Source organism: Oncorhynchus clarkii, chromosome 16 (genome assembly GCF_045791955.1).
Source record: "Oncorhynchus clarkii lewisi isolate Uvic-CL-2024 chromosome 16, UVic_Ocla_1.0, whole genome shotgun sequence".
Taxonomy (NCBI): domain Eukaryota; kingdom Metazoa; phylum Chordata; class Actinopteri; order Salmoniformes; family Salmonidae; genus Oncorhynchus; species Oncorhynchus clarkii.
The window spans coordinates 39,282,433-39,352,035 of record NC_092162.1 but is presented as its reverse complement, the minus strand read 5'-3'; the positions used below and the strand labels follow the sequence as shown (position 1 = coordinate 39,352,035).

Genomic DNA, 69,603 nt, shown 5'->3' with positions numbered 1-69,603 from the left:
GGCAGCTAGGGTAGGAAAGGCAGGAACTCAACAGCACTAGGGTTAAAAGAAGAAAAGGAGGTGATAGGACAGAGGGAGAGGTTAAAGAAGAGGAGGAAGTTAGGAGAAAGAAAGAAAGAAAGAAAGAAAGAAAGAAAGAAAGAAAGAAAAGAAAGAAAAGAGAGTAACAGGAATAAAGGGGAGCAGAGAAGGGATAGATGGGGGAAGGTAGAGGAGAGTAGCAGAGCAGAGCAATTTACATTTACCCATAATCCTCTTGATGGAATTAACTCCTTTTATAACTGTCACTTCAATTAGTGCCCCAATACCTGAGGTTAACTAATGACTCTGTGTTTCCTGACTGAATTAATCTATTTCCCATTTTTATCCATTAAAAATAACTTAATTCAAACAGTACGCTAAAATGCCTTTATAGGACCCTTAGCTCTGGGGAACAACTTAACCAACAACACTAGGGCCAAGAGCCATATAAAGTTAATTGAATGATGCCACTAATTAAGTAACTTGATAATTGGCCAAGACAAAGCCACACTGGTCTGGGACCGTCCAATAAGGATTAACTTAGTGCCACTTTTTAAGAGAAGGGAGTCTTTTCCAACAGAGCACCTCCACTGTTAAAGTGTTTGAGTGTGTGTGTGTGTGTGTGTGTGTGTGTGTGTGTGTGTGTGTAGCTGCAGGAAGTAGGAGTGTGGAAAAATCTGATTTTCTTCACAAAAGTAGTGCATTGGGCCTGCGACTATGTATGTGTGCGCATAGGCTTCTGGTCAAAAGTAGTGTACTATATAGGGTATAGGGTGTCATTTGGGACCCAGACAAAGATAGCCAATTATATGCAGTGGGGTACTGTGGGGTGCTCGGACTAAGAGTGGTGGAGAAAAAGAGCTGATGCACCACGGGGTTTGATATTACAAGAGGGGGGTTTTAAAGTATGGTCTGTGTGTGTGTGTGTGTGTGTGTGTGTGTGTGTATCTGTGTGTGTGTGTGTGTGTGTACCTCTCTGTGTGTGTGCATGCCAGTGTGTGTATGGGGATGGCAGCTGGGAAGCAGACACAGTCCAGAAGAACTGCACCCTAGCAACTACGCTTTTCAGCAGATGGCAGCTCCGTAGCAACAGCCACCCTACATCACAATGGCCCCTGCCTGGTAACATCTCCATCACTCCATAACCTCTGGCACGGAGGATGAGATATGGATGGTGTTATTTGGGGGAATGACAGATTCAGAGGGAAAGCATTCAATCCTCTTCACCACTGCAGACAGACACTGTGAAACCACTGTTTCCCGTGAGTGTGTGTGTGTGTGTGTGTGTGTGTGTGTGTCTATAACCACTTTTTCCTGTGTGTGGGTTTGCAGTGCACAGTGAATCAGGGTGGGAATGTGGACAGACCGCTAGGCCACTGTGAGAAATCAGTATGATGTCTGTGGTCAGGCTCAGTGCCTCGGGCCCTGGTGGAGAGAGGTGGACAGAGGAGTAGGGCAGTTAAGGTAGGAGGGAGGGTTGGTTGAACTCTGTGGTGTGTGTGTGTGTCTGGCATGACTGTGTGTGCTGTAATAATTCATGGGGCATTACCGGCCCCCACACATACAGACCATGACCCCTTGATTATCTCTATTGGCTTGACGGGACGGGTTGCTCCTTCCCAGTTGGCCTGCTAGGATCTCATTCAGATGAAATCATCTTCTAAACCACAGGACTGCTGCAGAGATAGAGTCCTCAATGACAGCACAGCCATGCTCGCTGAACAGACTTCACACAGCCTGCCTTGATGCTTGCTGCTCATAGGGTGGAATAGGGGCCCCGCTTTAAGTATTGTTTGGTACGAGGACAGGGGTGACAAAGCAATGACGAGAGGGTGCCCGACATTGTTAGAAATAAAATATCTTGGAGAAACACGAAATACTGCATTGTAATTGGAACTATCAAAAAAAGGCATGTTTCTATACGTTGATCATTTGCAAACGACTTTGTGGTGAAAAACAGCGACTAAGCCTCCAACGGTTAAACATCACTATACATTCTAGAGATTCTCTGGTGTGCCATCAATGCCAATCTTCTGTTATGGAAGGCGATTACATGTGCGTGTGTTTGCATTGTTCATAGACATCTGGCAGAAATCTTAACTAGCATTTTTGCTAAATGTGAGCACCGAGTGGGTAGAGTCCATATGTCAAAATAGCATGTGCACTCTACTTGTCTGTCCAACTGTGGCTCTGTGTCTACCTACAACCTACCTTATCAACCGGGATCACACAAAGGCTGGGGTCATTCAAATCGGAGTATATCAGTGGGACATTGTCTACATGCAAACCGCTGCAGAATATAGATAGAGACAAAGAGGGAAAATGGGGTGTTTTTGGTTTTAATTACAGCAATAGCGGGCAAGGGCTCAGCTCTGACACACCAGCACAGGAATGTTTATTTGCTGCAGTTTAGGAGCAATGGTGGCTTACGGGAACTCTGACACATTCCTGTGTCACTCTCTCACTCTCTCTGACACACACACACGCGCTCGTGCCCACATGTGAGTGAGCACACACACAACCACCCTGACCCTTCTAGCTCCTTTCCACAACCACTAGCACACACCTAAACACCTAATCAATGTGGCATCTCAAATATTAAACATCCTAATCTGACATTGCTGACATCATTATCAGACATTGTGATACTGTGACTGACTTCCCTAGAAGACGCTAGCACAGCAATGACTCAGTGGGAGATGTTTAATGTATCATATCATTGACTACACACTCCAAAGCAGGAGAGAATTGCCCACGAGTGTGTGTAACCAAAGACACTTTTGGTGTAACTCCGTATGACTGTGCATTGAGTGGGTGTGAATTTGATGGTAAAAGCACCTTTTTTTCATCAGTAAGTCAAAGTTCTCTGGTCCCATCCGTTCTCCTCGCTGAAGTGTCTGGCAGCCGGCCCCTGTAAAGAAGACATTTCTTTTGGCAGACGGGTTTCTAACGGCAGTGACACAGGGGACAGCCAACCACAGGAGCCACACATCTTCCAGTCAGCGTGCACGGGGAGAACTGCTGCTTGCATAAACTGGCCCTCCTCCAACACATACACAGGAATGAAAGCACATGAAAGCAGACATCCACACAGGCAGGCTCACATACACACACACACACACACAGAAGGAACGTTTACACACACACAAACACTCCCTGCTGCCCCCACCCTTTTCTCACTGCTCTGCTCACCAAACTCTGTAATCGCTTCCAGACGCAGTGTTATCCTGTCTCAGCCTGGCTGACAATGAGGTTAAGTCCCAAATGGCACCCTATTCCCTATGCACCATCCATGGGGCTCTAGTCAATAGTAGTACACTACATAGGGAACATGGTGCCATTTGTGATGGAAGCCAAGGTTTGCACCCTCCAAATATGTCCCCTCTCTTTCACCAACTTTCTCAGGGCCAGGACTCAAGTTACTTTAATATCAGGTGATATAACTTACAGAGGCCTAATACTGTGACATGTCAACATTGCAACGGCCTAGCCCTAACCAGTCCTTTATGTAGGCTATCCTAAGCATTTATGTGAGACTGTAATTTAAATGTTTTGAATATAAAACTGTTATGAATGACTAACAATTGCTGCAAAGAAAATGCTGTCAGTGTAATGGCGATTCCCGCCACTTTCACAGTTCATGATGCATTCAAGTAGAATTTGCCTTCAGTAGATTTAGTTAGATGATGTTTCCATTTGCTATAGGATATAAAGTTCAAATACATTTTGTTAAGCGCCTACCGTATAAATGGGGAGTAGAGGTGTAATCCATGTTGTTCTAGTGAGACGGTAAGAACCGCTCCACAGAGTTTTCAAACCGACCGCGGTCACCTCTCACCTGTTCAAACCTCTGGTTCAAACACTTTCTCATCACTGGTCATATGATCAGTGACCTATCACCCCACGTGAGCTCCTAGAAGTGTATTTCTTTGCCCTAGTGCAAAACAAGCTCAAACCGACCCCGAGGAGACAACATGCACACATACATGACATTAGCACATAAGCAGGACAGAATGGTTCCATGGTGTGCGTCAACGCCGACTGCTGGAAACAAGACGTTCTCACTGTCCCACAACATTTCCCAAACTTGGTCCATGGGACCCCAAGGTGTGGGCGTTTATTTTTTTTTGCCTTAATTTGATTCAAATGATCAAAGCTTCTTCTTTGATGAGGTTTAACGGTGGTTGGCATCCAGTAAATGTTCCATTACCGCCACACTTCGCTTCATTTTTTTCCTTTCTAAAAAAAAAAAAAAATCAACAACAACAAAAAAAGTACAACAAATACCTTACCATCTACCACTACACACACCAAAAATTATAATAAGTACCATATATTTAGTCCTACTTCAGGCCAACAGCCTGAAAGGATGGGACATCACCACTTAACACACCCTGTAATTCTTGCACACCCAAATACCACTCTGCAGCTGCCACCACAACCTCTACTTTCTGTGACTTACATTCCATCCCTGCAGTACAGTTGATAAACATTACTGTAAATGCCAAAAATACAATTTTACTGAAACATATATCACTCTGTGCTGGTACAGATCTACTACTCACACCACTCTTCTGATCCCTCCCCCTTGACCCATCTTCCCATCTTCCCTTACTTTCTTCACTGCCTCAGCATATGACAACTTCTGCACTACTCTAACCCTGGAAACCTCAACCTACCCAGCCCCATGGGCACCCTTACAATGAACACATACCACTACTTTCAAAGCTTGATAATTAGTTGATTATTTGAATCAGCTGTGTAGTGCTTGGGCAAAAACCAAAACGTACACCCCTTGGGGTCCCGAGGACCGAGTTTGGGAAGCCCTGCCTCCCCCTCTGCTGTACCAGCTCATAAACCAGTCAATGCCGACATCTAGCGAACGTCCACACAAAACGCACATGTGGTCTGCACATGCGCACTGCTCTCCCGTCGGACGGAAAAGACGCATGAATTTCCTTCCCACTTCCGTCTCGTTCTCTTTCCAGCCTTCTATGCCACGATGGTAAGAGCGCGTCTGATTCTTCTACAGGCCCAGCATGTTGAGTTTGAAAATACACACCAAAATACACCGCCGAATTGGTCATTTATTTGTAGAAAATAATCATATGTAGTCCTTTCTTCATAATTTGGGTACGAAAAGTGTTTATATTTGGTATATTAGTTGTAAATATGGTTCGCTAACTAGCCACAACAAGCACGCGTTAGCGTATGTGTGCTTGATAACCTGTTATGGGTCGTTTGTTGAAAATCATGGAGCTAAACTGTTATAGTAATTAGGCGCATAATCCGTCCTCAGAGCCGTTAGAAGTACTCGATAACGTTATTAACATTAAGAGTGTAGGAAACAAACTAGCCGTTTACCTTAACTAAGCCTACCAAGTACCCGTTTTTCCAATGAGCAAATAGGCTTCTGAGTACGTTCGTTGTCAGAATTATGTGGCGCAGGTGAATAGGTAAACCAGTATCTATGTATGCGGGTGTTGATGTTAAACACATTTCCCCAAATATTGTAAGTTAGATACGATCTGTTCAGGAACGTTCTGTGGGTAAAGTTGTCAAGTCGTGTTGCAGGCGCACACATTGGTTTCCGTAGCCACCATTAAAATAACTGGACATCTCATCCACCTCTCCCCAGACTAAGAAGAGAAGGAATAACGGCCGTGCCAAGAAGGGTCGTGGACATGTCCAGCCCATCCGCTGCACTAACTGTGCCCGGTGTGTGCCTAAGGACAAGGCCATCAAGAAGTTTGTCATCAGGAACATTGTCGAGGCTGCTGCGGTGAGGGACATCACAGAGGCCAGCGTGTTTGACTGTGAGTAGCTGCTGAATGATGTTGTCAAACATACAAATATCTACGTTTTTGTGTTGGCAAATGTACTTGCATGTATCTGGTGTATTGGGATGATTATGCTGGGGGAAATGTGACAGTATCAGGGCAAGTGCTTTTGTATTTTTTTCCCTGTACACGTGTGGCTGTATTGAATGACCTAGACTACAGTGGATTACAGTTAAATAAATAAAACATGTAATAATTTAAATGTAGTATCAATATTCTGGCCCAGCTGTGAGGTGCCATTGATCTGACCTTGCCCTTATTGTTGTCTCCCTTCTAGCATATGTGCTGCCCAAGCTGTATGTGAAGCTGCACTACTGTGTGAGCTGTGCCATCCACAGCAAGGTGGTGAGGAATCGCTCCACTGAGGCCAGGAAGGACCGCACACCACCACCTCGCTTCAGGCCCAGTGTAAGTTATAGACCCTTAACTAGGAACTAAAAGGAGTAAACGGCCTCAACAGTGCACCTCCCTTAATTAAACTACTGGAAGTACTGCGTTGGATGTGATTGCAGAGATTATGGAAGGGCGTGTTTGGTGGGCTTTTACATTCAAAAGCCATGTAGCCTAAGAATGTCAAGTTAAATTGACCTCAGCTAGCTAGTCAATTGACAAACTAAACTCATTGATCTATAAACTTGGAAGCATGATCTGAATCTTTCCCAATTCACCTAGTCTGGATCCTAAAGCTCTTTTTGGGACAGGAAGTTAAGATGGTAGACAAAGTGAAAGTATATTATGAAAGCATGTTATGAATATTTTGACTAAATATTATTTTTATTTTCTCCCTTCTAGGGTGGTGCCCCAAGACCACCTCCAAAGCCCATGGGTTAATGTGGTGGACTATCCTAAGGGTTACTGTCAGTTTTATGTGAAAATAAAAGTGATTTAACTGTACATCAGAAGTGTTACATTTGTATGGCACCTTGGGAGCAGAATATCTGAAATACTGTATATTAAATATGCTAATTTAATGGAGTCAGAACATTAACATGTATTTTTATTGGAAACAAATAAGTTGGAACAGAGCTGGGTTGCATACCATAACATAATTTGATATCAAAAGTAACACTTATTTTAAAGAATGAGGCAGTTTCACGTCTTTGTCATGAGGTAAAGTTTTCTTTGTCACATTACATTGGTCACAAAATTAAAACATTGCAATTCAGTGAAAGGCTAATGACAGGAATATGGGCAATTCCACAGTAAGTGTGACAGGATTTTTCACTGTCAAACAAAAGCCATACATTTGCCTCTGGTCATTCTGTTACCAATCTTTGCATCTGCACTGTTCAAGTAAAGGTTGTTGTAAAATGTTCTATGGAAATTCAAAGTAGTCCTTGTGCATAGAGTTGTATGGTTAAACTTTGCACTCAATGGATTTTGTTTGCGATGCTCAGGTTTTTCATTTTTAAATGTGTTACAAGAGGTGCTTGAAGATGGCAGCCCCCATGCACTTAATACAAACTCGTTTTGCTAAGTCGGCTGTATATTGCTCTGTTACTCAATTTTTTTGTATGATCATTAGCGTATACATGATCCCAATTTTAGCTTACGCAGCCAATTTGAAAAATCTAAAATTTGATTTAGTTGATTTTATTGGCACAATGAACCATATCGTGCACGGTAGTTTAAAAACATTGGCTAATGTTAACGAAAACAAGAGATCACAGCCCGTGAGTCATAATCATAGTGGGCAGGTCCAAGCACGAGCTAGCGCGATCCTATTGGAACGTTCTAGCATACGTTTGCATATTCCCGTTAGGTAACCCCTTGTCTGAAGTACGCATGTGCAATGCCTGAATTCGCCTTTGCACTTCTAATCAACGCGAATTTTTAAAAAGGTAAGGACTACAAAATTTAGTCCACTCTGTTCGTAACATATTTTAGTTTTGGGAACAGAACTACTGAGATCCACATTTTTAATCGATAAAATTAGCAAAATCTCGGGCAAAATCTTATCTTTTTCCACTGCCGATCACTGGGTCAAGCGGATACTTCACATTTAGACATCCAGTGAAATATCTGGTGTTAAAACGATGTCAGATTCTGCAATATTTATGTACGTTGACCATTGCTCTCAGGGTTGCCATGCTCGCTATTTTCTAGCTAAATTTGGATAACGTTTTCGCTGGTGAAAATGTATTGGTCGCGGGTTTTTGAACTACTTCTAAATTGCACCGCGGCCGCCATTGAATTGCCATGGCATTTCTCTTTAAATGTGACCTGTTGATTTGTAAGACAGCGAGTCGGGCTGATCGCTCGGAGACTGCATTCTAATGTTGACTTAGTTTTATTTGAGCAATCAAGCGAAGTGTTTTATGCATGCTCAGTTCTTAGGTCTCGGGGGCTGCCCGAGTGGAAATGTGGAATGGAAGTTATGGAACTACCTCCCGTGGTTCATTTTACGGGGGAAAGTCTTCAATGAAACTGACATTAAATATGGAGAATGATACATTTGCCTCTGTTGGCCATCAAGTAGCCTATTTAATTTATATTCCATATGTTAAATGACGATATCACTGAAGTCATTGCAAATCAATTTGTGCCAGTTTTGCAGCCTCCCTGGAGCTGGCAACCCAATTTCATACATAAACTGAAGTTAAAGGCTATTGTTGTAGCCTTGTGTTATTATGCAATTATTAATGGACATGTTTAATTTCAGAAGTAATCAAAGCTCTATCGTAATTGCCGAGCAGTTGTTAGAACATTAGATTAACGGTAACAGTAATCAGATTAGGCTACATGTAAAATAATAATGTAATTCAATGTTTGTCAACAAAACGGAGAACATTAGATTAACGGTAACAGTAATCAGATTAGGCTACATGTAAAATAATAATGTAATTCAATGTTTGTCAACAAAACGGAGAACATTAGATTAACGGTAACAGTAATCAGATTGTTTGTCAACAAAACGGGCAGTTAACAAGCATATTCATTTCATATACTGTACCAGTCAGAAGTTTGGACACACCTACTCATACAAAGGTTTTCTTTATTTTTTACTATATTCTACATTGTAGAATAATAGTGAAGACATACAAAATATTAAATAACACATGGAATCATGTAGTAACCAAAAGAAGTGTTAAACAAATCAAAATATACACTGCTCAAAAAAAAAAAGTGAACACAAAAATAACACATCCTAGATCTGAATGAATGAAATATTCTTATGAAATACTTTTTTCTTTACATAGTTGAATGTGCTGACAACAAAATCACACAATTATCAATGGAAATCAAATTTATCAACCCATGGAGGTCTGGATTTGGAGTCACACTCAAAATTAAAGTGGAAAACCACACTAGGCTGATCCAACTTTGATGTAATGTCCTTAAAACAAGTCAAAATGAGGCTCAGTAGTGTGTGTGGCCTCCACGTGCCTATATGACCTCCCTACAATGCCTGGGCATGCTCCTGATGAGGTGGTGGATGGTCTCCTGAGGGATCTCCTCCCAGACCTGGACTAAAGCATCCGCCAACTCCTGGACAGTCTGTTGGTGGATGGAGCGAGACATGATGTCCCAGATGTGCTTAATTGGATTCAGGTCTGGGGAACGGGCGGGCCAGTCCATAGCATCAATGCCTTCCTCTTGCAGGAACTGCTGACACACTCCAGCCACATGAGGGGGCATTGTCTTGCATTAGGAGGAACCCAGGGCCAACCGCACCAGCATATGGTCTCACAAGGGGTCTGAGGATCTCATCTCGGTACCTAATGGCAGTCAGGCTACCTCTGGCGAGCACATGGAGGGCTGTGCGGCCCCCCAAAGAAATGCCACCCCACACCATGACTGACCCACCGCCAAACCGGTCATGCTGGAGGATGTTGCAGGCAGCGAACGTTCTCCACGGCGTCTCCAGACTGTCACGTCTGTCACATGCTCAGTGTGAACCTGCTTTCATCTGTGAAGAGCACAGGGCGCCAGTGGCGAATTTGCCAATCTTGGTGTTCTCTGGCAAATGCCAAACGTCCTGCGCTGTGTTGGGCTGTAAGCACAACCCCCACCTGTGGACGTCGTCGGGCCCTCATACCACCCTCATGGAGTCTGTTTCTGACCGTTTGAGCAGACACATGCACATTTGAGGCCTGCTGGAGGTCATTTTGCAGGGCTCTGGCAGTGCTCCTCCTGCTCCTCCTTGCACAAAGGCGGAGGTAGCGGTCCTGCTGCTGGGTTGTTGCCCTCCTACGGCCTCCTCCACATCTCCTGATGTACTGGCCTGTCTCCTGGTAGCGCCTCCATGCTCTGGACACTACGCTGACAGACACAGCAAACCTTCTTGCCACAGCTCGCATTGATGTGCCATCCTGGATGAGCTGCACTACCTGAGCCACTTGTGTGGGTTGTAGACTCCGTCTCATGCTACCACTAGAGTGAAAGCACCGACAGCATTCAAAAGTGACCAAAACATCAGCCAGGAAGCATAGGAACTAAGTGGTCTGTGGTTACCACCTGCAGAACCACTCCTTTATTGGGGGTGTCTTGCTAAATGCCTATAATTTCCACCTGATGTCTATTCCATTTGCACAACAGCATGTGAAATTTATTGTCAATCAGTGTTGCTTCCTAAGTGGACAGTTTGATTTCACAGAAGTGTGATTGACTTGGGAGTTACATTGTGTTGTTTAAGTGTTCCCTTTATTTTTTTGAGCAGTGTATTTTAGATTCTTCAAAGTAACCACCCTTTGTCTTGACAGCTTTGCACACTTGGCAGTCTCTCAACCAGCTTCATGAGGAATGCTTTCCCAACAGTCTTGAAGGAGTTCCCACAAATGCTGAGCACTTGTTGGCTGCTTATCCTTCACTCTGCAGTCCAACTCATCCCAAACCATCTCAATTGGGTTGAGATTGGGGAGGCCAGGTCATCTGATGCAGCACTCCATCACTCTCCTTCTTGGTCAAATAGCCCTTACACAGCCTGGAGGTGTGTTCGTTCATTATCCTGTTGAAAAACAAATGATAGTCCCTCTAAGCGCAAACCAGATGGGATGACATACCGCTGAAAAATGCTGTGGTAGCCATGCTGGTTAAGTGTACCTTGAATTCTAAATACATCACAGCATCACCAGAAAAGCACCATCACACCTCCTCCATGCTTCACGGTGAGAACCACACATGCGGAGATCATTCGTTCACCCACTCAGCATCTCACAAAAACACGGCCAAATCTAGACTCATCAGACCAAAGGACAGATTTCCACCAGTCTTATGTCCATTGCTTGTTTCTTGGCCCAAGCAAGTCTTCTTATTATTGGTGTCCTTTAGTAGTGGTTTCTTTGCAGCAATTTGACCATGAAGGCCTGATTCACGCAGTCTCCTCTGAACAGTTGATGTTGAGATGTGTCTGTTACTTGAACTCTGTGAAGCATTTATTTGGGCTGCAATTTCTTGGGCTGGTAACTCTAATGAACTTATCCTCTACAGCAGAGGTAACTCTGGGTCTTCCTTTCCTGTGGCGGTCCTCATGAGAGCCAGTTTCATCATAGCGCTTGATGGTTTTTGCGACTGAACTTGAAGAAAGTTTCAAAGTTCTTGAAATTTTTCACATTGACTGACCATGTCTTAAAGTATTTTACCTTTATTTAACTAGGCAAGTCAGTTAAGAACAAATTCTTATTTACAATGATGGCTTACCCCGGCCAAACCCTAACCCAGATGACGCTGGACCAATTGTGCACCGACCTATGGGACTCCCAATTATGGCCGGTTGTGATACAGCCTGGAATCGAACCAGGGTCTGTAGTGACACCTCAAGCACTGAGATGCAGTGCCTTAGACCGCTGCTACACTCGGGAGCCCAATGACGGACTGTCGTTTTTCTATGCTTATTTGAGCTGTTCTTGCCATAACATGGACTTAGTCTTTTACCAAATAGGGTTATCTTCTGTGTACCCCCCTACCTTGTCACAAAACGTATTAAGGATAGAAATTCCACAAATAACCTTTTAACAAGGCACACCTGTTCATTAAAATGCATTCCAGGTGACTACCTCATGAAGCTGGTTGAGAGAATGCCAATAGTGTGCATGTTGTCATCAAGGCAAAGGGTGGCTACTTTAAAGAATCTCATATAAAATATATTTGATTTGTTTAACACTTTTTTGGTTACTACATGATTCCATATGTTATTACATAATTTTGATGTCTTCACTATTATTCTACAATGTAGAAAATAGTAAAATAAAGAAAAACACTGGAATTAGTAGGTGTGTCCAAACTTGGTACTGTACATAATATTCATATTTAACTCAGTCATTGAAATTATGACCCCATCCTCAGTAGCCTATTCCAGCAGGCTTTTGGCAAACACAAGACCTTCTTACCTTGAAATCTATTCATTTTGAATGAAGTAGGCTGTTCATTTGAACTAAGCAAGCTTCTAAATCGTTCAGTTTACATCTTGCCTATATCTTGTCTAGGCTACCGTAGACTATCTGAAAGAGATTGTAGGCCTATCAGGAGCTGTAGGCTACCAAGTTTACTCTAAAACCAGAGCTAAATTGAATTACAATCATAAACTCAAATTCTAATTTGTAAATTATGCCTATTGAAATGACAAGTTGATCTCACAAATGGGCAATTTATAACTGTTTGTATTCTTAACATTTGGCACATAATAACAGCACAATTGCCAGAAAATAGCCTAACATTTGTTTTTTTTTATGGTCATCCAAGTTTTTTTTGCTCAAAAATGCGCAAAGGGGATATATTTACAATTATAAGCCTGGTTCGAGCCCTAAATGCTGATTGGCTGAAAGTCGTGGTATATATCAGACCATATACCATTTGTATGACCCAAAAATATTTGTTACTAGTTTATAATAGCAATAAGGAACCTGGGGGGTTTGTGGTATATGGCCAATATACCACGGCTAACAGCTGTGGTATATTGTCAAAAATACTGGATGTTGTTGACAAGCATATTCAGTTCATATACAGTAGGGCAAAAAAGTATTTAGTCAGGCACCAATTGTGCAAATTCTCCCACTTAAAAAGATGAGAGAGTCCTGTAATTTTCATCATAGGTACACTTCAACTATGACAGACAAAATGAGAAAAAAAATCCAGAAAATCACATTGTAGGATTTTTAATGAATTTATTTGCAAATTATGGTGGAAAATAAGTATTTGGTCAATAACAAAAGTTTATCTCAATACTTTGTTATATACCCTCTTTTGGCAATGACAGAGGTCAAACGTTTTCTGTAAGTCTTCACAAGGTTTTCACACACTGTTGCTAGTATTTTGGCCCATTCCTCTATGCAGATCTCCTCTAGAGCAGTGATGTTTTGGGGCTGTTGCTGGGCAACACGGACTTTCAACTTCCTCCAAAGATTTTCTATGGGGTTGAGATCTGGAGACTGGCTAGGCCACTCCAGGACCTTGAAATGCTTCTTACGAAGCCACTCCTTCGTTGCCCGGGCGGTGTGTTTGGGATCATTGTCATGCGTAAAGACCCAGCCACGTTTCGTCTTCAATGCTCTTGCTGATGGAAGGAGGTTTTCACTCAAAATCTCACGATACATGGCCCCATTCATTCTTTCCTTTACACGGATCAGTCGTCCTGGTTCCTTTGCAGAAAAACAGCCCCAAAGCATGATGTTTCCACCCCCATGCTTCACAGTAGGTATGGTGTTCTTTGGATGCAACTCAGCATTCTTTGTCCTCCAAACACGACGAGTTGAGATTTTACCAAAAAGTTATATTTTGGTTTCATCTGACCATATGACATTCTCCCAATCTTCTTCTGGATCATCCAACTGCTCTCTAGCAAACTTCAGACGTACCTGGACACGTCTGGCACTGCAGGATTTGAGTCCCTGGCGGCGTAGTGTTTTACTGATGGTAGGCTTTGTTACTTTGGTCCCAGCTCTCTGCAGGTCATTCACTAGGTCCCCCCGTGTGGTTCTGGGATTTTTGCTCACCGTTCTTGTGATCATTTTGACCCCACGGGGTGAGATCTTGCGTGGAGCCCCAGATCGAGGGAGATTATCAGTGGTCTTATATGTCTTCCATTTCCTAATAATTGCTCCCACAGTTGATTTCTTCAAACCAAGCTGCTTACCTATTGCAGATTCAGTCTTCCCAGCCTGGTGCAGGTCTACAATTTTGTTTCTAGTGTCCTTTGACAGCTCTTTGGTCTTGGCCATAGTGGAGTTTGGAGTATGACTGTTTGAGGTTGTGGACAGGTGTCTTTTATACTGATAAGTTCAAACAGGTGCCATTAATACAGGAAACGAGTGGAGGACAGAGGAGCCTCTTAAAGAAGAAGTTACAGGTCTGTGAGAGCCAGAAATCTTGCTTGTTTGTAGGTGACCAAATACTTATTTTCCACCATAATTTGCAAATAAATTCATTAAAAATCCTACAATTCGATTTTCTGGATTTTTTTTCTCATTTTGTCTGTCATAGTTGAAGTGTACCTATGATGAAAATTACAGGCCTCTCTCATCTTTTTAAGTGGGAGAACCTGCACAATTGGTGGCTGACTAAATACTTTTTTGCCCCACTGTAGATATTATTCATATTTCATTCAGTGACTGAAATTACAGTCCCATCTTCAGTAGCCTTTTCCAGCAGGCTATTGGGAAACATAAGCACTTCTTACCTCGGAATCGCCAAACTATTCATGTTACATCTATTCAGTTTACATCGTGCCTACAATTTTTTTGTTGTTGTTTTTTTTGTTGTTGAATTTTACCCCTTTTTCTCCCCATTTTCGTGGTATCCAATTGTTTAGTAGCTACTGTCTTGTCTCACCGCTACAACTCCCGTACGGGCTCGGGAGAGACGAAGGTTGAAAGTCATGCGTCCTCCGATACACAACCCAACCAAGCCGCACTGCTTCTTATAACACAGCGCGCTCCAACCCGGAAGCCAGCCGCACCAATGTGTCGGAGGAAACACTGTGCACCTGGCAACCTTGGTTAGTGCGCACTGCACCCGGCCCGCCACAGGAGTCGCTGGTGCGCGATGAGACAAGGATATCCCTAACAGCCAAGCTCTCCCTAACCTGGACGACGCTAGGCCAATTGTGAGTCGCCCCACGGACCTCCCGGTCGCGGCCAGTTGCGACAGCGCCTGGGCGCGAACCCAGAGTCTCTGGTGGCACAGACATCGTGCCTACATTTTGTCTAGGCTACTGTCAGTGGTGTAAAGTACTTAAGTAAAAATACTTTAAAGTACTACTTAAGTCGTTTTATTTGAGTATCTGTACTTTACTATTTATATTTTTGATGACTTTTACATTTACTTCACTACATTCCTGAAGTAAATAATGTACTTTATACCTTTCCCTGACACCCAAAAGTACTCGTTACATTTTGAATGCTTAGCAGGACAAGAAAATTGTCTAATTCACGCACTTAAAAGAGAAAATCCCTGGTTATCCCTACTGCATCTGATCTGGGGACTGACTAAACACAAATGCTTTAATTGTAAATTATGTGTTGGAGTGTGCCCCTGGCTATCTGTACATTTAAAAAACAAGACAATTGTGCTGTCTGGTTTGCTTAATATAAGGAATTTGAAATGATTTATCCTTTTTCTTTTGATACTTAAGTATATTTGAGCAATTACATGTACTTTTGATAATTAAGTATATTTAAAATGTTTTACTAAAGTAGGATTTTACTGGGTGACTTTCACTTTTACTTGAGGCATTTTCTATTAAGGTATCTTTACTTTTATTCAAGTATGACAATTGGGTACTTTTTCCACCACTGGCTACTGTAGACTATCTGAATTAAGATGTAGGCCTATCAGGAGCTATGCTATAGGCAACCTACATCTATCTAAGCAAACCATGGCAAACTTTAATTACAATCATAAACCCAGATATTAGTCTGTAGCCTATGCCTGTTGAAATGACAAGTCAATCTCCTAAATAGGCCATTTATTACTCTTTGTAGAGAAAACGTTTGTTTTTAAAAAAGTTTGTCCAAGTATTTTTTGCTCAGAGATTTCGAGATCCTCTGTCCAACATTCATCACTCAAACTCTCCAATCGGATATATCTATAGTTATGCACATGCGCAAAAGGGAATTACAGTGCCTTGCGAAAGTATTCGGCCCCCTTGAACTTTGCGACCTTTTGCCACATTTCAGGCTTCAAACATAAAGATATAAAACTGTATTTTTTTGTGAAGAATCAACAACAAGTGGGACACAATCATGAAGTGGAACGACATTTATTGGATATTTCAAACTTTTTTAACAAATCAAAACCTGAAAAATTGGGCGTGCAAAATTATTCAGCCCCTTTACTTTCAGTGCAGCAAACTCTCTCCAGAAGTTCAGTGAGGATCTCTGAATGATCCAATGTTGACCTAAATGACTAATGATGATAAATACAATCCACCTGTGTGTAATCAAGTCTCCGTATAAATGCACCTGCACTGTGATAGTCTCAGAGGTCTGTTAAAAGCACAGAGAGCATCATGAAGAACAAGGAACACACCAGGCAGGTCCGAGATACTGTTGTGAAGAAGTTTAAAGCCGGATTTGGATACAAAAAGATTTCCCAAGCTTTAAACATCCCAAGGAGCACTGTGCAAGCGATAATATTGAAATGGAAGGAGTATCAGACCACTGCAAATCTACCAAGACCTGGCCGTCCCTCTAAACTTTCAGCTCATACAAGGAGAAGACTGATCAGAGATGCAGCCAAGAGGTCCATGATCACTCTGGATGAACTGCAGAGATCTACAGCTGAGGTGGGAGACTCTGTCCATAGGACAACAATCAGTCGTATATTGCACAAATCTGGCCTTTATGGAAGAGTGGCAAGAAGAAAGCCATTTCTTAAAGATATCCATAAAAAGTGTTGTTTAAAGTTTGCCACAAGCCACCTGGGAGACACACCAAACATGTGGAAGAAGGTGCTCTGATCAGATGAAACCAAAATTGAACTTTTTGGCAACAATGCAAAACGTTATGTTTGGCGTAAAAGCAACACAGCTCATCACCCTGAACACACCATCCCCACTGTCAAACATGGTGGTGGCAGCATCATGGTTTGGGCCTGCTTTTCTTCAGCAGGGACAGGGAAGATGATTAAAATTGATGGGAAATTGGATGGAGCCAAATACAGGACCATTCTGGAAGAAAACCTGATGTCTGCAAAAGACCTGAGACTGGGACGGAGATTTGTCTTCCAACAAGACAATGATCCAAAACATAAAGCAAAATCTACAATGGAATACACATATCCAGGTGTTAGAATGGCCAACTCAAAGTCCAGACCTGAATCCAATCGAGAATCTGTGGAAAGAACTGAAAACTGCTGTTCACAAATGCTCTCCATCCAACCTCACTGAGCTCGAGCTGTTTTGCAAGGAGGAATGGGAAAAAATGTCAGTCTCTCGATGTGCAAAACTGATAGAGACATACCCCAAGCGACTTACAGCTGTAATCGCAGCAAAAGGTGGCGCTACAAAGTATTAACTTAAGGGGGCTGAATAATTTTGCACGCCCAATTTTTCAGTTTTTGATTTGTTAAAAAAGTTTGAAATATCCAATAAATGTCGTTCCACTTCATGATTGTTGTTGATTCTTCACAAAAAAATACAGTTTTATATCTTTATGTTTGAAGCCTGAAATGTGGCAAAAGGTCGCAAAGTTCAAGGGGGCCGAATACTTTCGCAAGGCACTGTATTTACAATTATAAAATGGGGTTTGAGCCCTGAATGCTGATTGGCTAAAAGCCATGGTATAACAGACTGTATACCATGGGTATGACAAAAATGTACTTTTATGTTGGTAACCAGTTTATAATAGCAATAAGGCACCCTGGGGGTTTGTGTATATGGCCAATATACCACGGTTAACGGCTGTATTCAGGCACTCCGCGTTTCGTCAAGCTTAAGAACAGCCCTTAGCCGTGGTATATTGGCCATATACCATACCCCTCGTGCCTTATTGCTTAATCATAGCAGTCAAATAAATTAAATCGACAGCCATTGGTGGAAAATTATCTGGCGAGTTTAATAAGGACAAATTATATTTTCTCTTGCGATATATTCAAATGAGTTTATTCGGAAAAAATATTATTTTGATAAAAAAAAACTATTTAGCTTCTAACGTCGTTACAAGTTACGTTGATTTGTTGATTTTCCTTCTTTATTGGCTTGATAACATTATGAAAAAATAGTTTTATTGTATAAATGTGGAAACTCTTCTCTTGCTGTAAAAAAAATGTTGGCCTAGTTTTCAGTCCTTTTGGGGGGTATTTTCTGGTCATTGGGCTACAGATTTGAGCAAAACCTGGCAACCCTGATTGCTCTGTTGGTGCTTGAGGTTACTTCACAGTTCATACATAATTAATTTGTCATCACACAGTGGAAAGGATAAATGAATGAGAAACTGATAAGCACATTCATACGTCCTAGAATTATCCTATGTACATCAAGTGCATTCATAGTACAATTTGATTTGAGTTTTTTTAAAGATACCAATACATTTGTTTGTCATTTTTCACAGGAGGATGCAAACAAAGACTAAACATTTCACATAAAACACTGAATTTGGTCTCAAACATTGTACACTTCACACACTGCAAAAACTCAAATGCATTTAGAGGTTTTCGGTTGCTTTAAAAATCGCAGGAGGTAACATTTTCTGGATTAATAATGGGCTGCTTGTGCTGTGGCTGGACAAGATTTGGGATATAGCTGACCACATCTACCAAAACTATGCTAAACGCACACTACAACATACATATATTCACATAACTATACAAAAGTAGAGAAACTTCGATAGACTGAAATATTTTTTTAAGTGCTTTTCTCACTATTCAGTTTCCATTTGTGCAAATGGAGTCTACCCATCAAAGTAGTAGTCCTCGTTTCCTGGACCATTCTGTGGAAGTTGACATCGAGTCACCTCTGTAAAATTGGGATGGAGATTACAAGACATAAATAAAGCACCCATTTTAAGTGGAGGGACAGACCAATACATTACCCAGTTCTGTAGATGGCCTGTCTCATTAAGAAAATCCTATAAAACCCTGTTCATCTGGTGTGCAGAGCATTCTTATACAAAGTCATAAATTAAAGCGTTACAATATAATTTATCAGTGCATTACAGCAATCTCAGACAACAAAACCCTCCAAAGGTAAAAGTCAATTTCACTTCACACTATTATCACATTTAAGCAAAGAATCTAAAAGTGCAATCCTCAATCGCATATGACCACCTCAGTCAACTCCTATCTATCACTGGATGGTTCAAGAGTCTGATCTGCACCGGAATTACAAGTCTCCTATTAATTAACTCTCTACTTCTCCACCCCTGAAATCTGTAACCATCCACAGTAAACGATCCATGTCACCTAAATATTGAAGTGCCCTTAAACAGGATATTTTACGTTCATCATAATCTCCTTTACACATGATCACGTACTCTAAAAAATAATTAACTTAATGGTTTGCTGCTATGTAACAGTTAAGGCAATGTGTGTCTGTCTCTGTGTAACGTGGTGCAGAACAAACCTGAGCCCATGTCTTCTTAAAGCAGCAGACACCTCCCTCCCTCCCTAGCCAGTCCCAATTCGCTCCCACCTCTACCCTTGGCTTTAATGATGTGAATAGATCTGTAAGGTGGAAGCAATACAGAGAAAGCTCCACCAGTACACTGATTATCCCAATCCAGACCCTTCAGATTTGTGTAAACATTGAAGGGGAAGGGTTAGGGCCAAGTTGGGACCGAATCTGCCCTTTAACTCCCCTCGTCAGCCCACCTGGTGCTCCCCGCGGATGATGTGCGAGGTGAACTGGTAACGGCCCTGGCTGTGGTGCCCACAGACGTTGCACTGGAAGGGCTGGCGGAAGCCGTGGCAGCCCATGTGGATGGTGAACATCACGTGGTCCAGGAAGAACATGCGACAGTGCTCACAGCGGAATGACCGCACCGCTCGCCCCTCCCCGTCCACCACCTGTATAGAAGCCTCCTTGGAGATGGAGGGTGACCCTAAACCGGGGGTCCTCGATCCCTTCACGCTAGTTGGGATGGTGGTGTCGATGGGCACGGGGCAGGCCCTGTCTCCTCTCTCCCTTTCTATGTCTGGGTCGTTGGCTTGGCTGGGGTTGGGACGGAGATGGGTGCGGCTGCGGAGCAGGCCTGGGGTTGGGTAATGTAGATGAGGGAGGAGGTGGGGGTTGTTGGAGTTGCTGGTTGGAGCTGTAACCCTGGTGCTCTGCTGCTCCTCTGCTGTGCTCTCTGTGTCAGACTTGTCTTTGAAATCGTGGCAGCCGTTGCTGGGGCCGTTGCTGGGGCCGTTGCTGACAGTGAGGCTGTGGATGTTGCTGTGACCTGAGGGAACGTTCTTGTGTCCCTCGCCTGCTTCCCGTCCAGCGAGCTCCACAGACACGGCCACATCTCCAGCTCCACCATTGACCTGGGGACCCAGAGGAGTCCGGTGGCTGTAAACAGAGCTGATGACTGGGCTGGAGTCGGACAGGCAGGCAGGGTAGGGCAGGACCAGCTGAGGGGGCTTAGACCCAGGGTCCTCACCACCTCCACACTTGCGGAGGAACCTGCCCCCAATCCCTGCTAACCCTGTAGCACCAGCTTCTCCATCAAGGTCAGAGTGCAGGTCCCCATTCTTATCCTCTTCAGGGCCAGGGGATAGTTCATAAGGTAGATCACGGTTGTTGAGCCTCATGTGCTTTTCTCCTGTAAAGAAAAGGACACATCAGTGTTGATGACCTCAGGTTCATAGGACTGTATCAATTTGTTAAAGCAATGTTGGGCTTCAGTACCTTCAGGAACGTGGAAATATATAAACAGGAGAAAACTCACCCAGAAACTTCTGTGGTGTGGACCTCTTTCGTTTGGTGACGCTGTTGACCAGCCTGTGTACGAAGGACTGTTTTTCAGTGGACGGCTGGAGGACAGGCTCTGGCTCAGGGATCAGCTCCATGCCTGGGGACTCCTCCCCTACACAAAACACAGGAGACTCTGTTCAAATGCATTGACATAATACTGGAAAAACAGTCTTCTGGGTCACAGTACATTGACTGGGCCAGTGAGCTCAGATTGAACTAACACAACATGAAGGCGCAAAGTGCATTTCAGCATGTTTGTGTGGATGATGACAGAGTCAATGTGTGTTACCCTGTACATTTCACATTACGATGTGTGTGTATGTTACCCTGTGTAGTGGGGACAGTGCTGAGTGCTGGCTGATGGTTCTGTAGACTCTTTAAGTAGTTGTGGCTGCGTTCAAGGTGTTCCTCCAGGGTACTCTGCTGCTTGTAGCTACGACCACAGTAACTGCATTTGTAAAGTTTACCCACTGTCAGAGAGGGCACTGCAGCACAGAAACACAGCGATTCATGGGTCAATCAATGGGTAAATGCATCCTTCTCTTTTGGTCTTTTTTGGTAAAATGAGGTCTACAAAATATGACAAAACTACTGATTGTTTCCTAGGGAAGTTAGTTATTCCTGCAAGTAAGTCAAATAAAAAAGATACATGTAGTTGTGCATAATTAGAGTTTTATTCAATCATTCAGTTCTAGTTCATGACCTAGTCGTTACACTATGTACTCCCCCTTCTCCGTGAATTCCCGAAGTTGTTCTCTGTTCCACGCCTACGACGTTAAAAAACACTCAACTCTCCACCGCAACGTTCCACCTTACCAAGCAGTCGGAGAAACTGACGTCATTTCACCGAAATCCGACGTTGTGCAAGTTTGCTTTCTTCGAAAATGAACCTATTTGTTCAGAACAGCAAGGCAGAGACCCACCAGGGCTTGCCTGTCTCTATCAACAACTGTTGAATGCATGTCTACATTAAATTGAAAAACACCAACAGGACATCCTGTTTTGAATACTTTTAAATGTCATTTCTTGCACATGTGGTAACTTACATTCCTGTAAAGACAATAGTTATCTATTTCCTCTGAGCCCCACTCTAGAGCTAAATTGACTTTTCTAATGCAATCACTTGCATTGTGCTATAGATTTGTACTTTTTCTAGATGCAATATGATAAAAATGTAGTACGAAGTGCAGACACCTAATACTGAGAAGTGATGGTATTACAATACTCTTACATTACATAGTGAGCTAATACCTTGTTACAACACAATGGGACTGAGGCTGGTAGAGGCACTATTCCCCATCTGGTACCACTTAGAGCCCAAATGGTCTCACCAGTTTCCTGGCTTGACATTAGAAAGCAGGCTACTGTGTCTTACCAGTGTGTGTGCGGATGTGTCCAGAGAGTGCGTCCCGGCGGCGACAGGCGTAGTTACAGAAGGGACATTTAAAGGGTTTCTCTCCAGAGTGCAGCTTTGTGTGGCGCAGCAGATTCCCCTTCTGGGTGAAGGAGGCTCCACACTGGTTACACTGGAATGGACGCTCACCTGACAAAATACACACACACACTTCATTCCTCGTTATCCATGTCAATACTACCAAGTTGTAGCAAGGTAGTCGATCCATATCAAATCACAATTTTTACAGCTAAGCCAAAGGAGTGTGGTCTATGAGGTCTAACCTGCAGTCTATCCATCCTCACCTGTGTGGCTGCGTTTGTGCACTGTTAGTACATTGGGCCCGATGCAGACCATTCCACACACGTCACATTGGAGCTTACAATTGGGCAGTCGGATGGGACCGGCAGATGCAGGCTGAGGACTGGCCAGCTCCCCGTAACCCTTTCCTGGTCCTCCCCATACCCCACTCCCCTCTTCTGTCTTGTCCCCTCTGTCATCATCCCTCTCTCCATCTCTTCTCTCTGGCTGTGGAGAACCTGCAGACTCATTGTCACTGTAGAGTTCTACCTTAATGGTGCTCACTAAGGAAAGTGGAGACAGGCGAGAGACGTTTTGTTAATAATCATCAGAGCTTAGCATACGGAAACGTATTTCTTAAATTGCACTGAAGTAAATCTTTATATATTGAAATACCAATAAAAATGTATTGTATGGAAATAATTCCTCCAAGGGAGATAACTGCCAGTGTTCTTTCAGTCAGTTTTGCATGTGATATATTAAATACAGTACAGTCAATAGGTTACCGAGATCATGGATAGGAGACAAACATTGAGTATACAAAACATTAAGAACACCTGCTCTTTCAATGACATAGATTGACCAGGTGGATCCAGGTGAAAACTATCATCCCTTATTGATGTTACTTCAATTCACTTCAATCAGTGTAGATGAAGGGGAGGAGACAGGTTAAAGAAGGATTTTTAAGCCTTGAGACAATTGAGACATGGAGTGTGTGTGTGCCATTCAGAGGTTGAATGAGCAAGACAAAATATTTAAGTGCCTTTGAATGGGTTACGGTAGTAGTACACCCGTTTGTGAAGAACTGCAACGCTGCTGGGTTTTTCACACTCAACTGTTTCCCTTGTGTATCAAAAATGGTCCACCACCCAAAGAACATCCAGCCAACTTGGCACAACTGTGGGAAGCATTGGAGTCAACATGGGCCAGCATCCCTGTGGAACACTTTTGACACCTTGTAGAGTCCATGCCCCGATGAATTGAGGCTGTTCTGAAGGCGGGAGGGGGGAGGGGTTGCCACTCAATACTAGGAAGGTGTTATTAATGTTTTGTACACTCAGTGTATAGCGATGACTGACCACTAAGAGATCTGTTTGGAGTGGTCAATGTTGGAACCCTCAGACCTCCACAGAAATCACCTCGCTCCTTTGCCGACTCTCCTCCACTGCCTGTGAAGACACACGTACGTACGCACACACACACACGCATACACACACACACACAGTATGCACTTGTATTTCATGTATTGAACCAGGCCTAAATATAATTAGACCGATTGTGTTACTTCTAAAAAATACTTTTTGGAATAAGACTTGGTAGAACAAGAAACACCCACTGTTTTTTCCATACCTGACATATATGAAAATCCATTGCAGTCATCAGCATTCATTCTCTCTCCAGCTGACTAGGGCACAGAGAGAAAAACAGACAAGTCAGAGCAATGATGTGGTCCCACTCATGAGATATTCTAGCATACAACAATCGTTCATCTTGAGCATGCTCACTTGTCATTCAAATTGATGCCATTTTGGGTACAATTGTATGATGCTCACCATGTTAAATCTATTCTTTATGGCAGCTTTCTTTTTCAAATATCTGACTGCAGTAAATGCAGTAATAGATTGTTTGACACAAGTTTGTATTGTCTGTCTAACTGGCAATTGTCTCTAGTCTATCTAGATCACCTATACTCAGTTGCCAGGAAATGCACAGAAGTTCAACATTTATAGTCAGTGCTGAAGTGTGACACTTGAACTCTCCTCCCTCCTCCACCACATACCCAGGAAATGTGGAGTACATGTTTTATCACATTTCTCTGGTTTATCATCATGATAAGTAAATCAATCATAGCATTGTATTATTTTCATGTATTTTAAATGTTACATGGATCTTCAAATCAAACCCAAATGTAACATTTTGGTTACTGAGTGATCCTGGTGAGGCCAATATAAAGCTATCCATCCATCAGCAAGAGGATGGACGGTCTACCCCCCAGCCTTTGGTACCGCCGGTGCGCCAATCATATTAATGGAAGATATTCATTGGGTGAATTCATTATGGAAACCGTTAACTCTTTAGATCCAAACGGAAGCAAACAGAGCAAAACGAGAGTTTCTGTTGGACAAATTCAAGTAGGTCCCTCCCCTTTTCGTTCCGTTTAAGAAACGTTTTTCAACAGAATTGGCGGAATGAATATACCCCTGACATTCGTTTCGTGTTGCCATGTCACTGCTGGCTTTGATGGAACAAGTTGATGATGGAACGTGACAGGTTAATAAGGACGCGATAAATAAATATTGGTGCAAACAAGCATCAAAAGTCAACACAAATGCCATTTAGATGGGCACTTCCCCGATTGATGCAGCTGTCATCCGAAAATGACATGTCAGTCAAACTAGCGGAATAATGTTTCTTCTGAGACGTTGCTATGGCACCCACCACCCGACGAAATGCTGTCCACCTGAACTAGCCCGAAACATATCCTTGCCAAAATGTCACTTTCTTTGACTAAACGCTGTTGTTAACAAGTGCATCACCCTCTTCCTTACCTGACGAACGACTATTGTTGTCGTTTTTAAATGTCAGAATATCTGTTTGTTGTCTCTGGCGACGGCAGCATCTCCGGATATAAATTTTACCTGACAACTTCCGGGCCCATATTGGGCCCGATGCAATCTGGGATCCTTGGGACGTCCATAAACCATTGAAGTTGAAATGCAAAATGGGTAAGAGTTATGGTTTATAGGGTAGGGACGTCCCAAGGAACACGGATAGCACTGACCGCTGGCATACAGGCCGAATAGCCTACAACAGATTGGGCGCGTTCCTCTGCCCAGGCGTTGCTGACGCATACCAGGTCTTACAACGCCTGGATAGGTTTTACCCACTGGCTAACCACATCAAAAGTTATATAAATTTGGTGCCCGACTGCACAGTCGATGACGTGGCACGCAACCATTAGTTGAAACATGCAACTTCTAGGGAAGACGACTATAACCTGATCAGTAGCCAGTGATTGCCGAAAACATCGATGCACAGGCTAATTAAAGATGTGGAAAACAGCAGATTTATTGAGGCACCAAAAAGTACGTATTTTAAATCAGAAAGGTGTGATGTTTGGGTACTGGTCTAGAGAGCATTTTTCTATTATATGAATTGACAGTCATTATAGTTGGCGTTCTACAATTCACCACAAGATGGCAGCAATGTATTTTTGTCATTATAAGAGAGCAACCATAATATTGGAGTCACTATTATCAAGAAGTTGTATACAGAACATATGTTTTAACATCAACCCCAATGTACAGCTGTCTAACAGCTTGAAATTGTTTACAATATTGCTGTGCTGCTGTAATCCTGTTATAAGAACCCGTGTGACATGTTTGTCTGAGAAAATAAAATACATATCATTAAAAAAAGAGAGAGCAACCTGGCTACGACAAAATGTAATCTGCATCTAGAAAGTATCCCTTCTTGGCTTGGATAAAACACATTATGCCAATTGATCCTGTGAGCGGACGACCATCGAAATCATTTATTTCGATGCTCAGGCTTCTGTCCTCTGAGCAGAGTCTCATAGGCTTCTTGGATCTGTATAAACATCTTCTGTGCCTCTTCCATCTTGCTGCCAGGGTTGTGGTCTGGGTGCCACACCTTCACCAGCTCTCTGTAGCTACGTGTTATCTCATCCATAGAAGCCTCCTTATTCACTGACAACATCTGAAACACAACAGAGACCTGTACAGCATGGGCAGGCATAGTAGGGCATGCTCATTGAAATACAGAAAATCGAGCCAACCAGCAGCATCAATGGGATTTGACTGCATTATTGCTGTTGTAACCGCACCAAAGGCAGCCACATCGATTGGATATTGCTATGGTAACTACCCCAGGGGCAGTAACATCATTGGTATCGACCCCTCTGCTATAGCTCAATGTTTCAATGTTACACAGTCATACTCACTTGCAGTGCCTCTCTCTCCCTCTGACTGCGCTCTGTGAGCAGGATCTCCAAAACCTTCCTCCAGCTCTCCTCCGAGGGGCCCCAGCCAGTGAAAGCACCCAGTATCCTATTAGTTTTAGTTTAGTTCAGTTTAGGTTTGAAAGATACTCATTATACATCGGACCAGAGGAGGCTGGTGGGGGGAGCTATAGGAGGACGGGATCATTGGAATGGAATTAATGAAAAGGTATCAAACACATCAAACATATGGAAACCACATTTGACTCAATTCTATATATCCCATTATAGCCATTACAATGAGCCAGTGCTCCTATAGCTCCTCCCACCAGCCTCAGGACTAATCTTCCTGGGTTCATACTCAAACACATAAACAAGAACAAAATCCTATCCCTAAAAAGATCAATTCAGCAACTTCTTAAACTTATATTTGATTGTTTGTATGTTTGTTTGTTTGTTTCTAGTTATGGTTGTACCTGTAGGGTAGCAGCAGGAAATACTCCACCACTGAGCGGAGCCAGGGAAAGAACCAGAACATGTCCAGCAGGGCTGCCACACAGTCAGACAGGTAGTAGAGAGTGGCTGTGGTGTTGTGGAAGATACTGTATCCCAGTGGAGCTGAGAATGCCAGCCAGACGAGGGCCAGACGGTAGAGACGAGGACCTATAGACAACAGGAAGAGACGCATATGGATACAAGTAACACGATATTAGTAACAAGGAGGAGAATTGTTGATTCAGCGTTAGACACCAAGATACATTTTTTTTTTTATGACTGAAAACATAGGAAGGACAATATTTTATACTACTCTATAGATATAGCAACAGTATCTGCATGTCTTCTGTAGTAATGGCCTCCAGGGCCAGCAACGTCAATATTTTTATTTAAAAAATGTAACTAGGCAAGTCAGTTCAGAACAAATTCTTATTTACAATGACGGCCTCGGAACAGTGGGTTAACTGCCTTGTTCAGGGTCAGATTTTTACCTTGTCAGCTCAGGGAGCTCGGTTACTAGTCCAACGCTCTAACCACTAGGCTACCTGCCGCCCCTACTTTATAGATAGTACTTGCTGTAAAAGGCCATCATAGGCAGGTTTGGGTGGACTTTGGCCTATTGTAATAGTGGAACATAGGTGGTTGGAGATTTCAAATCATGGGCCATGGTCTACATACCCAGTTCTTGTTGACTCCCAGAAGATGGATGGGTTTTGAACCTGCGGTGCTGTGACGCTGTGACGCTGGCAGCGATACTGATGGGCAGAGGGGAGATGGTGCTGCCATAGAAGATAGGGGAGGTGATGACACAGGCGATGAGGGTCTTGTGTAGGTCAGTTGTCTGCTCTCCCACACTGGAAACCAGGTGGACCCCGGCGCCCACACACAGCGGCAGTACAATCAGGTAGAAGAAACTCAGTGAGTTCAGGCCGATCAGTGCCACCGTTCCGAAATAGATCCCTACGGAAATCTGACCAGCAAATCTGGCAACGCTCACAGGTGGAGGTCTGGCTATAGGGTGCCTTTTGCTATCTCTTAACCCTCCCACTGTCTCCCGGTTGGCTTCTCCCACATATGCAGGGATACGAAAGAACTCTCTGGCCCAGCCAACTCCAAAGCCCCCAAGGGTTAGCATCCATAGCAGGGCATGGCTGTCTCTTCCTAAGTACAGGTGATGAAGGCCCAACGGTCCACCCATTGCCCATAAGGCATAGGTGACAGTCACACTTTTCGTCATGATGATAGGATGGATAGGATCTCAGTGGATCAACGTTTGGACTATAGAAGAAAAACAGTCATCCTTGAAGACGAGAGTCTGCATTTCATAAGCAAAAAGTTGATTATTTATGAAAGAAGGTTAAGTCACAGGCTGAAAGTAATGAGCAAAAACGATGATATACGAGAACATACACAGCATTCAGGGAAATACATACACGTCTTCATTGAAGGAAATAAATATGACACACATTGTAACTATGTAACAGTTATCATAGCCTAATTATGTAATTAGCACTGAACAAAAATACAAACATAACATGCAACAATTTCAAAGATTTTACTGTCTTACAGTTCATATAAGGAAATCGGTCAATTGAAATAAATTCATTGGGCCATAATCTATGGTTTTCACATGACCAGGAATACAGATATGCATCTGTTAGTCAAAGACACCTTCAAAAAATGTAGGGGTGTGGATCAGAAAACCAGTCAGTATCTGGTGTGACCACCATTTGCCTCATGCAGCGCGAGACATCTTCGCATAGAGTTGATCAGACTGTTGATTGGGGCCTGTGGAATGTTGTCCCACTCCTCTTCAATGGTTGTGCGAAGTTGCTCAATATTGGCGGGAACTGGAACACACTGTTGTACACGTCAATCCAGAGCATCCCAAACATGCTCAATGGGTGACATGTCTGGTGAGTATGCAGGCCATGGAAGAACTGGGATATTTTCAGTTTCCAGGAATTGTGTACAGATCCTTGCGACATGGGGCCTTGAATTATCATGCTGAAACATGAGGTGATGGCGACGGATGAATGGCACGACAATGGGCCTCAGGATCTCGTCACGGTATCTCTGTGCATTCGAATTTGCATTGATAAAATCCAATTGTGTTCGTTGTCCGTAGTTTATGTCTGCCCATACCATAACCCACCGCCACCATGGGGCACTCTGTTCACAACATTGACATCAGCAAACCGCTCCCCCACACGATGCAGTACACATTACGCTGTCTGCCATCTGCCCGGTTGCCATCTGCCCGGTACAGTTGAAACCGGGATTCATCCGTGAAGAGCACACTTTCCAGAGTGCCAGTGGCCATCGAAGGTGAGAATTTGCCCACTGAAGTCAGTTACGACGCCGAACTACAGTCAGGTCAAGACCCTGGTGCGGACGACGAGCCCACAGATGAGCTTCCCTGAGACGGTTTCTGACAGTTTGTGCAAAAATTATTTGGTTCTGCAAAACCACAGTTTTATCAGCTATCTGGGTGGCTGGTCTCAGACGAAGAAGAAGCTGGATGTGGAGATCCTGGGTTGTCATGGTTACACATGGTCTGCGGTTGTAAGGCCGGTTGGACGTACTGCCAAATTCTCTCAAACAACGTTGGAGGCGGCTTATCGTAGGAAAATTAACACTCAATTCTCTGGCAACAGCTCTGCTGGAAATTCCTGCAGTCAATTGCACACTCCCTCAAAACTGTGGCATTGTGTTGTGTGACAAAACGGCACATTTTAGTTTGGCCATTTATTGTTCCCTGCAAAAGGTGCACCTGTGTAATGAGCATGCTGTTTAATCAGATTATTGTTATGCCACACCTGTCAGGTGGATGGATTATCTTGGCAGAGGAGAAATGCTGACTAACAGGGATGTAAACAAATTTGTGCACAACATTTTTGAGAAATAAGCTTTTTGTGCGTATGGAACATTTCTGGGATATTTTACTTCAGCTCATGAAACATGGGACCAACACTACATGTTGCGTTTATATTTTTGTTCAGTGTAGCTCTCTGAACATTTGTTAATGTTTAGGAATGGGAAGAATGAAGGGACAGAATAAGAGATAAAAGATCAATACTACACACTATTATTATAAACAGTAAAAACAGTACACTTTGGGTGCTACCGATCCATAACATGATAACAAAGCTGGACTGATAAGAACAAGAATATGCCGTTTTCATTGAACAAAATGAATCACTGCAGTATATCAAATTCTCTATGAATTTACTGTTGATAGACCATAGAATGTACCATTGATTAGACTTACATAAATATGATTTTGAGTTATTTTGTAAAAGATACAAACTTACGACACAAATCAATCTTGGCAGTACAAATTCTTCCGTGGTTTAGAGATTGTTATTGCATCAGTAATGGACTTTGGATGGTGACAATGAAGTTGATAGGCCTTCTGGGCCCTGAATAGGCACAATAAACTTGATTCACACTTCCTGGATAACTGCAATGATAAAACAGGCGTAAATATGGTAATTTGGGACAGAATACTTTCAATGTTTTAATAGTGGTGGAAAGTAAACAAATGTGTGTACATGCATGTTCCTGTCAATATTATGCTTCAGAAATGTATTATTTTATTCTAGTAAAATACTTTGACAAAAATATCAGGGTCACACTGTGTTCAATTTGCATGAAACAATGCTTGGACCAATCAGCTCACAGCGAAGTCTCATCTGCCAATCACAATATACCCTAGGGAAATATTCAACCAATCAATACCAGATTTTTACATTTAATTGGAGAGGTGCGGTCCCCCCCACCGCCACCATGTTGTGTTTGGAATTAGCTGTGTTCTAATCTACTGTCATAAATGGAACTGTAAATTCGAATCTTAGAACAAAATGTCAGCAAGAAAATACATCTAACCACTCTCCTGGACCGCTCTCCCCTTTCTCCACCCCTGCCCACGGCCCGCCCCGCACGCTTAAAACGCACTGAGGACCGTGATGCTTGCTAGTGGAGTTGAAACAGGGGTACATGACCGTAGTTTTGCCATTAGTTTAGGACAAATGTAGGTAGCTTGCCACAATGTTCTAACCGGCGAGAGATGTTTTGTTGTTTTATCGCCCGGTCACCGCGCTTTTAGCCACGTTTTATGATATTTTAACCCATGCGTTATGGTTTCGTAGGATGGAAGTAGACGACGTGTCGGTTAGAGAGCAGCTTTTCCACAACAGAGTGCGAGAGACGTTTGTAAGTAACTTTAAACCTCATATAAGTTCATAGCGAGATGTTCATCCGTGCTAACTACATTGTTGAAATATTTTTAACTATTATGTGTGTTCAATGAAAACCATGCCATGGATGCAGTGGTGTTAACTACTTAAGTACATACTGAATATTTTTTTTATGGGGGTGTATCTGGATTCCGTAGGCTACTTTACTATTTATATTTTTGCCAACTTTTACTTTACTACATTCCTGACGAAAATGATGTACTTTATACTCCATAGATTTTCCCTGACACCCAGAAGTACTCGTTACATTTTGAATGCTTAGTAGGACAGGAAAATGGTCATATCCACGCACATTATCAAGATAACATCTCTGGTCATCCCTACTGTCTGATATCTGGCGGACTCACGAAACACAAATGCTTCGTTTGTAAATTATGTTGGATTGTACCCCTGGCTAAACGTAAATATTTTAAAACAAGACAATTGTGCCGTCTGATTTGCTTAATATAAAGAATTAGAAATGTATACGTTTACTTTTGATACTGAAGTATATTTAAAACTAAATGCTTTAACTCAAGTAGTATTTTATAATAACTGTAGCCATATGTTATTGCGGGGGACCCTTCAGCTGGTACTGTGTGTGTGTGTGTGCCTCCAGCTGGTCATTATCCAGTAATGTAGCTGAGGCATAGCCCAATATTGGACTAAAGAGCCTAAGGTTACTCCTTAGTCAAAGCACCTTACGTGTTCTGTTCAAAGGGCGATTTTTGGCTCTGGAAGCCAAAACAGCCAAATTCTCCATCTAAACGTGAATTGTTTTTCAATTGCGGTACGGTTCTAGAAACATAAATCCCTCTACTTACATATCATATAAACAATAATTTCACTAATGTACACTTACTGTACACCAAGTTGGGAGCAAGTCACTATTATTCGCGTCAGAAGCAAGTCTCGAGTCACATTCTAAGAACGAGTCGAGTCGCAAGTTTTTTTTCAATCTTAAGCCAAAAAATAATAATTTAATGCATGTAACAACTTGCTCAACTACAAAGCTTTGTCTATTTTATTGAGGCTACCAGACTACCCTTTACATTATTTTGTCTACAACATATTTATAATACGGGTTCCGTTGAGAAAATTGGACCTCCCTGAAATGACAATGGATAGCACTTACCATACCATCCCTGAGTCCCTGGGAAAAACAAAACAAATGACCCTCCCCTATACCCAAAATAATTAAAACAAAGTGGATAGCAGAGAACATGTCTACCGTTTACCCTCACTTCTTGAACAGACCAGAGCCTTGGATGTGCAGTTCTAGAAGCTGTTCTCTGTCCTGCAAGCATTAGGCTACATGGCAACGCAGGAATTCTGATGGTTGTGGGTTTGCAGACCATCGTGGACAAGAGTAGGGGTGTAAAGATCTCCTTTATAGTAAAAGCATTGCAGAAATCTATCATTGTATTTGCAGGTCTGAGGATAAAAAATGTAATGAACATTTAATGCAATTCTACGTCATTTTACATATAAGCATAATCTTTTATTAATGCCACACAAATGACTGAAATTACAGGCCAAGAATGGACAGAGATAGGCCTGTGTTCATAGAAGCTTATTTCTCCAATGCCAACTCAGTGTCTTGTTTGTAATGAAATTGTCCCTGTTTGCAAATAATTACATCTGAGACATCATTAGGAATCTGAGCATTGTACTTTCAAAAGTTCGGCCTACATTTCCACCCCCGACACAGTATGCTTACCGACTCAGAAACATTTAAGCTTTAGCTGCTGGCTACTCTTCCGTGGCGTAAACCCAATGAGAGAAGATCACACGTGTATCACCTAAATGCTGTCTGGGTTTGAACGTCTTATATTGTACAGAAAGTGAATAGTTCAGTCAATTGATGGTGACAGGATTATATTTCTTCCCAAGCAAAGTACATTTTCTGTCTCCTCTGCTATAGATGGTTGTAGATGTCTCTGAATGTCAAAGAAACAAAACATGAATATCCCCATATGCATCATAGTCGCGTCTTTCCCGGGTATTATACAGCTTTTTTTTGTAGCACAAAAATAGGATCTGTTTTATTTTCTTAAATCTTTAGGTAACGATGGCCTGTGCTTTCTGCCATTTTCTTTGACTCCTCCTGAACTGCCACTGTAGGCCTACATAGCACAGCCATTGGTTAGGCAGCAGACTAACAAGTTTTTGATCAGCAAGAGCAAAACAAGCTGAGGCTCGTGATCAAGACAATTTTTAAATTGAACCTTTATTTAACTAGGCAAGTCAGTTAAGAATGTGTTCTTATTTACAATGACCGCCTAGGAACAGTGGGTTAACTGCCTTGTTCAGGGGCAGAACGACAGATTATTACCTTGTCAGCTCAGGGTTTTGATCTAGCAACCTTGCGGTTACTGACCCAACGCTCTAACCACTAGGCTACCTGCCGCCCCAAAGACTAAGGAGATTGTGGACGCCCCATTCTCATTGACGGGGCTGTAGTGGAGCAGGTTGAGAGCTTCAAGTTCCTTGGCGTCCACATCACCAACAAATTAACATGGTCCAATCACACCAAGACAGTTGTGAAGAGGGCACAACAAAACCTATTCCCCCTCAGGAGACTGAAAAGATTTGGCATGGGTCCTCAGATCCTCCAAAGGTTCTACAGCTGCACAATCGAGAGCAATCCTGACGGGTTGCATCAATGCCTGGTATGGCAACTGCTAGGCCTCCGACCGCAAGGCACTACAGAGGATAGTGCGTACAGCCCAGTACATTACTGGGGCCAAGTTTCCTGCCATCCAGGTCCTCTATACCAGCCGGTGTCAGAGGAAGGCCCTAAAAATGGTCAGACTCTAGTCATACTGTTCTCTCTGCTACCGCACGGCAAGCGGTACCGGAGCACCAAGTCTAGGTCCAAGAGGCTTCTAAACAGCTTCTACCCGCAAGCCATAAGACTCCTGAACATCTAATCAAATGGCTACCCAGACTACTTTCACCCCCCCCCCCCTTATGCTGCTGCTACTCTGGTATCTATTAATAACTCTACCCACATGTATATAAATGATTGACTCTGTACCGGTACCCCCTGTATAAAGCTATTGTTATTTTACTGCTGCTCTTTAATTGTTACTTCTTATGTTTGTAGGTTTTTTCTTAACTGCATTGTTGGTTAGGGGCTTGTAGTAAGCATTTCACTACACCTGTTGTATTTGGTGCATGTGACAAATAACATTTGATTTGAATATCCATTGTGGTGAGTAATGAAGCCTAGTTTTATTTACACCATCCCAGCTATCTTAGAAATATAACTTTGCTCTGTGCTTTTCTGAGCGTGCACTTCGTAGGCTATGGATTGTTTTATTGTGACCAGAGGTCGACCGATTATGATTTTTTTTCAACGCCGATACCCATTTTATTGGAGGACCAAAAAAAAGCCGATACTGATTAATAGGCCGATTTTATAAAAAAATAAATAAAAAATAATATATATAATAAAATCAATTTAGCCTCAAATAAACAATGAAACATGTTCAATTTGGTTTAAATAATGCAAAAATAAGTCTTGGAGAAGAAAGTAAAAGTGCAATATGTCCCATGTAAGAAAGCTAACGTTTAAGTTCCTTGCTCAAAACATGAGAACATAGAAAGCTGGTGGTTCCTTTTAACATATTCTTCAATATTCCCAGGTAAGAAGTTTTAGGTTGTAGTTATTATAGGACTATTTCTCTCTATACCATTTGTATTTCATTAACCTTTGACTATTGGATGTTCTTATAGGCACTCTAGTATTGCCGGTGTAACAGTATAGCTTCCGTCCCTCTACTCGTTCCTACCTGGGCTCGAACCAGGAACACGACGACAACAGCCACCCTCGAAGCAGCGTTACCCATGCAGAGCAAGGGGAACAACCACTCCAAGTCTCAGAGTGAGTGACGTTTGAAAAGCTATTAGCGCACACCCGCTAACTAGCTAGTCATTTCACATAGGTTACACCAGCTTAATCTCGGGAGTTGATAGGTTTGAAGTCATAAACAGCTGCTGGCAAACGCACGAACGTGCTGTTTGAATGAATGCTTACGAGCCTGCTGGTGCCTACCATCGCTCAGTCAGACTGCTCTATCAAATCATAGACTTAGTTATAACATGATAACACACAGAAATACGAGCCTTGGGTCATTTAATATGGTCGAATCCGGAAACTCATCTCGGAAACAAGACGTTTATTCTTTCAGTGAAATACTGAACCGTTCCATATTTTATCTAACGGGTGGCATCCATAAGTCTAAATATTCCTGTTACATTGCACAACCTTCAATGTTATGTCATAATTACGTAAAATTCTGGCAAATTAGGCGGCCCAAACTGTTGCGTATACACTGACTCTGCGTGCAATGAACGCAAGAGAAATGAGACAATTTCACCTGGTTAATATTGCCTGCTAACCTGGATTTCTTTTAGCTAAATATGCAGGTTTAAAAATATATACTTCTGTGTATTGATTTTAAGAAAGGCATTTATGTTTATGGTTAGGTACACATTGGAGCAACGATATGCAACAATATGCACCGCAGCGACTATATGCAATGTAGGACACACTAGATAAACTAGTAATATCATCAACCATGTGTAGTTAACTAGTGATTATGATTGTTTTTTTACAAGATAAGTCTAATGCTAGCTAGCAACTTACCTTGGCTTACTGCATTCGTGTAACAGGCAGTCTCCTCGTGGAGTGCAATGTAATCAGGTGGTTAGTGTTGGACTAGTTAACTGTAAGGTTGCAAGATTGAATCCCCCGAGCTGACAAGGTAAAAATCTGTCGTTCTGCCCCTGAACGAGGCAGTTAACCCACCGTTCCTAGGCCGTCATTGAAAATAGGAATGTGTTCTTAACTGACTTGCCTAGTTTAAATAAACGTGTAAAAAAACACACAAAAAATGGCCAAATCATTGTCCAAAAATACAGATTTCCGATTGTTATGAAAACTTTGAAATCGGCCATTCCGATTTAATCGGTCGACCTCTAATTGTGACCACACCAGACCATTGGGCAATAAGCATCAGAAAATGCATTCCTCCCTACTCCGTATCAAAGGCTTGGTCTGACAAACTATGTTTGCTGGAAAATAGCTGCTGGCTGAGGACGCTGCTGGGACACGTAGTATTTACTTTATCGCTCTTTACTTTAATTGCTGTTTGATCTGGCTTTTGAATTTAGCGCATTTACCGGCGTCATGGTTTTGTCTTCGCCCAATGTTTTTCGTTCAGCTTTTTGCAGCACCGGTCTGGTAAGGTTGAACGCCCCCTCTACTCTCGACAAAAGCTTCTCCCGGGTGGGTATTACTCCTACTCCCGTTGTCTGTTGCACTGCTGTTTGGATCCCACCCAGTGATCTGTCCCCATCTGCCCTGGTCTGTCTCCCCTGTCTGGTACAGGTACCCCTTCAACACTCGCATCCAAAATGCATGCACATAAATACACACACACACCGCAGATTTTGGACTGAACTGCAAGCAATTATTGTAGGATTAGATATACTGAACAAATATACACGCAACATGAGACAATTTCAAAGATTTTACGGAGTTACAGTTCATGTAAGGAAATCGGTCAATTGAAGTAATTTCATTAGGTGTGTCCCCCCCCCCCTAGACCTGTCAGGTGGATGGGATTATCTTGGCATAGGATAAATGCTCACTAACAGGGATGTAAACAAATTTGAGAGAAATATGCTTTTTGTGCATATGGAACATTTCTGAGATTTTTATTTCACGGGACCAATACTTTACATGTTGGATTTATATTTTTGTTCCTTGTAGATTTACCACATAAACATAAGTATTCGAACCCCTTTTACCACATTTTGTTACGTTACAGCCTTATTCTAAATGAATTGAATAAATACAAAATATTTGTTACATCAATCTAAACACAATACCCCATAATGACAAAGTGAAAACTGATTTATAATTTTTGGGGGGCAAAATTTGAAGAAAATAAATCATACCTTATTTACATAATTCAGACCCTTTGCAATGAGACTTAAATTAAGCTCCGGTGCATCCTGTTTCCATTGATCATCTTTGAGATGTTTCGACAACTTGATTGGAGTCCACCTGTGGTAAATTCAATTGATTGGACATGATTTGGAAAGGCGTACACACCTGTCTATATAAAGGTCCCAGTTGACAGTGCATATCAGAGCAAAAACCAAGCCATGAGGATGAAGGAATTGGTCAGGGATGTGACCAAGAACCCCATGGTCACACTGACAGCGCTCTGGAGTTCCTCTGTGGAGATGGGAGGACATTCAAGAAAGACAACCATCTCTGCAGCACTCTACCTATCAGGCCTATATGGAAGAGTGGCCAAACGGAAGCCTCTGCTCATTAACAGGCATTTGGCAAACTCCAAGCGGGCTGTCATAAGGCACCTAAATGACTCGGATCATAAGAAACAAGATTCTCTGGTCTAATGAAACCAAGATTTAACTCCTTTAGCCTAAATACCAAGCATCACGTCTGGAGGAAACCTGGCAAACCTGAAGCTTGGTGGTAGCATAATGCTGTGGGGATGTTTTTCAGCAGCGGGGACTGGGAGACTAGTCAGGATTGAGGGGGAAGATGAAAGGAGCAAATTAGAGATCCTTGTTGAAAACCTGCTCAGGACCTTCGACTGTGGCTAAGGTGCACCTTCCAACAAGACAACGACCCTCCGCACACAGCCAAGACAATGCCAGAGTGGCTTTGAGTCTCTGAATGTCCTTCAGTGGCCCAGCCTGACTTGAACCCGATCGAACATCTCTGCAGAGACCTGAAAATGGCTGTGCAGCGACGCTCCACATCCAACCTGACAGAGCTTGAGAGGATCTGCAGAGGAGAATGAGAGAAACTCCCCAAAACGGGTGTGCAAAGCTTGTAAGGTCATACCCAAGAAGATTTGAGGCTGTAATTGCTGCCAAAGGTGCTTCAACAAAGTACTGAGTAAAGGATCTGAATAATTATGTGAATGTAATATTTCAGTTGTTGCTTTGTCATTATGGGGTATTGTGTATAGATTGAGGGGAGGTGACAATTTGCTCAATTTTAGAATAAGCTGTAACCTAACAAAATGTGGAAAAAGTTAAGGGGTCTGAATACTTTCCGAATCCACTATGCATTTTAAACGTGTGAAAGCAAGCAAAGCACTCTCCCCTGGCGTTAGTTTGGAGAGCGCAAGTGGAGAGACGCACCTATGGTGTCTTCGCCACAGTAGTTCATTTTAGCAACAAATTCCAAATGCATGCATCATAAGACAATTATCAATTTTGAGCAATTTTGACATAGCAAAAAAACAATGACAGCATGTTTGTGGCTTCTTCAGTATACACATGTGTACGGTGACACAGATAGCTAATAGCCCAGGTAGTCCACTATCTTCTGTCTGTTTTCCGTTAACAAGTGCTGTAACATGGAAATATGGCCGTGTGGGAACCCTATAAAGGTGTATATCATTTTAGCCTTTGTTTAAATTTCTTTTTGTTTCTCACCGTTATGAAAGGTAAGGTTCTTATGCTTCCAAAACCATTCCACAAGGGACACATTTAAATGTTTCAGGCCCTTAACCCCCCCCCCCCCCCCCCACACACACACCCACAAGACTGTTTCTTGCAATGACTTGTGTGTAATATAATGGTTCTGACCAGCTGAGACACAGAAGGGTGACCCAAGAAGGAGCCCTTTCTTGCATCTGTGGCCCTTCTCTTTTTTGCCCCCTGGGGCCAATGCATGCATTCAAGGGTCTTACCACCAAGCCCTATTGCCAAGGGTCCCCTTCAAAAAAAATATGGGGGATTGGATGTGATGCAGACAATTACATTGTTGGAAGCTACACTCTATCTGCAATATTAAAGCTGATCAACCCCCCCCCTCTGGTCTAGGGCTGTGGCGGTCATGATGATATCATCTGGTTATTGTCATGCAAAAGACTGCCAGTCTCACGGTAATTTAGCATGAATTAACATTAATTAACAGCATCTCCAGGCCTCCATACAAGCCACATCCAGCCAGATAACATACAGTAGGCCGACTCCTGTTCTTCTGAAGTAATTTTTTTTCAAATGTTTCTTTAGACCTGCCATCACAATAAATACATGTTAATTTAGGTGTATATTAAATTGATTTATTACACCTTTTTCAAATGTAGTTGTTCCGAAGGAGTGCAACAGCAGCTTGTATGCTTGGAGGACTGGCGACGCTAAACGTATTTATGGTAATGAATGCTAAATTTTTTGCTCCAATGGAAATGCGAGACGATGTCGTACCTCTGCTAGAGGCTGTGTGACAGCCGGGTGCAACTTTGCTAATCTGCGTACAATAAGTATCTTTTGTATTTTGAATATTATTTCTCGCTGGTATGGAAGTTGTTCCAAAGGTTTCCAAAACTGCAAGCGTGGATTATTACATTTTCAAAATGTTTAAATGAAGCGTTGGGATTGTAGTTCACATGAAGCCAGCTGTGTTCCGTACCTTCTGCTGAGAACCTAAAGGGGGGGGCCCTTAGCTTCTCAAGAGCTTAGGTTCAGGGTGTTTTAATTCAGATTCTCAGTGTTAGAAACAGGCAACGTTTTATCGGAGCTCAAGGCGAGGCGCCATCTTAGCCATGAGCTAGCCTATGCTTCCTCTTCCAAAGCCTTGGTTATATAATGTAATGTTTGTGCTGTATTGAATTTACCTGACATGTTGACACTTGGCTTCAGCATGTTCACTTCCCTGTGAGATGCTACCCTGGTCTGGCCTGTTGGCACTGTACAGCTGCTCCCAACCTCCCGCTGAACTTCAGACCTGATTTTAGTATTGCTTCAACAGGGCACATGGAGACGACCCTTAACCCCACAAAGCACAGCAGTTCTCATGTAGACTTAGCTACTCCAGAACAAGCATTGTTCCATGAGCCAAGTAGATGATGGGTACTGTACTTTAGGCACTGTACAAACTAACATCTGATGACATGTATACTGAACAAAATTATAAACGCAACATGCAACAATTTCATTGATTTTACTGAGTTACAGTTCATATGAGGAAATCAGTCAAAATACATTTATTAGGCACTAGTATATGGGTGTCTAATGACTGAGAGTACTGATATCTGTTGGTCACAGGTACCTTTAAAAATAAGGTAGGGGCGTGGATCATAAAACCAGTCAGTATCTGTTGTGACCGCCATTTGTCTCATACAGTGTGACAAATCTCATTCGCAATAGACTTGATCAGGCTGTTGATGGCCTGTGGAATGTTGTCCCAATCTTCAATGGCCGTGTGACATTGCTGGATGTTGGCAGGAACTGGAACATGCTGTCGTACAAATTGATCCCGAGCATCCCAAACATGCTCAATGGGTGATATGTCTGAGTATGCAGGCTATGGAAGAACTGGGATATTTGAACTTCTAGGAATTGTATACAGACCCTTGCGAGATGGGGCCATGCATTATCATGCTGAAACATGGCTGACAAGGACTCCGTTTCTCGTTATCGCTGTGCATTCATATTCAAATCTCTGTGCATTCAAATTGCCATGCAATTGTGTTCGTTGGTTGTAGCTTATACCTGCCCATACCATAACCCCACTGCCGCTCTGTTCACAACGTTGACATTAGCAAACCACTTGCCCACACAACGCCATACATGTGGTCTACGATTTTTGAGGCCGGTTGATCGTACTGGCAAATTTTCTAAAACATTTGGAGGTGGCTTACAGTAGAAATGATCATTCAATTCTCTGGTAACAGCTCTGGTGGACATTCCTGCGGTCAGCATACCAATTGCATGCTCCCTCAACTTGAGACATCTGTGGCATTGTGTTGACACAACTGCACATTTTAGTGGTCTTTTATTGTCCCTTGCACAAAGTGCACCTCGTGTGATCATGCTGTTTAATCAGCTTCTTGATATGCCACACCTGTCAACAAGATGAATTATCTTGGCAAAGGAGAAAGGCTCACATTTCTTTTTTTTTTTCTTAGCAAATTTGTGCGTATGGAATATTTCTGGGCTCTTATCTCAGTTTATGAAAAATTGGTCATTTAATTTGCATTTATTTATTTTCTATATTGAATACATAATTTAAACATTCACCGTGTAGGTTGGAAATAGTATGTGAATCCCTAGGCTAATGACTTCTACAAAAGCTAATTGGAGTCAGCGAACCTGAATTCCAATCAATGAGACGAGATTGGAGATGTTGGTTTAGAGTTGCCCTGCCCTATATAAAACACTCTCAAAATGTGAGTTTGCTATTCACAAGAAGCATTGCCTGATGTGAACCATGCCTCGAACAAAAGGGATCTCAGAAGATTAAGAATTGTTGCCTTGCATAAAGCTGGAACGGGTTACAAAAGTATCTCTAAAAGTCAGTCCACGGTAAGCCAAATTGTCTATAAATGGAGAAAGTTCAGCACTGTTGCTACTCTCCCTAGGAGTGGCCGTCCTGCAAAGATGACTACAAGATCAGAATGTTTAATGAGGTTAAGAATCCTAGTGTCAGCTAAATAGTTAGACATCTCGAACATGCTAACATCTGACGAGTTTACGATAAGGTAAACACTAAACAAGAATGGTGTTCATGGGAGGACACCACGGAAGAAGCCACAGCTGTCCAAAAATATTGCAGCACATCTGAAGTTTGCAAAAGACCACCTGGATGTTCCACAGCACTATTGGCTAAATATTCTGTGGACAGATTAAACTAAAACTGAGTTGTTTGGAAGGAACATACAGCACATCAACCTCATCCCAACTGTAAAGTATGGTGGAGGGAGCCTCATGGTTTGGCTGCTTTGCTGCCTCAGGGCCTGGGCAACTTGCTATCGTTGGAAAAATGAATTCCCAAGTCTATCAAGACATTTTGCAGGAGAATTTTAGGCGATCTGTCCGCCAATTGAAGCTCAACGGAAGTTGGGTGACGCAACAGGACAACGAGCCAAAACACAGAAGTAAATCAACAATTGTTTCAACAGAAAGAAAAAAAATGCTTTCTGGAGTGGCCCAGTCCTGACCTCAACCCAATTGAGATGCCGTGGCATGACCTCAAGAGTGGTTCACACCAGACATCCCAAGAATATTGCTGGACCGAAACAGTATGGTAAAGAGGAATGGCCAAAATTCCTCTTGACCGTTGTGCAGGCCTGATCTGCAACTACTGAAACCGTTTGGTTGAGGTTATTGCTACCAAAGGAGAGTCAACCAGTTATTAAATCCAAGGATTCACATACTTTTTCTACCCTGCACTGTGAATGTTTTACATGGTGTGTTCAATAAAGACATGACAATGTATATTTGTTTGTTATTAGTTTAAGCAGACTATTGTAGTGACTTAGATGAAGATCAGATCAAGTTTCATGAAGAATTTACGCAGAAATCCAGGTAATTCCAAAGGGTTCACATACTTTTTTTTCTTGTACTGTACACGAATCTAGCCCATTTTGAAATTGGTGTCACCCCAAAAACATTTTGCAACGTCACACAAATACATTTGCAATCTTATGAAGGCATAGTCATTCACAATGCTTTATTAAGACGTGTAATCGACTACTGAGCGTGTTACATCTAACCTGTCCAAGCAGGAATGCATGACTCAAAATATTGATATGCAACCTAATCCAGTGATTGTCATGAATTTTCGGTTGGCAATTTTTATATTTTAGTAATATTTTACTTTCAATAGGGCTTCAGATTTTTCAGATTCGTTTTTTTAGTTCAAAAGAGATGAATTGGTCTTAATCTTTGAACTAAAATTTATATAGGCCTAATTCAATTGGTGCCAATTCACCACAGGAAGTGGAAACTCAAAACACATTAGCTAAATCATTAACTCTAAATATAACCCCTACTGCTACTAGCCATGTATTAATCTAACAGTAAATGTAATGTCCTAAAACAAATATTGAAGTGAGTCTTAGTGCACTCCCAATGGCCGAGGCGCAATTTTTGTTATTTCAAAGCCGTATCAGAAATATTGTTTAACAGTATGCTTTGAGCTCAATTTTTAAAATATATTTTTTGAACTAGGCAAGTTAACAAATTATTATTTACAATGACTGCCTATCATTGTTAAATTCAAATCCTCGTCTTTTTAATATGGACAACAGTTGCGTTTCCCTCCCAATTGCATTTTGAAATGTTATACTATCACGATGGGGGCAAGAGTACGAAAGGCAGAAGGTAGCTCAAATAACCTACTTGTCTCATTCCTCCATAATCAATCCTATTGACCAGCTGTAACACCACGTAGGTGTCTTGCCAGATTCATTCATCTTCTCCCCTTCCACAGTTCAGACAGGGCCTTGGTTCTATGAGCTACTAATGTGTGCGTAAATGTCACTTTCACCAAAGCATGCTGCTTCCCAAGTACCACAGACCCAGAAGTTAAACATGCAGCTGACCAAATAACACAAGGTTTTTAATTCTGGGTTAACCAAGATTATTTGGCCATTTTTAAAGGGTTTTAGGCCCAGTTCTCATCAATCTGGATACAAACCCCCTCATTTTGCATCCTTGAAGATGACTTGGAGGTTGGCGTATCAGACGATGTCAGTTTTCAAACGGTGATTCTTCTGTGTTCTGTCAGACGTCACTATTCTATTTTTCAACTTCCTCTGATATGAGTATTGCATCAAATATGGTTATTTCCCAAACACGCATGTAGGCCTTTGCATTTCCACACCATTGGTTGGGTTGTTTTTGGCTGTTGTGTGTAAATCCGAAGCCTCTCCAACATAATCCAGGTAGAATCAGAAATTCCCCAGGGCAGCGGTTTATGCCCCTTTTTCCCCCTATCCTTACTAATGAAATGCCACTGGCCTTAAGTAGAGCCAGTGTGTGTGTGTGTGTGTGTGTGTGTGTGTGTGTGTGTGTGTGTGTGTGTGTATGTATGTGGATGACTCAACACTACACATCCGCTACTACAGCGAGTGAAATCACTGCAACTCTTAACAAAGAGCTGCGGTTAATTTCAAAATGGTCGGCAAGGAATAAGCTAGTCCTAAATATTTAAACTAAAAGCATTGTGTGTGTGGAACAAATCATTCACTAAACCTTGAACCTCAACTGATTTATTGTAATACATGTGGAAATTGAGCAAGTTGACGTGACTAAACTGCCTGTAAACTGTCAAGGTCAAAACATGTTGATAGAATAGTAGCTAAGATGGGGAGAAGTCTGTCCATACTAAAGCTCTGCCTTCTTAACGATCTCAACAAGGCAGTGCCTACAGGCTCTAGTTTTGTCACACCTGGACTACAGTTCAGCCATGTGGTCCGGTGCCACGGAGTTACGATTGGCTCAGAACAGGGCAGCACGCTGGCCCTTAAATTTACACGGAGAGTACATTTTTTAAGGGCCACGGAAATCTCTTATGGCTCATTGGATGAGACGTTGACCTTCATCACTACTTGTCAACACTTCTTACAAAAAACATGCTGAATGCATGACGTCATAGAACTCTATTTCACATCCGGTAACTGATGCAAGCAGTTGAACAACCCCCACAAATACAAATCAAATCAGGGACTGTGAAGACACTGAAGACACACATGCAATGGGGATCCTTAATACATAGAAATATCCTCTTATTCCACTTGTAAACAGTGTTGCTTGAATTCCAGAATGATCTCGATGATTAAGCCAATCTGTTGATTTGTATTCTGTGCAAAAAGGCTACCTCGATAGTGGACTTGTTCCATGCTGTACCAACTGTCTTCACAATAGAAAGGACCTCTGTAATGTGTAAAAAGCTAGGAAGGAAGTGAGCAGTTTCCAAAACTTGCATTTCACTGCTTCAGCACAAAGGTTTATTCAGGGCATGAAGTTGAGCCAGCTTTCTGCCCCTACCACCACCTCAACACAAAAGCTCAGCAGCATTTGTACTTGTATCATAACTGTAAACCCACTCTAAACTCCATACCACCACCTTGTTCTCAACCACCTGGTAATCTCAGGCCCCTCAGCCTGTTGTCAACTGCCAGGGTCTTGTTGTGCTCAGTGTAGTATACTGTAGCAAAACGTTTTGCAACGGTATACAAAAATCTATTTTACTCTTGGACCAGTTCAAGTAGTAAACGCGTGTTCACCTTCAACGACTTAACCCTCCCAGGGTGTTGTGATCCCCCCCCACCTACCGGTACTTTCCCTTTTGTGGATATAGCTTGCTTATTGCCCAGGTTTAGACTGCACATTGAAATATTGAATTCAGTTTGTTGGCTAATCTTCGTTCTGCTTTTTAAGCAGTGGGGCAGTCCCACTCCTCACGAATGTCTTGTTTATTGGACAGGCAGGATAGAAGTAGAGGAACAATGGCGTAGAGCTGCTAAAATGGCACTAGGCCAGAAATGAACCCATGCTGCAATAGGTATATGTGCCCCTGAGGCAGCAGCGGCTTAGACTGCTAGTACGGCGGTTCCCAACTACAGTCCTTGAGTACCCCCAGCAGCACACATTTTTGTTGTAGCCCTGGACAAGCATACCTGATTCAACTCATCGAGGGCTTGACGATTAGTTGACAAGCTGAATCGTGTAAGTTTGTTCGGGGTTACAATAATGTGTTGTTGGGGGTACTCAAGAACCAGAGTTGGGCACCACTGTACTAGGCCACTAATCTTTTTGTTTTGATACTCAGCATTTGTACTGTATTGTAATTGTTTTTGTTTTAACTAGGGCTGGGTGGTATATTGTGTTTGACTATATACCGGTATTGATACATGGGCCAGTTTTGGGTCTTTACTTTATCTTCTAGAATGGTATTTGAATGTTTGGTTTGTTAAATGTGATATGCCTGTGTAGCGTCCATTTTATAGTTTACACTGCTACATGAGTCATCCCTCTTCTCTCTCTATCCTCACTATATCATTAGAATAATCATTATTTTTCTATGATTCCAACCGTGTTTTGATCTAAATCGCAATTAGAACAGCTGGTAAAAAAAATAAGGCCTAGATTATTTATTTTTTGTCCATATCCTGCTGCCTGTGTGGAAATGATGTCAAATTAGTGTAGGAAATGCAGTTATTTGTTTTTATTGAACAGATACAATCAGAATGAAGAAAGACTCATTGAATTCACATGCATGTGTTGCCACCCTAGGTTCACGCACTATTCATAAAGCAAATGTTGAACTTTTACTAAAAAAAACATTAAGTACTGTTACTGTTAAAAAAAAAAATTAAAAAAAAATATTGTGAATGATATTTTGGCAATATCGGCCAGCCCAAGTTGTTGTATTTGATGTTTAGCTGTATCAGGCTAGCTTTACATCACAATTGGTAAGAGTTTGTCAACAAATCTATAAGACAATAGTTGGCCTGTGGTAAATGGGTAATCTAGCCCTATGCCCTTCAAAGAAGATGTTGTTTTTGTTACATTCAGGTCATGTTGGCAAAACATTGTAGGCAGCCTGTCCTGGTTGCTGAATTCTGTCAAAGATTTAGCCTGTTTTGTGACTGTCTGAGTCTGTGTCCCATAGCCTGACTGCCCATCCAAAGTGTGGCATCTATTCTCACTGCCAAAATGAGAAACCATCCTGGAATGGCAGGAACTTTACTGTGGTTAGGCTAGTTTGTATGGGTCAGGACCGAGGCCTAATGAGTGTGTGAACCACTTGTTTTCCCCCTCGACTCTCATTGTTGGGATGTGATCCTATGGCCTGGAAGCGGGGGGGACCACCATTTGATACTGAAACGTGTTCTCTTCCATTGTCAAATGTACTTTGTACATATGTCAGAATAATGTAGGGTCTAAGCATTGACGTAAGGGGGAGTGTGCATGCTTGAACGTTTATTTTTTCAACAAGAAGTTGACCTATTACTGTAGTGAAATAATTCCCTGCTTGAACAGATATGCCTACAATTACAATAAGAGGTGATGTCTAGTATGTTATCATATTTCAATAGATTGGGTTTAGGGCCATTATACAGTTCACACAGACAAGGGGTGCTTGGACATGCGTTCTTCAATCTGTAGGAAATGCAGGTCCGCAATGCTGTAGTTAAAAGGAGTGCACTATAGAAGGAATAGAGTGCCAATTGGGACACAACCCTTACTAGGCAGAGGAAGCCATTTTTGTCACGTCTCTCTCTGCCACTCTCCCAGAAGGGGACTTACACATCTGTTACTCTAACCTCAGGATGAAGTCCTGCATCCTGTCACCCTCCCCTCACCCATCTCCCTCTGAGCTGCATGGAGCTGGGCGGGGAGGATGTGTGTTTTGTGTCCTTAGTTGTCTCTTTAATAGGTTTAGTTTGTGTAGGATCTCCAACTTCCTTAGAGCACACATCCACTCACTCAACACATTCAGTTTTGGTGAATAATGTATTCATGCCCCACTACATACAATAACAAAACAGTGATTTGGAGTAGTCCTGTGAGTGTAGCCTACTTAATGTATACATAGATTTAGTTTCAAGAGGAACGTTCTTCTGAGTACATGATTGTTTACTTCCACAGTGGTAGTTTACTGTCCTTCCAGACAAGGACCAATTAAATTGTGCATTCAATGGAGAAGATGCTATTAAGAGCATTTCATTCAGGCCTCAAGTCACAGTGCTCTTTTGTGATAGTTACCTGCATGTAGCTGGTCATTGGTTCAATTGAGTTAGGCTACAGATACAGTTGAAGTCGGAAGGTTACATGCACCTTAGCCAAATACATTTTAACTCAGTTTTTCACAATTCCTGACATTTAGTCCTAATAAAAATTCCCTGTCTTAGGTCAGTTAGGATCACCAATTTTATTTTAAGAATGTGAAATGTCAGAATAATAGTACGATTTATTTCAGCTTTTATCACAATCCCAGTGGGTCAGAAGTTTACATACACTCAATTAGTATAGCATTGCCTTTAAATTGTTTAACTTGGGTCAAACGTTTCGGGTAGCCTTCCACAAGCTTCCCACAATAAGTTGGGTGACTTTTGGCTCATTCCTCCTGACAGAGCTGGTGTAACTGAGTCAGGTTTGTAGGCATCCTTGCTCACACATGCTTTTTCAGTTCTGCCCACAAATTTTCTATGGGATTGCGGTCAGGGCTTTGATGTCCACTCCAATACCTTGACCTTGTCGTTAAACCATTTTGCCACAACTTTGGAAGTATGCTTGGGGCCATTGTCCATTTGGAAGACACATTTGCGACCAAGCTTTAACTTCCTGACTGATGTCTTGAGATGTTGCTTCAATATATCCACATAATTTCCTTCCTCGTGAAGCCATCTATTTTGTGAAGTGCACCAGTCCCTCCTGCAGCAAAGCACCCGCACAACATGATGCTGCCAACCGCTGTGCTTCACGGTGGGGATGGTGTTCTTCGGCTTGCAAGCCTCCCCCTTTTCCCTCCAAACATAACGATGGTCATTATGGCCAAACGGTTCTATTTTTTTTTTCATCAGACCAGAGGACATTTCTCCAAAAAGTACGTCTTTGTCCCCATGTGCAGTTGCAAACCATACTCTGGATTTTTATGGCAGTTTTGGAGCAGTAGCCTCTCCCTTGCTGAGTGGCCTTTCAGGTTATGTTGATATAGGACTCATTTTACTGTGGATATAGATAATTTTGTACCTGTTTCCTCCAGCATCTTCACAAGGTCCTTTGCTGATGTTCTGGGATTGATTTGCACTTTTTGCACCAAAGTACGTTCATCTCTAGGAACGCGTCTATCAGAACGCGTCTCCTTATGGAGCAGTATGATGGCTGCGTGGTGTTTATACTTGTGTACTATTGTTGGTACAGAAGAACGTGGTGCATTTGGAAATTGTTCCCAAGGATTATCCAGGCTTGTGGAGGTCTAAAATTATTCTTTTTTTTCTTCTGAATTCTTGGCTTATTTCTTTTGATTTTCCCATGATGTCAAGCAAAGAGGCACTGAGTTTTAAGGTAAGGCCTTGAAATGCATCCACAGCTGACTCCAATTATGTCAATTAGCCTTTCAGAAGCATCTAAAGGCATGATATAATTTTCTGGAATTTTCCAAGCTGTTTACAACTTAGTGTAAACTTCTGACCCACTGGAATTGTGATACAGTGAAATAATCTGTCTAAACATTTGTTAGTTTTGGCAAGTTGGTTGGAAAAATTACTAAGGTTTTTTGTTGAATTTTACCCCTTTTTCTCCCTAATTTCGTGGTATCCAATTGTTTAGTAGCTACTATCTTGTCTCATCGCTACAACTCCCGTACGGGCTCGGGAGAGACGAAGGTTGACGGTCATGCGTCCTCCGATACACAACCCAACCAAGCCACACTGCTTCTTAACACAGCGCGCATCCAACCCGGAAGCCAGCCGCACCAATGTGTCGGAGGAAACACCATGCACCTGACAACCTTGGTTAGCGCGCACTGCACCCGGACCGCCACAGGAGTCGCTGGTGCACGATGAGACGAGGATATCCCTACCGGCCAAACCCTCCCGGTCGCGGCCGGTTACGACAGAGCCTGGGCACGAACCCAGAGTCTCTGGTGGCGCAGCTGGCGCTGCAGTACAGCACCCTTAACCACTGCGCCACCCGGGAGGCCCAAACTATAGTTTGTTAACAAGAAATGTGTGGAGTGGTTGAAACACTTAGGTAGGAGTCATTAAAACTACTTTATGTAAACTCCCGACTTCAACTGTAATGTGGAAGATGTGGTCCTTGTCCACAGGTACATTTGATAAGAGCAAGATATTTTCCCCTTTTGAAGTTGTCCTTTCCAGCACGGTTCCAGGCTGCAGATATAGTTGATGCATAACCCAGCCAGCCCAGCTCTGTCTGGCTTGGCTCGGATGTTTACCCCCCCCCCCCCAGACAACCGGGTCAGCAGACGGCTTAAATGACTATCCGCTTAAATAGGATTAAATCAATGTTCAGTCGGTCAAGGAGTCAACTCTTGCAAAATACTACAGACTAGATGGGTCTAAATCAATTCAGGCTGGCTGCATGGTGAGCCTTGTTGGGGTTTAAGGTCTGTGTAGTCTTCTCCTAATCCCTCACACTCACCCCCTTTCTCCCTCTCTCCAACTGGGTAAACTGGTTATTTGCAGACACTCTTGGTCTTTGTCATGAATGTCTCTTTGTAACCAATAACCAACCATCTCATGGTAAAGTCTCACTTGTGGTGATCTGGGTTGTCGAGAGAAATAACATAGGCTACTTTAGCAATGAATGCTTTAGGAAAACCAGCCCTGGGCGCTCACTTGTCATTCCAGTGGATGATGGTACTGCATTTTGATGTGGAAGTTATAGCTTGTTGTGACCTGAAAAAGCTTGATGTCAGTTCAAAAACATTTGACCGAGGTTTGAGTCCAACCCCACACATCTTGACTAGGCCTACCTAATTATATTTACACAACTATGCCTGTGTCTGAGTCCTTATGATTGTCCTGCTTTGTCTTCCTGTTATCTTACCTGGCTTATCTTGCTCTGGTGCCATGTCTTGGGTCCTGTTCTCTCTCTCTCGCTCTCTCTCGCTCTCTCTCGCGCTCTCTCGCTCTCTCGCTCTCTCTCGCTCTCTCTCGCTCTCTCTCGCTCTCTCTCGCTCTCTCTCGCTCTCTCTCGCTCTCTCTCGCTCTCTCTCGCTCTCTCTCGCTCTCTCTCGCTCTCTTAAATGTTCCTCCCCTCATCTGTCTGTACACACCCCATGGAGCCCCCAGCCTTGTCAAGCTTCTCTGCTAAACTGTGTACGTGACCAACAAACTTTGATTTGTTAAGCATGTCGCGCAGCAATGCAGCCATAATGACTACAACTCCAAGTGGTGATGATCAACATGGTCTCGTTGGTTATCACCGGTATGTTATGTCATAGGTGTATTTAAAAAAAAAAAATTATGAATTATTTTTCACGGTTGACTTCACCTGTGTGGTTATCTGAAGCTAGTGTATTATCCACTTAAATAAAATAAAAAATTACCTTTTGCTATGGGCACAGCCTACTGCAGCGTGCCGGTGGAAAACTGAGTCATTTATTCAAAAGGGGTCCATTTTTATAGAGCATAAAAGTAAACAAGTGTAAGTGTAACGATCAACTATAGGCTACATAACTACACTGAACAAACATATAAACGCAACATGTGTTGGTCCCATGTTTCATGAGGTAAAAGATCCTAGAAATGTTCCATACTCACTAATTTGTCTACATCCCTGTTAATGAGCATTTCTCCTTTACCAAGATAATCCATCCACCTGACAGATGTGGCATATCAAGAAGCTGATTAAACGGCATGATCATTACACAGGTGCAACTTGTGCTGTGGACAATAAAAGGCCACTCTAAAATGTGCAGTTTTGTCACAACAGAATGCCACAGATGTCCCAAGTTTTGAGGGCGTGAGCAATTGGCATGCTGACTGCAGGAATGTCCACCATAGCTGTTGCCATATAATTTTATGTACATTGTTCTACCATAAGCTGCCTCCAATGTTGTTTTTAGATCATTTGGCAGCACATCCAACCGCCTCGCAACTGCAGACCATGTGTAACCATGCTAGCCCAGGACCTCAGGGAAGCTCATTTGTGAGGTTGTTGTCCTCACCATGATCTGACTGCAGTTCGGTGTTGTAACAGACTTCAGTGGGCAAATGCTCACCTTTTTGAAGGCCTCTGGAGAAGTGTGCTCTTCACGGGTGAATCCTGGTTTCAACTGTACCGGGCTGATTGCTGTCGTGTGGGCGAGTGGTTTTTACTAATGTCAACGTTGTGAACAAAGTGCCCCATGGTGACAGTGGAGTTATGGTATAGCCAGGTCATATCAATGGCAATTTTAATGCACAGAGATACCGTGACGAGATCCTGAGTCCCATTGTCGTGCCATTCATCCGTCGCTATCACCTCCCTCATGTTTCAGCATGTTTCAAGGATCTGTACACAATTCCTGGAAGCTGAAAATGTTCGTTCTTCCATGGTCTGCAGACACACCAGACGTCACCCATTTAAGCATGTTTGGGATGCCCTGGATCAATGTGTATGAAAGCGGGTTTCCGTTCCAGCTAGTATCCAGCAACTTCATACAGCCATTGAAGAGGAATGGGACAACATTTCACAGACTACAATCAACAGTGGCCTCCATCATTCTTAAATGGAAGAAGTTTGAAACACCAAGACTCTTCCCAAGAACCCGATGGTCACTCTGAGAGCTCCAGGGTTCCTCTGCGGAGATGGTTGTCCTTCTGGAAGGTTCTCCTATCTCTGCAGCACTCCATCAATCAGGCCTTTATGGTAGAGTGGCTAGACGGTGGTGGTGGTGGTGGCAGCATGCTGTGCGGATTATATTTTTCAGCTGCAGGGACTGGGAGACTAGTCAGGATCGAGGCAAAGATGAACGGAGCAAAATGGAGCGCGCTCCTTGCTGAAAACCTGCTCAGGACCTCGGACTGGGGCAAATGTTCACCTTCCAATAGGACAACAACCCTACGCACACAGCCAAGACAATGCAGGAGTGGCTTTGAGACAAGTCTCTGAATGTCCTTGAGTGGCCCGGACTTGAACCCGATTGAACATCTCTGGAGAGACCTGAAAATAGCTGCGCAGCGACGCTCCCCATCCAATCTGACAGAGCTTGAGAGGATCTGCAGAGAAGACTGGGATAAACTCCCCAAATATATAGGTGCGCAATGCTTGTAGCGTCATACCCAAGGAGACTTGAGGCTGTAATCACTGCCAAAGGTGCTTCAACAAAGTACTGAGTAAAGGGTCTGAATACTTTTGTAAATATATTTCTGTGTTTTAAATTTGCAGACATTTTCTTAAAATCAGTTTTTGCTTTGTTATTGTGTGTAGATTTGATGAGAGGGGGGGGGGGGGGAATATAATTATATCAATTTTCTAATAAGGCTCTGTTATGTAACAATGTGGAGCAAGTCAAGGAGTCCAAATGCACTAGCTTCTATGTGCTCCCAGTCCCCGGGTACAAGCTCTGAAAGCTACCCTATTGATTCATTTTTATTTTTTAGGGACAATAATAACAACAATGCAAGTGAGTGCAAAACTCTAGTCTAGACTGTAAACTGCAGTGAATAGCCTGTCGTTTTGAATGCTTATTATTTTGAAATAACTGCATCTAGCCTGCCTGATTGGGCAAACATTTCGATCAGTTATGGGTCTTTTTGTTGGCAGTTTAACTTACAAGCTCCAGGCACATTTGCAGGCCAGTAATATGTTGTATTTCATCAGGATGTTTTGGCTAACAGAAACATGCTAATGCAGCGATCTCTAGTGGCGCGCATATTAATTATGATAATGCATGAGCGCGGAGGAAGTTGTATCCACAGTTCCCCCATTTTGGCTGATTGCATACTTATAGGATATGTTAATTTAGAGGTGGCTCCACGGGTCCAAGATGTGGTGGGGTATTTCAATAAAGACTAGCACACCTGATTCAATTAGTCAATAACCCTTGATTAGATGAACTAGTTCAGGGCTAAAACCATATTGTGACATGTCTGGGGGTCCCGCGGAGAGGTTGGAGAACCACTGGGCTAACCTAACCAGGTAAATCTCCGGACATAAATTGGAGGGTATGACATGGTAATAAATCAGCTGTAAAACGGTTTTATATGGGCTATGATGGAACCATATTTTTCTAATCCGGTCGTATGGTTTAAACAAACAAAATAGACAACTGCAATTGCACAGTAGAACTAACAGGGCTGAGCTTGCTTTATGCAGGGTTTCATCATGTAGGCCTTTGCATCGTTAATTTAAAAGTTACTCACACAGTATGTCATCACTATTGGTGTGTGGATTTAATTCCAGTCCATAATTTGATTGCTAAGGTAGCCTAGCCACCTGAAGTTCGAACATAAACCAGATTTGATCACATTTTCTTTTAACACAGGCCTATTTTAGGCTGTAAATGCATAACGTTTCCACTGGCCAGAGGGGATCAGCGCTCATAGGCTTCTCTAGGCTATGTGCTCTGATGGTAATAGGCTTCTCTAGGCTATGCGCTCTGGTGGTAATAGGCTTCTCTAGGCTATGCGCTCTGGTGGTAATAGGCTTCCATGGTTTTTATACATTCTGTATTTTTTTTCTGTTTTTCTCGTCTTGTGGCTGCTTCCCAAAACACACAACGAGCCCCGCCCTCTGACACTCAAGCTGCACGGTTTCTCCTCTGTTAGATTCACTTAAGGCGCCCGCATGCTAATCACCTGAAACCGCTCAAAAAAGTTTGTGCATATTAAGACATTTTGTGAGGTTTTGGACTTCGGTGAGCGCTGTTCGAGCACACATATATACACACATAATATATATATATATATATATATATATATATATATATATATATATATATATATATATTTTTTTTTTTTCTAGAGGCAAGCCGACGTCTTCGCCCCTTCGTCTGTGATTGGTCAACAGTAGGGATTCCACTTTGATTCTTACTGTTATTCTATGTTTCAATGATTCTAACAGTTTACCCTAGTGTGTTTTTTTCCTAACCTACTATGGTTTGTATGACTCATTTCAGAAGGGCTGTTAGACTTGGGTTGGTATTATGTTGGTCCAATATGTGTGTATTCTGCTTCTACTTATATTTGGATAAAAGTGAACCAAGCTGCACATGTCCCTAAAAAGCTAATGAAGCAACTGTCAAAGCACATCCTGCTAATTGAAAAATGGTGCCAATGTTTTGTTTTTGTTTCCTCTGCAGATATGTGTCCTCCTCTTCACCTGCCTCTACATTCTGTCCTACCTCATCCTCACTCACTTCAAGAAGAATGCGGACTATGTCACGGGTGAGTATGGGTTTGAGGTTGACCGGAATGACCAATTTTTTAAAATTAGGGCCTGTTTTCAAGTTTTCATAACAATCGGTAATCAGCATTTTTGGGTGCCGATTACATTGCACTCCACGAGGAGACTGCGTGGGCAGGCTTGGCCACCTGTTACGCGAGTGCAGCAAGGAGCCAAGGTAAGTTGCTAGCTATCAAAATGATCTTATAAAAAAACAATCAATCTTAACATAATCACTAGTTAACTACACATGGTTGATGATATTACTAGCTTGTCCTGCGTTGCATATAATCAATGCGGTGCCTGTTAATTTATCATATCACAGCCTACTTTGCCAAACGGGGGGTGATTTAATAAGCACATTTGCGAAAAAAGCACTGGCGTTGTAGTTGCGAACTGTGTGAAGACCATTCCTTCCTAACAAAGACCTTAATTAATTTGCCAGAATTTTACATAATTATGACATAACATTGAAGGTTGTGCAATGTAACAGCAATATTTAAACTTAGGCTTGCCGCCCATTCGATAAATTACGTAACGGTTCCATATGTTACTGAAATAATAAACATTTTGTCTTCAAAATTATAGTTTCCGAATTTGACCATATTAATGACCTAAGGCTCGTATTTGTGTGTTTATTATATTCTAATTAAGTCTATGATTTGATAGAGCAGTCTGACTGAGCCGGTGATAGGCAGCAGCAGGCTCGTAAGCATTCATTCAAACAGCACTTTTGTGCGTTTTGCCAGCAGCTCTTCGCTGTGCGTAAAGCATTGAGCTGTTTATCACTTCAAGCCTATCAACTCCTGAGATTAGGCTGGCAATACTAAAGTTCCTATAAGAACATCCAATAGTCAAAGGTATATGAAATACAAATGGTATAGAGAGAAATAGTCCTTTAACAACTACAACCTAAAACTTCTTACCTGGGAATATTGAAGACCCATGTTAAAAGGAACCACCAGCTTTCATATGTTCTCATGTTCTGAGCAATGAACTTAAACGTTAGCTTTCTTACATGGCACATATTGCACTTTAACTTTCTTCTCCAACACTTTGTTTTTGCATTATTTAAACCAAATCGAACATGTTTCATTATTTATTTGAGACTAAATTGATTTTTATTTATGTATTATATTAAGTTAAAATAAGTGTTAATTCAGTATTCTAATTGTCTTCATTATTTTATTTATTTATATATATATATATATATATATATATATATATATATATATATATATATATATATATATATATATATATATATATATATATATATATATATATATATATATATATATATATATATTGATAGATAGATATCTATCTCTCTGCCGATTAATCGGTATCAGCTTTTTTTTGGTCCTCAGATTATCGGTATCGGTGTTGAAAAATCATAATCGGTCGACCTCTAGTATGGATATGTTTTCCTAGTCGTCCCCCCCCCCCAAAAAGGACCTCAGTCCGGCTTTCAACTTACTCTTGAAAGTTGCAATAGAAGAATGCACAACGTGTAATTTCGAAACTGGGACAATGCTGGGGGAAAAGGCCCAAAAAAGTATACAGACAATGGCTTTGTCAAACAACACTGTTTCATGACGCATCAGTGACATGTCAGAATGTTTTGAAACAATTACTGCTTTGCATACAAGCCGGTGAATTAAATGCGTTACAGCTGGATGAGTCAACAGACTGGGCCTGGCACAGCTCCCGGTATATGTCTGTTACATTTATGGAGTGTCAATTAAGGAAGACATCCTCGTCTGCAAACCACTGGAAACCAGGACAACAGGAGAGGATATTTTTAAAGTACTGGACAGCTTTGTGACATCAAATGGACTTTGGTGGTCAATATGTGTTGGTATCTGTACTGATAGTGCAAAAGCCATGACATGGAGACCTAGTGGAATGTCAAGTGAAGAGGTGACTCCGGGATGCTGGCCTTCTAGGCAAAATAACTCTGCCTAAATCTTTTTCTTTTTCTTGGCCAGTCGAAGATGGCTTTTTCTCTGCCTAGAAGGACATCATCCCGGAGTCGCCTCTTCACTGTTGACGTTGAGACTGGCACCTTTTAATGAAGCTGCCAGTTGAGGACTTGTGAGGCGTCTGTTTCTCAAACCAGACACTCCAATGTATTTGTCCTCTTGCTCAGTTGTGCACCGGGGCCTCCCGCTCTATTCTGGTTAGAGACAGTTTGCACTGGTCTGTGAAGGGATTAGTACACAGCGTTGCCAAGAACCTGAAGATCTCTACAATCTCTTGCGTGGAATAGTCTTCATTTCTCAGAACAAGAATAGACTGATGAGTTTTCAGAAGAAAATAATTTGTTTCTGGCAGTTTTGAGCCTGTAATCGAACTCACAAATTGTGATGCTCCAGATACTCAACTAGTCTAAAGGCCAGTTTTATTGCTTCTTTAATCAGAACAACAGTTTTCAGCTGTGCTAAACATAATTGCAAAATAGTTTTCTAATGCTCAATTAGCCTTTTAATTGATAAACTTGGATTAGCTAACGCAACGTACCATTGGAACACAGTGACAGTTGCTGATAATGGGCCTCTGTACGCCTGTGTAGATATTCCATTAAAAATCTGCCGTTTTCCAGATACAATAGTAATTTACAACATTAACAATGTCTACACTGTGTTTCTGATCCATTTTGATATTTTAATGGACAAAAAATGTGCTTTTCTTTCAAAAACAAGGACATTTCTAAGTGACCCCAAACTTTTGAACGGTCTCTCTCTGTCCATAGGCCATCATTGTAATTAATAATTTGTTCTTAACTGACTTGTCTAGTTAAAAAAATAACATGCATACAGTACCAGTCAAAAGTTTGGACACCTACTCATTCAGGGTTTTTATTTTTACCATTTTCTACATTGAGGAATAATAGTGAAGACATCAAAACTATGAATAACACATATGGAATCATGTAGTAACCAAACAAATGTTTTATCAAAATATATTTTAGGTTCTTCAAAGGAGCCATCCTTGGCCTTGATGACAGCTTTGCACACTCTTGGCGTTCACCTGGAATGCTTTTCCAACGGTCTTGAAGGAGTTATCAAGTGCTTGTCAAATTGTGACTGAGAGACTGACGTGGACAGCCTGCGCGAAAAAGCAAAGCCGAGCTCATGCCTTTTCAAGCGACTTTTTTCAAATCATTAGTTACGTCATGCAGCCTTGCTATGTATTAAATATCAAAACATATAGCCCAATGTTTGTAGAACTGAAGTTACATGAATAGCTCTAAATTTAAGCACATAGGAGTGCCCATTACATTTGTTAGCTGCATGTGTGCACTCCCTCCCAATTGTTTGGTGAAAATATCCTTTATTTTATTCATATCATGTTTCTTTATTTTCTTCTTAAATAATGGATTTATTGTGAAGGTGTAGGCTATTTCATGGATATACAAGACTTTTTCAAATGTGGATGTTCCAAAGGTCTGCATTTGTGACTTCTGTGTGTGGAATTAAATTAATTAGTTGAATTAACGATCAATTACCGTGAGACTGACCCCAGTTATTTGCTTGACAATCACCAACTGATGACATTTTCGTGACAGCCCTAATCCTATGAGTTGAATGTTGGAAGTGTGGCTGTGCAAATGCAACTTGGTTTATGTACCTTATGTAATCGCTCCAGTAAAGTCTGGTTATTGAAAAACCGCTGTAGCACATCCGCATCCAACATAACAAGTCTGGCCTGTAGCTGTTTGGAGGTGGGCCAGCCCACTGAGCCGGGCCAGCCAGTGTGTTTTTATTGGGTTTTGGAACGAGTCAGCTAAACCTGTTCTGCGTTACGAGTACAGTGTTTCCAATGAATGGCCACCGCGGTCAGTCAATACCACCAGTAGAGCATTTGTGCCTCGCAGCTTAATGGTGTGATGTTGAAGATGTGATTCTGTGAATCGATTCCGATGCTTGAGAACTGGTTTCTCTTGCTCCCAGTACATGTGTCCCCCCCCCCCCACACACACACACACACTTCAGTTCCTCCTCCTGACCTATACAGACTCTTGTTCTGTTGTGTCTTGAACACGGTGTACTCCGTATATCTCTATTTTTGAGGCCAACTACTTATTTCCCCTCTGTCCGTGTCGATCGGCGCTACCTTAGTTTCTTACCGATCTCTTTCTAAGTATATCCCTCCTCCAGACACTCTAGGCAACATACTTTGCCCCGACACAATTTCAACTCTTATGTCTGGGTAAATGGGTTGTGTTGACAAGAGGCTCGCTTGCCTGTTGGTTTCGCTGTGACGCATTTACTTGTATGTTTTCTGCCGTTTTCCAGGTGACGTTGAAGATGCGACCGCCAACAAAATTGCGTAAGTGAAGAGACCTAATGATTTAACTGACCTAGCAAGCAGTCTGTGATTAGAGTGGCTGTGTGTGAGCAGAGTATTTGAGCTAGTATCTGAGTCGCTGTGACACAACTTGGCCTGTGTGACTGTCCTCCTTGCCCTTTGTCCTTACACACTGATATTCCTTTCCTCCCTCCCCACCCAGAGCAACTAGCATCCAAAACACACAATACTGTATTGTCCAAATGACATAAAAAACACAACGTGCGTTGATCACTCTACAGACACCCTCGTTCTCTCTCTTCCCGTCTAGGCTGTGGCTGTGTACGTTTACCCTCTCTGTGGCAGTGTGCGCTGTGCTGCTCCTCCCCATCTCCATCCTGTCCAATGAGGTGTTGCTCATCTTCCCTCACAGCTACTACATGCAGTGGCTCAACGGATCGCTCATTCACGGTACTGATCCACGTTTACACCTCAACACCCAATACCGCTCCACGTTTACACCACAACACCCAATACCGCTCCACGTTTACACCACAACACCCAATACCGCTCCACGTTTACACCACAACACCCAATACCGCTCCACGTTTTCAACCCATAGTCGTTCGTTCATTGTCAGAGCGCCCGTAGCCCCAAACCTCACACACCAGTCTGTTTTAACTACATTTTGAAGTGTTGCTAGTCAATGAGCTCCAAAACGAATGATTCATTCACTATGGTTTTGGGAACCTTGCACTGTTGCCTGTTATGTAATAATAAGCCATGGTGCGTCTATCACAGAAATGAAACGTGAGCTCCACAAACCAGCAGTTGAAGGGAAGTGGGGCCCCAAATATAACATTGTCCACTCTAGTCCCTCTTGCTTATTTCCATTGAGCTCTACAGGTTCCTGTGTTCTGTATACCCCCCAAAAAAGTGTTTCCCTAAACGGCGAGGCTGCGCCTCACTGTGGTGGTCGTGTTTGTTCCTGGGTTTCTATCCCTTTTATGATATTACCTAACTTTTTGTAATGAAATGTTTTGACCATCTCTTCTCTTTCTCTCCATCATCAGGCTTATGGAACCTAGTGTTCCTGTTCTCCAACCTGTCCCTGGTCTTCCTCATGCCCTTCGCCTACTTCTTCACCGAGTCGGAGGGCTTCGTGGGCTGTAAGAAGGGGGTGATGGCGCGGGTGTATGAGACGGCGGTGGTGCTGCTGCTGCTCACTCTGCTGGTGCTGGGCATGGTGTGGGTGTTTGTGGCTCTGCTAAACAACCACAGCGCCAGGGAGAGCCTCTACGGTGAGTTGATCTTTGCTTTTCATTCAAGCCATTTTTGCAACTGTTATTTAATTTATTGAATTGGTGTCCTTTTTGTTAATTTTTTGGGGGGGGGAACCATGTATCAAAGTAGTTTTTTCTAATGACCTGTTGTCTCCCATCTCAGACATGTGGGAGTACTATCTCCCTTACCTCTACTCTGCCATCTCTCTGTGTGGAGTGCTGCTGCTGCTATGTGAGGCCACCTCCACTATGTCTCGTCCATCTGCCGCACTGGCTGCTTAACTTGTGATGTGTCTGAATGCTGCCTGACACCTCTTCCCGTCTCCTTGCAGTGTGCACTCCCTTCGGGCTGTCCCGCATGTTCAGCGTCACTGGGAGCCTACTGGTCAAACCACGGGTGAGTGATAATCCACAAACGTTTTCTCCAGTATGCAGACAATAACCGAACACGGGTGACATTGTTATATCTTTGGTATTTTATTAGGGTCCCCATTAGCTGTTGCAAAAGCAGCAGCAACTCTTCCTGGGGTCCACATGAAACACAATACAGAACCTCAATAGACAAGAATGGCTCAAGGACAGAACTACATACATTTTTAAAGGCACACAGCCTACATATCAATGCAGACACACAAACTATCTCGGTCAAATAGGGGAGAGGCGTTGTTGCTTTCTGTTTTTTGAAACCAGGTTTGCTGTTTATTTGAGCAATATGAGATGGAAGGAAGTTCCATGCAATAAGGGCTCTATATAATACTGTGCGTTTCCTTGAATTTGTTCTGGATTTGGGTGACGAGATCCCTGGTGGCATGTCTGGTTGGATAAGTGTGTATTAGAGCTGTGTGTAAGTTGACTATGCAAAGCATTTTTGGGATATCGTTGACAATAACATAACACTAATGACTCAATGACATCCAATCCCCTGTGTTTCCTCAGCTGTTGGAGAATGTGGAGGTGGAGATGAACTGTGCTGCGTTCGAGGAGGCTTCGCTCTCTAGGACACTCAACAGTGAGTGGGCCAGTGACCATGGGCTACAATAGTCTCTCAACATGGGACAATTGAATGCATTTCTATTCTATTTCTATTTCTACACGTCCATGACTCATCCTAGAGGAGGTGGTGTTGACCGTGCTCTGTTCCTTGTAGGGGGTAGCACGGCATGCTGGGTCAGTGTGAACGTGGAGCCTTTGAGGACGCAGTACCTCGGCGTCCAGGCCAAACGAATCGCCCTCGGTAAGACCGTTGGTCTATGAGAATAATACTGTGTTTTTATTCGATTCTCTTGACTTACTAGGGTTGGATCAAATTCATTGGAAGATTATACAACATTGTTGGATTTCATTCGGGCATTAGAATTTTTTTCCCAGGAATAGCTTCACTGCTCACCGGGAGACTGACAGCGTTGTCTACAGTGGTCCTTGTCCTCATCATTCTCTCTCCCCCAGAGATGCGGAGGAGAGCGTCACCATGGCAGCGGAACCTGTTCTACCCTCTGGCCATGCTGCTGCTCCTAGCTCTGACGGTGGCCTGCGTGTTGATGGTTTGTTTCCATGTTCTGGAGCTCCTGTTCGACGAGACGGCCATGCCCAGTGGAATGGGGGTGAGAGGACTCTACCAAGGGGAATAAGGGACGGCGTGAGCTGGAAGGGGCTTTGTATGGATTATTCTCGACAGCCCGCTGTTGATTTTATAGCATGTAGGGCGTTTACACACTCTGCCCAATGTGGGTGAAAGCACGCTTTGGTGGTAATTTTTTCCATTCGTTAGGTTTTAAAATAAATTTTTACCGTGATAAGTATGATCACGCTCTGAATCGTTCCGTGAGGTCTTTCTTTAGCATATCATTTAACATTATATCCTAAATGTCTGATTTCCTAACTTAATACATCTGATCATAAGCACTGAGCTCTGATCATTTTAAGAGCTGTGCAGCTTTCTTGCCAAAACGTTTGAGGATTTTGCATTCTGGTCGGCGTCATTGCCCGTTGTTTCCATGGGTCGCAAACCGTTATTTCAGCTCTCGTCATGCCAATTTAAGGCTTAGAAAATAGAAAGCCTGTGGTACACTTAGTGCTCCATTGACATTTTTAGAGAGATGCTTGTTTTTGTAAGAACATGTGAACAGTGTAGACCAAAATGTCTCAAAATCGACATCCATCTGACCTATTGTTTTATGTCCACCGGATTTGAGAAGTGAGCCTGTCGAGTAGCCTTCATTCTGGCACAGCGTCCAGTCTAGCTCACGCAATGCTTTTTACCAGATTTCCTTTTTAAAATGTTTATTTTCGCTGGCCTCCGTTTCATTTAGTCAGCCTAATTTTGACTTTCCTACTACGGTTAAAAACTCCAATAACTTGAACGGATTAGGATCGAGACAGTCTGGACCGTTGATTTTCTTAGTGGATTATCTACACAATAAAACAAATAATTTAACCCATTGGTCAAAATGGTTTTTGATTGGACACCCTATAGCCGGGGTACTTATTAGCCTAGGAGGTCCCGCAGCCTGCTGGTTTTCTGTTCCACCTGATAATTAATTGCACACACCTGGTGTCCCGGGTCTAAATTGGTCCCTGATTAGAGGGGAACAACTATAAAAAAATGCAGTGGAACTGGCCTCAAGGTCCAGAGTTGTGTTTTGAGGGCCTATGGCAGGGGTGTCAAAGTCAAATGGACGGAGGGCCAAATAAAAAAATCAGCTACAAGACGAGGGCCGGACTGTTCGAATGTTCATTGAAAAATTTTTAAATGACGCATATAGTCTAGTGAACCTAATTGAACCTACTGAAAACCTAACAAATATATTACAATATGATCAGATAAATAAAGCAATATTTTCTTATGGCTCTGTCAGTAATCTTTAATTTTCAACAGACACAAAAGACAAATTTCCTTTATATAAATATCCCCATAACATGAACATTAAATGAAAGAAACCGGTATTCAAGGCACCATCAGTAGACTATATTTTCTATTTTAGCAAAAGTGGGCTAAATTTACTTCAAAGAAAAAACAATAATAGCAATTTTCTATCATCCACTCAACTGAAATATTTTTAAAATATAATTGGATTGAAATACAAAAAAATAAAGTGCAAAAATCTATTAATCAAAAACAACACTTTGTTTAAGGAGAAGTAACATGCAGTGAAAACAAATATTAAATTTTAACTTTTAAACTTGAACTGAGTAAAAACTCTAAATATGTGATTGCACAGTAATGTTCACTTGTTTGAGGTTGAGGGTGATACTTGGTGGTGTCCCATCTTTTCCACAAGTTCATCAATGTTCGGGGTAAGGCTCTGAGCTGAAGAAATCCTCAGAATTGAGTGGAGGTGTTCAGCAGTAAGTCGACTTCTGTGTGATGTTTTGTTCAGGTTCATCAAAGAAAACAGTTGTTCACACAGGTATGTGCTGCCAAACATAGACAACGTTTGAGCAGCCTGGGTGCGCAGCTGGGGCATTGTGCCGGGGAGGAAACGGGCGAACTCCGCAGCACCCACTGCCGCATATTTTGCCCTCAGTGCATCATTGCATTGGAGGTCAATCAACTCCATTTGGAGGTTTGGTGGTGAGCTTTCCACGTCAACAGCAAATGGGTTACCGAGCAGTTCCAACCTGCTTTTTTGTGCTTCAAAGTCAGCAAATCGGCGTCGAAAGTCAGCGGCAAGCATACCTATTTTATCAGCCAACTGTGTGCTCGGGAACGCACTGGTACAGAGCTTCTCTTTCATGGTCTGGCAGCTGGGAAAGTGGCTCAAATTTTCTTTCCGCATCTGCGTCTCCCACAGAGTCAGTTTGGTTTTAAATGCCTTCACTGTACTGTACATATCAGAGATGACACGATCCCGACCCTGCAGCTGCAAGTTTATTGCATTCAGATGACTCGTAATGTCACACAGAAAAGCCATTTCACACAGAAACATTTCGTCTCGGAGTTGTGTTGTGTCTTTCCCTTTGCTGTCCAAGAACAGACAAATCTCCTCACGAAGCTCGAAACATCTTTGAAGCACCTTTCCCTGGCTTAGCCATCGCACCTCTGTGTGATAAGGCAAATCACCATGCTCCGTTTCTAACTCCGTCAGAAATGCCTTGAACTGGCGGTGATTCAAACCTTTGGCTCTGATAAAGTTAACTGTGCGCGTGATGATGCTCATTACATGCTCCATTTTCAAGGCTTTACCGCACAACGCTTCCTGGTGTATGATACAATGATAAGCTGTCAGCTCACCTGTCGCGTTTTCCTCTTGCATCTTTTCCCGTATCTTCGCCACCAGTCCGCTCCTGTGTCCACACATCGCAGGTGCTCCGTCGGTTGTCAAACCCACGAGTTTTTCCCAAGGCAGCTCCATCTCATTTACACATCTTGACACCTCTTCATACAAATCATGCCCCGTAGTTGTGCCATGCATAGGACGTAAAGCCAAAAACTCCTCTGTCACGCTTAGGTTGGAGTCCACTCCGCGGATGAAAATTGACAACTGGGCAATGTCAGAAATGTCGGTGCTCTCATCCACAGCCAAGGAATATGCAATAAAATATTTTCCCTTTTTCACAAGCTGCTCTTTTAGATTGATGGACAACTGGTCTACTCTCTCGGCAATGGTGTTTCTGCTCAGACTCACATTTAAAAAGAGTTGCCTTTTTTCTGGGCAAACTTCGTCACAAACTTTAATCATGCAGTTTTTGATGAAATCCCCCTCCGTAAATGGCCGGGCTAATTTAGCGATCTCTTCTGCCAAAATAAAACTGGCCTTGACAGTTGCGTCCGCGTGTGTGTCCGCGTGTTTCGTTTCATAATGTCGTCTCAGATTATACTCTTTCAGTACCGCCACACTTTCTCCACACAGAAGACACACAGGTTTTCCAGCTACCTTCGTGAACATATACTCCGACTCCCACCTTGTTTGAAACCCCCGGTTCTCAGTATCCACCTTCCGTTTTGCCATTTTTGATGGGTATCTGAAAGTTAATTTTACTGTGATGCTGACGACTGCTGTGCCAATAAATATTGAAATGAAGCAGCCTACTGCTCGGTGCGTCACCTTTGCATTGTGGGAAATGTAGTATTGGTGCGTGTAAAAGATCTGCGGGCTGCCGGCTTGCTGCGGGCCGGTTCTAATAATAAATCAAGATCATCCCAGGGGCCGTAAAAAACCTTCTTGCGGGCCGGATGTGGCCCGCGGGCCTTGACTCTGACATATGTGGCCTATGGCATGAGTTTACCTGTAAAAATATGTTGAATTCAAACGATGCACCTATTGCCCCTGAAATAGCCTGTTCTATGTTGAGTGACTGAGGGCCATATCTTTCATATAGATTTTAAGACTAAACAATTCTAAGGACATAAACTTGCAGGGGGAGGGGGAGGGTACGAAAATTTTTTTAAACAGGATAACCGATTTGCATTGATCGTACGTTTCCTCTGCGTGGAAGGACCCTCGCCTGGGGACGGCTTCCTTCTCCATGTTTGGTTCTCTGGGAGCAGCGGTGCAGGTGGTCCTCATCCTGTACCTGATGGTGTCGTCTGTGGTGGGCTTCTACAGCTCTCCTCTCTTCACCTCATTGCTGCCCCGCTCTCAGGACACCAACCTCACACAGATCATTGGGAACTGTGTCTCTCTTCTGGTCCTCAGCTCAGCACTGCCGGTCTTCTCTCGCACTCTGGGTAAGAGCCCCCCCGATCCCCAGGTTGAGTTTCTAGATTCTTGTCGTCTCGTATGGTTGAACAAAAAAAGAGATGCGTAGACCCCCACAGTGGTATCATAATACCCATGAAACCTAGTGGTCAAACAGGGAAATGGTTCCAATCGTTTCCCCAACATAAATGTTTCCTATAGGGGATTTTAGAAACACCTAAAGTAAGGGCTGTGTTTCCTGTCGGCTTACATGACGTTTTGATTACCATGTAAATCTCTCTCGTACAAAGGTGACTTATCAATTGTTTTTATTTCTTTATTTAACCTTTATTAAATAGGGAAGTTGGTCCAAATTGTTATTAACAATGACTGCCTTGTTCAGGGGCAGAACGACAGATTTTTACCTTGTCAGTTTTGGGGATTCGATCTAGCAACCTTTCGGTTACTGGCCCAACTAGGCTACCTGCCCTCACACCCAGGGTAAGCCTACACGAGAAACAGCCCTTATTTCAAGTGTTTCTAAAATCCCATATTGGAAACATTTATGGTGTAAAAACAATTGGAACCATTTCCCTGTTTGACCACTAGGTTTTTGGGGTATTATGACACCACCACTGTGGGGCTCTATTGCCTACTGTAATTAGACTGAGAGCTTCTGGTTGTAGTATCATTTCTGAACACAAGAGGGCATGTGTATGCAGTCAATCACTATGAACACTGTGACCTTGGCCATGGTCAAGTACTGTGCTTCAGAAATGCACCCTTCTTTCCTTCCTCTCTTGAAGTATTCACAGATCTGAATCGGATGGATTAGTGAAAGTAATATGGATTTGAACTTTATTTATCCATGGGGGGGGGGGTGAAGATATGCTGAGTAGTTTATAGTGTCAAACTAATCACATTCTGTCTCTGACCTGTTCTTCAGGGATCACACGGTTTGACCTCCTGGGAGACTTTGGGAGATATAACTGGCTGGGGAACTTCCACATAGTGTTCTTGTACAACATACTGTTTGCCGGCCTCACCTCTGCCTGCCTCATCAACACTCTCACCTGGGCTGTGCAGGGAGAACTCATACGTGCCTTCGGTACGTAACACAATCAATCAAGTATTTATAAAGCCAGGAATATGTCTATGAACCTGATACCTGCCTTTCTATGTTTAGATGTTCGAGTCCATACTTTTGTATCACTTCACATCTTCAACTTAAAGTCATGTTTAAATTGACTAGATGATTTGTCCACCTATCTTGGCTGTAGTCGACGCCCACAATCCGTTTTTGGATATGCATCTTTCTTAGGTATTTGGTAGTCGTATTGTGTTACTTTCATTATGCAGTAGAAGGGTTGTGCCAGCTGCCAATAGTCGGTGTGTTTTCAGAGTGACTGAACTGTGAGCTAGCTTCCAAGGTGTTCTCTTCCCAGCTCTGGGCCTGGCCATGTTTCCCAATGGGTTGGTCTCCTTTCCTCAGATAGAAAGGCCTATACAATTCTCTCAGGAAAGAGGGGAGTAGGAGTCCCCTAGGGGCCTGTGGGCCTGGCCGCTGGCCCCCTCCCGGGCCCCCCACACACACTCGCCCTCTGCCCCTCCACCCAACACAAACAGTTCGGCGTGTAGAGCCATGGACACGCACCCCCCCCTTCCTCACGGGATAGATAGCATCTCTCCTCAACCGCTACCTCCCCAACAGCTTTTGTTCTGTTCTGTGATTGATGGACTTTCTTTGCACCCAAACTAGCCTTTTTAAAAAATATTTTATTTTTCTCACTCTGTCGGTGGTAATCATGCCATTTCGTTCCACTGTCGGTGTTGACCGTAAGTGTTGTATGTCTCCACAGGTCTCCACAAACTTCCTCTGACAGTGTCCCGCACAACCATCCCCCTCAAGCTCCTCCTGGCAAATGGCCTGTCAAAGATCCAGTGACTGACATTCCCTTGACCAATCAACCGTGATCTTTAATCCCGACTGGGACCTGAGCCCCCTGTATAGCATTCCCATTGGACCAAAGGCACCTTGTCTTCAGTCCTCCAGTCAATCTGTGTCTGGATCACCAAAATGAAGAGGCCGGAGTGGAGGATTAGAAGTGCAGTTTGGACAATGACGCAGTAGAGCTCTGCTCACTGACCAATACAAGTTGACTTGGGGAACCAACTTAAACGGTCTCGCTTTTTCACTACAGTACTGGGGTGCTATTGAAATCACTATGTGCAGTAATCTGAGGCAAAAATGATAAATTCTGGAACTGCTAAAATAATCTAGAACTGAAAGGGATTTTATCAGGGTTTTTAGGTCATGGCTAGAAGGGATTCAACTATTGTCAGATATTACTTTTCGTAGCAGGTTAGGAAAAGGGTTGGGGTTAGTTAAAATGTTTTAAAAAATCTGCTTTTGACGTTAATTTGAGAAAAGCTGGGTCCCTTCTAGCCATGACCGGGTTCTTGTTGACCTTGTGACATCATACAGTACATCCTGGATGTCCTAATGCCTTATGAGAAACTCACAATGGGTTCGAGAGGTGGCGGTGGGACTTACTTTGCTCTTTGGACACGCACGTGTAAAAGTCAGCAAATCTATTTTTGGAACATTACGTTGCAACTGACATTTCCTTTTCCTGATCAGGGGTTGAGCGGTTGAGTCCTCTCTGCCTCCCCTCTCCCCACGCCTTCCTCTCTCTCTCTCATGTAAGACTACTATTTCTGGGCCTCACTCCTTTGAATCCCACTTCCATTTCTTTTTAAGACTCCTTGTCTGTCTGTAATGGTGTTGTGTCCGTTAATGAGAGGATGTTTTTAAACCTGGGTATTTTACATGCCTTGACCTTCACATAGTGGAGGAAGAGAAGGGGACAGGACAGGGTTGTGTTCATTATGTTACGGCTTAAAGCATTTTGCAACAAAAAAAATGAGCGTTTCAGTTCTCTTCCATTTGGTGCCGGACGAACACAACCCAGGATTTGTTTTAAACTGATGACATTGAATTAGTGAACAATGTATGAAAAGATACCTGAACACAAAGGGGAAAATGGACAAGGGAGGTTATTGGTTGTATAATGGCATTTCTGTTCCCTTTAAAAAAGAAAGAAAAAAGAAGCATTAAGGAGCTTCCTTAATGCAAATTAACACTCGTGTGTCCTGCCTTGGACCAATCATACTGTGAATAGCTTGTTAATGTTCAAGTGCAATACTGTTTACGCTCCACTGCCAATTCCCATGACCTGTTTTTCCTGAACTTTTATATTAGAATATTATAAATTAATGATCTCTAGCGGTTTTTATTTTAGATCTCTTTATCGTGATCCTGTGTCGTGCTTTTCCTTTGCTGTATCAGCATGTATGTTAAGTTTGTTTTAATTGTTGTTATTATTAGCTGTTAGACAATCAGTTCCTTTCTCTGTCACCAGCAGGGGGCAGGGTCTCCCAAACTCACCGGCAGCCTTCTGAAACTTGCCCTGAGGTTCTGTCAGAGAACCTTCCGTCCTTAGGGCAATGGTTCTGTTTGGTCAGTCATTGCACATAGCGTTGACTCATTTCATGTCGCGTAACAAGTGTTTTGAGTCTATTGTTTGGGGAGCAAACAGTTTTTTATGGTTTACTTTTAGTGCTCTAAAATGTATGTATTTTT

General features: G+C 42.6%; 4 protein-coding genes across 8 annotated transcripts; 2 read left to right on the top strand and 2 right to left on the bottom strand.

Annotated features, from left to right (window-relative positions):
• Positions 1 to 5,632: 5,632 nt before the first annotated feature.
• LOC139367595 (ribosomal protein S26) lies at positions 5,633 to 6,755 on the top strand (the record flags this gene model as incomplete). The annotated part of the gene is made up of 3 exons (XM_071105856.1): positions 5,633 to 5,837; positions 6,139 to 6,269; positions 6,654 to 6,755. Coding segments are annotated over 3 exons (375 nt in total), but the record flags the coding sequence as incomplete, so codon positions are not given.
• Positions 6,756 to 17,826: 11,071 nt separating this feature from the next.
• On the bottom strand, positions 17,827 to 24,976 carry LOC139368416 (zinc finger protein Eos-like). The gene is made up of 8 exons (XM_071107279.1): positions 24,934 to 24,976; positions 23,735 to 23,789; positions 23,464 to 23,553; positions 22,390 to 22,668; positions 22,067 to 22,234; positions 21,018 to 21,176; positions 20,666 to 20,803; positions 17,827 to 20,539 (listed from the first exon to the last, which is right to left on the bottom strand). Exons 2-8 carry the CDS (start codon positions 23,772 to 23,774, stop codon positions 19,596 to 19,598), a joined length of 1,818 nt encoding a protein of 605 aa, XP_070963380.1. The 5' UTR covers positions 23,775 to 23,789; positions 24,934 to 24,976; the 3' UTR covers positions 17,827 to 19,595.
• A 452-nt stretch (positions 24,977 to 25,428) lies between these two features.
• LOC139368417 (DnaJ (Hsp40) homolog, subfamily C, member 22) lies at positions 25,429 to 30,258 on the bottom strand. 3 transcript variants are annotated; one of them, XM_071107282.1, is made up of 5 exons: positions 30,155 to 30,258; positions 27,519 to 28,118; positions 26,822 to 27,008; positions 26,349 to 26,454; positions 25,429 to 26,104 (listed from the first exon to the last, which is right to left on the bottom strand). In XM_071107282.1, exons 2-5 carry the CDS (start codon positions 28,075 to 28,077, stop codon positions 25,916 to 25,918), a joined length of 1,041 nt encoding a protein of 346 aa, XP_070963383.1. In that variant the 5' UTR covers positions 28,078 to 28,118; positions 30,155 to 30,258; the 3' UTR covers positions 25,429 to 25,915. The 3 variants fall into 3 exon arrangements, with proteins under 3 accessions (XP_070963383.1, XP_070963381.1, XP_070963384.1); XM_071107280.1 differs by having other exon boundaries at positions 27,519 to 28,155; positions 30,155 to 30,242; XM_071107283.1 differs by lacking the exon at positions 30,155 to 30,258 and adding an exon at positions 30,112 to 30,128.
• Positions 30,259 to 30,620: 362 nt separating this feature from the next.
• LOC139368415 (limb development membrane protein 1-like) lies at positions 30,621 to 69,068 on the top strand. Of its 3 annotated transcripts, XM_071107277.1 has the most exons (14): positions 30,772 to 30,835; positions 30,992 to 31,055; positions 54,684 to 54,768; positions 59,068 to 59,101; positions 59,391 to 59,530; positions 60,133 to 60,360; positions 60,506 to 60,574; positions 60,675 to 60,739; positions 61,279 to 61,351; positions 61,490 to 61,576; positions 61,789 to 61,943; positions 65,779 to 66,010; positions 66,907 to 67,068; positions 67,820 to 69,068. In XM_071107277.1, the coding sequence occupies exons 2-14, from the start codon at positions 30,993 to 30,995 to the stop codon at positions 67,903 to 67,905; spliced, it is 1,479 nt and encodes a 492-aa protein (XP_070963378.1). In that variant the 5' UTR covers positions 30,772 to 30,835; position 30,992; the 3' UTR covers positions 67,906 to 69,068. The 3 variants fall into 3 exon arrangements, with proteins under 3 accessions (XP_070963377.1, XP_070963378.1, XP_070963379.1); XM_071107276.1 differs by having other exon boundaries at positions 30,621 to 31,055; XM_071107278.1 differs by lacking the exon at positions 30,772 to 30,835 and having other exon boundaries at positions 30,860 to 31,055; positions 54,684 to 54,944.
• Positions 69,069 to 69,603: the final 535 nt, after the last annotated feature.

Bases quoted from the DNA above. Each gene is read 5' to 3' on its own strand.
- LOC139368416 (XM_071107279.1), bottom strand. From the start codon at position 23,774: ATGAATGCTGATGACTGCAATGGATTTTCATATATGTCAG. The intron at 22,669-23,463 runs GTCAGTCATCGC...CACTTTCCTTAG, and splicing joins TCCAAACAGATCTCTTAGTG to TGAGCACCATTAAGGTAGAA. The intron at 20,540-20,665 runs GTGAGTTTTCTC...TTTTCTTTACAG, and splicing joins CACACCACAGAAGTTTCTGG to GAGAAAAGCACATGAGGCTC.
- LOC139368417 (XM_071107282.1), bottom strand. From the start codon at position 28,077: ATGACGAAAAGTGTGACTGTCACCTATGCCTTATGGGCAATGGGTGGA. The intron at 27,009-27,518 runs GTATGTAGACCA...TGTTGTCTATAG, and splicing joins TGGGAGTCAACAAGAACTGG to GTCCTCGTCTCTACCGTCTG. The intron at 26,105-26,348 runs GTGAGTATGACT...GTTGTGTTTCAG, and splicing joins GGGAGAGAGAGGCACTGCAA to ATGTTGTCAGTGAATAAGGA.
- LOC139368415 (XM_071107276.1), top strand. From the start codon at position 30,993: ATGGAAGTAGACGACGTGTCGGTTAGAGAGCAGCTTTTCCACAACAGA. The intron at 31,056-54,683 runs GTAAGTAACTTT...TTTCCTCTGCAG, and splicing joins ACAGAGTGCGAGAGACGTTT to ATATGTGTCCTCCTCTTCAC. The intron at 66,011-66,906 runs GTAAGAGCCCCC...CCTGTTCTTCAG, and splicing joins GGTCTTCTCTCGCACTCTGG to GGATCACACGGTTTGACCTC.